This window comes from Equus asinus, chromosome 15 (genome assembly GCF_041296235.1).
Source record: "Equus asinus isolate D_3611 breed Donkey chromosome 15, EquAss-T2T_v2, whole genome shotgun sequence".
Taxonomy (NCBI): Eukaryota; Metazoa; Chordata; class Mammalia; order Perissodactyla; family Equidae; genus Equus; species Equus asinus.
In genome coordinates, this window is record NC_091804.1 from 23,323,902 (window position 1) to 23,394,343 (window position 70,442).

At 48.7% G+C, this 70,442-nt stretch overlaps 2 protein-coding genes across 6 annotated transcripts; one reads left to right on the forward strand and one right to left on the reverse strand.

Annotated features, from left to right (window-relative positions):
- Positions 1-344: 344 nt before the first annotated feature.
- TTLL9 (tubulin tyrosine ligase like 9) lies at positions 345-47,823 on the forward strand. 5 transcript variants are annotated; one of them, XM_070485723.1, is made up of 16 exons: positions 818-916; positions 4,193-4,236; positions 14,924-15,016; positions 19,062-19,173; positions 20,006-20,191; positions 28,560-28,628; positions 29,299-29,373; positions 29,913-30,026; positions 30,472-30,562; positions 31,990-32,030; positions 32,858-32,945; positions 38,808-38,866; positions 39,901-40,097; positions 41,712-41,825; positions 43,043-43,167; positions 47,404-47,823. In XM_070485723.1, the coding sequence occupies exons 1-16, from the start codon at positions 902-904 to the stop codon at positions 47,478-47,480; spliced, it is 1,500 nt and encodes a 499-aa protein (XP_070341824.1). In that variant the 5' UTR covers positions 818-901; the 3' UTR covers positions 47,481-47,823. The 5 variants fall into 5 exon arrangements, with proteins under 5 accessions (XP_070341827.1, XP_070341824.1, XP_014700534.2 ...); XM_014845048.3 differs by lacking the exon at positions 29,913-30,026; XM_070485726.1 differs by lacking the exons at positions 29,913-30,026; positions 30,472-30,562; positions 31,990-32,030 and having other exon boundaries at positions 345-916.
- A 1,904-nt stretch (positions 47,824-49,727) lies between these two features.
- Positions 49,728-56,013, reverse strand: PDRG1 (p53 and DNA damage regulated 1). The gene is made up of 5 exons (XM_014845049.3): positions 55,803-56,013; positions 54,183-54,258; positions 53,293-53,367; positions 51,280-51,360; positions 49,728-50,686 (listed from the first exon to the last, which is right to left on the reverse strand). Exons 1-5 carry the CDS (start codon positions 55,998-56,000, stop codon positions 50,604-50,606), a joined length of 513 nt encoding a protein of 170 aa, XP_014700535.2. The 5' UTR covers positions 56,001-56,013; the 3' UTR covers positions 49,728-50,603.
- Between the last annotated feature and the right edge of the window lie 14,429 nt (positions 56,014-70,442).

Below are 70,442 nucleotides of genomic sequence, written 5' to 3' on the forward strand. Positions count from 1 at the left end.
CTGCAGCCTCAGAGTCAAGAATGGGGCATGACATAAAGTAGATGCTTAATAAGAATTTGTTGTTTAATGAAATGTCTTGCATATATTTTGTTAGATCTATTCCTACATAACATATTTTTGTTGCTATAAAACAAAATTTGTTTAAGTTAGCTTCTAATTTTTTAGATCAGTTTCTAATCAGCTCTGGTTGGTATATAGATATATATATACCAGAGGAAAGTGAGGCAGGGAAGGACAGAGAGCCAACACAGGGTGCAAAGGCGAAGAATTTGCCGCTTCAGGTTATGCGCAGAGGAGAGACACGATCGGGTTTGCGTTTTAAAGCTCTTTGACTGCAGTGCGGAGAATGAATTGGAATGGATAGGGCGAGAGTGGGCACGAGTACACTGGTCAGGAGGCTGCTGCAGGCGTTGAGGTGAGTCCTGGCATGGAGTTGGTGCCTAAGAATTAGACAGCATGGCTGGGAGAGAGCAGAACTGACCAACTGACCTGCTGACTTAGTGAGGGACTGATTAGGAAAACTTAGCACCATAGTATTTACCGAAAGCTGACAACTTTTCAGACTCAGCGCTCTTACGTTAAGCGAAATGCAGCTCGAAGAGGCCCTGGGCAGTAGACGCCCAAGGCGGCAGCCAGTCTCTCGCCGGGTGTGCCCCAGGGCCGCGAAGGTGTGGGGCTGGGAAGGGAGGCTGAGGCAGTAGAAGAGTCTGCGCCAGCACCCCTCGCAAAAGTTTACCGCGGCTGGAGTCTCTCCTGAGCCTGCGTCCTGCGCCGAGAGGTGCTCCTGGCTCATCCAATCAGAACTGCGGATCCGGGCGCCCCTCCGTCGCCCTGGCAACGGGACGCACAGTCTCGCGCGGGGTGCCGTGGCGGTTTGGATCTGGCCCTGGGGAATCGTGTCATGTCGCGACCGAAGGTAGGCATGCCACCGGATCCAGATGTTTTTATCGTCCTTAGAGAGAGGGAGGGGAGCCGCGGAGGGATTCAGAAGTTTGGGGGTACTTGCGGAGGAATTTCAGGAAGAAAATGATGAATTCATAGAAAAGACTACAAGTCCCAGCGTGCCGCGCGCCGCCGGAGTCTGCGCGAGTCCGCGGACTCTGGCTCGCTGGCGGGAAATTTACGAAACTCTAGGATTCTGAGCTGTACTCAGCGATTTCTGTGATCCCGGGGAAAGCTCAGAATTTCGGATTTCCTGACTTGGAAAAGCTCTTAGAGATCTATTCATTCCTTACTTCCGGTTCCCTACCCATCCATTCATTCATAATCCATCCATCCAAAAAACGCTAATTAGTGCCTTTTCCTAGCTGAGCACAGTGCTAGCCAATTCGGACACAGAGGTGAGTCAGACAAGCCCCTGCCTTCTAGGAGTGCACAGGCCAACTCCCCCATTTTAAGAGTGAAAAATGAGACTCAAAGAAGGGAAATGAATTACTTTAGACCCAAGATCCCCCAACCCCAACCTGCTTCTTATCCCGTGCTCCATCTCCCATGGATGGCACCTCCATTTCTTTAATTCCTTCCCACAACAAAAAGCGAGTGGGCCCACCAGATAATCCACCAGGATAACCTCTCTGTTTTAAAGTCAGTTGATTAGCAACCTTAAGTCCATCTTCAACCTTAATTTCCCTTTACCACGTAATGTAGTGTAGGGAAGCAGAATTGGCCACCTCAACATAGGTCTCTTTGGCATGAGGATTATTTTTGGCTGGTTATTTTTTTAAAAAGCTGCAGACTTGGGAAAAGCTCTGAAAACCAAGTAGAAGTTACCCTTTGTAAGAGACATTTACATTTGTAAGGGAAATCTCCATTTGTAAAGATCTCTCTCTCTCTCTGTACCTGGAAGAGGGGGATGACCTCATCTCTAGAAACTGTTATCAATGCCGAAGGCAAGGACTTAGATCGGCATAGTAACCTTACTCTTGTTTACTGTGCTTTTCTGGTAAACTCCCATAACTGACTCCCCCCACCCCCAAAATCTTCCTTTGCCTTTAGCTGAAGATGGTATTTAAGGTGGCGACGTCAGCCATCCTGGTGAGTTACCCACTTTTCCTGGATTTTTCCCCGTGTATACATGTTAGAAAGCTTTGTTTGATTTTCTCCTGTTATTCTGTCTCTATCAATTTAATTCTTAGGCCAGCCAGAAGGACCTAGAGGGTAGAGGAATTGTCTTCCTCACCTACAGATACATATTTACAGGTCCTGGGTATCAGGACATGGACATCTTTTGGGGGAGGATTATTGTGCCTACCACAATACACTATCATCAAATAATTGGAAAATGAAACTTAAAGACTACTATTTGCAATAGAATCACAAAATCACATACCTATGAATAAATAAAAAACGTTCACGACTTCCATTCTGAAAACTAGAAAACACTGCGGAAAGGGAAAGAAGACTTAAATTAATGAAGAGATAGACCATATGCATGGATTGGAAGACAGTACTTTATGATGTCACTTCTTCCCAAAATGATCTATAGATTCAATAAAATCCCAATAAACATCCCAACATGCCTTTTTTTTGCAGAAATTAGCAAGCTGATTCTAAAATTTGTATTGAAGGGCAAAGGACTTCAAATTGCAAAGACAATCTTGAAACAAACAAAGTTGGAGGACTTATGCTACCTGATTTCAAGGTTAACTAGAAAGCTACAGTAATTAAGACAGTGTGGTAGTGACATCAAAGTGGACAAGTAAATAGAACAAAACGGAGTCTAAAGATAGACCCACATATACATAGTCAATTGAATTTTGACAGAAAAGCTAATGCAATTTAGTTAGGAAGCAAAAAGTTTTTCAACCAAAGACTCTGGAGCAACTGAATAAACATATAGAAAATGGAACTGAAAACGTGAGAGAGTATGAAAGATATAATCTGAAGAGATTAGGATGCTGACTAGTGCTGGGGGAATTGGAGGGGCTTGAATGGAAGAATGGGATAAAATTTCACTTGCTTGTGTAGGGGGCTTACTTCTGCCAGTTTTGTAAAGCAGTATCCTCTTTCCCCTTCCACTGGCTCTTTGAGAGGTAAAACAGTGTAGGAGGCAGAATTCTAAGATTCCTACCCCTGGTGTGCACACCTCATATAATTCTCTCCTTGAGTGTGGGTGGAGCCTGTGAATTTGATGAGATAGTTATTACCATGATTATAATACATTATATAAGACTCCATCATGGCTGATTTGGAGGAGGCGGGTTGGAAGTCAGAGGGCCGTGCTCCTGCTCGCCTAAAAGAAAGTGACACCCGTGTTATGAACTGCCTATGGGGGTCACATTGAAAGGAACTGCAAGTGGCCTCTAGGAGCTGAAAGCAGTCCCCAGCCAATAACTAGCAAGTAAAGAAGGACCTCAGTCCTGCAACCTCAAGTAACTGAATTCCACCAACAGTCTGGATGATCTTGGAAGAGGACCTCAAGCCCCGATGAGAACCATAACCCCAACCGTCACTTTGATTGTAGCCTTGAAAGACCTGAGCAGAGGATCCAGCTAAGCTGTGCCCAGACTCTTGCCTGTGGAAACTGGGAGGTATAGATTTGCACTGTTTGAAGGCACTAAGTTTGTGGTAATTTGTTATGTAGCAATAGAAAACTAATACAGATGGCAAGTCTGTCCAAGCTGCAAAGGTCATCCTGCGCAGGACCAATTTTGATTTCTTTTTTCATACCTGCCTTACCAGGACTGAGAGCCAAACTGTTTTGGACGTGGTTGGATCAGAATAACACCCACCATCCTTTGAGGATTTGAAAGGTCCATTTTGGGTGGAAGGACTTAACATTACTCTGAGTCTTTGACCCAGCCCCTCTGGATGATGGGTCTAATCAAACATTCAAGGTTAGAGCAGAAGGTTCAGATCCTTCTCACAGAGCCTGCTGAGATCAGCCCTTAAACTGGGGTTCATGGTCGGACCTTTGGAGCATTGAAAACCAGACACTCACTATACTGGTCATGCCTGGGGAACAAGCCTACAGCGAGGTGGGCACTTGGATACTTAGGGGTTCATTCCAAGGACCAAGTTGCTGGGCACGTATTGACCAATGAGAACTTGGCCAGGCTGGACCTTCATGCCTCAGGCTCTGTGCAGTGTTGAGTCTGATGGTTTGAGCATTTTAATATCTGCAGTAAGTTGAGCTGGGAAGGCAGAATGGTTGTGCAAAACCAGTTACATCACTTTCCTTTTCTCATTTCAGAATCAAAATTACAAGGGCCATGGGCTGTCAAAGGGAAAAGAGCGGTGAGTGGTCCCACCCATCCAATAAACACAGAACTAACGAGCTAACTTCTTTCCTTCCTTCCTCCCTCCCTCCCTTCATTTCTTCCCTTCTTCCTTCCTTCCTTCCTTCCCTTCTTCCATCCCTCCCTTCTCCCTTCTCTAATTCAATAATGGTAATGATATTATAATAATAAGCAATTATTGAGTACTTCCCATGTGCCAGGTCCTGGGCTAGTCATTTTATTTGTATTATCTCATTGAATCCTTACCGTCATTTTTAAAAGTAGATACTGCTATTGTGTCCATTTTACAGATGGGGAAACTGAAGCCCAGAGAGGCTAAGTAACTTGCTAAAACCATAGGATCAGTTAGCAGCACAGCTTGTTGGACTCCAGGGCCTGAATTGTATCTAACTATGCTCTCCTGCCTCCTTCAACATCCACATGAAGTTGACTTGATAACTCACATGTCAACTCCCCTGATCCTCTGCTTCACCCTGCATCAATAACCTGGGTGCAGAACTCAGCGTCTCTTTGAATTTCCTAAACAGAATCCACTTGCACAAAGCAGGAGTGAGCAGTGTAGACTTTACTGAAGATTTTTGTGAGGAGTTAGAGGAGGCAGTTTACATCGCACGCACCGTGGCAAATATTTTAGATTTTGCTATTCTCTATTTCATTCAATATTTCTACTCTTTCTAAAGTCCTTCCTGGCTAACCCACCACTGGGGAGGACATGTGTGGTCTCTGACCCTTCTCTCATGCAGCACCCATCTTCTTTGCCTTCTTTCTCTCTACACTAACTCTATCCCACCGATTTTAAACCTCTCACTCTCTTATGGAGAGAAATTCAACCCTATTGCAGATCATGTCCATTACTTACACTCTCACTCCCATCCCAACAAGACAAAGGGCACTTCAGTTAATAGGACTTATCCTTTCCATTTTATTAGGGCAGATATCAATTAGAAATGTGGTTAGCGACAAGTAATAGGAAATCCAACTAATAGTATCTTTAAAAAATTATATTTATTTTCCTCACATAACAAAGAGTCTGGAGGGCTGGTGCAGTGGTTCAACAATGTCAGCGGAAGTGTCTGTGATTGTCTTGACCTTTTCCTTATGGATACTAAGTGGCTGCTACAGCTCGAGCCCTCATCTCATGATCAAGATGGGAAGAAGAGGGGAGGGAAGTCTCAACTCACATCTCTCTCTCTTTTTTAATCAAAAGAACAAAAGCTTCCCACCCTCCCTAGCAGTCTTGTGCTTTTATCTTATTGGCCAGAATTGTGTCACATGGACACCCCAGCTGCATGAGTAGCTAGGAATACAAGTGACATAAATGGCATTATACTGTTATTAGTATTCCACACCTGCTTTTGTCACACAAAATTATGTTTTCAGTGTTTATTCATACTGGTGCATGTAGCTCTAGATGCATTGTAACTATGTGTTCCATTGTATACCACAAATTATTTATCTTCCTGTTGAAAGGCACGTAGGTTGTATCTTTTTTTTTATATATATGTACTTTCTTTCTTTTCGTTTTTTTTTTTTGAGGAAGATTAGACCTGAGCTAACTACTGCCAATCCTCCTCTTTTTGCTGAGGAAGACTGGCCCTGAGCTGACATCCATGCCCATCCTCCTCTACTTTATATGTGGGATGCCTACCACAGCATGGCTTGCCAAGAGGTGCCATGTCTGCACCCGGGATCCGAACCGGTGAACCCCGGGCCACTGAAGTGGAACGTGCGCACTTAACCGCTGTGCCACCAGGCTGGCCCCAGGTTGTGTCTTAATATTGGTTTCCTCCTGAAGCAAGGATGTGAGAGCAAGCAGTTTATTTGCAAGGTTATTCAGTAAGCATTGACAGGAAAGTGGGAAAATGAGACAGCTAAGGGAAAGAAACCAATAAAAGTTCATTATTGACAGGTTATTGCTAGGGGCAAGTGAGGCTCAATCCCGCTGGGGATTCCCAGGAGACAGTATGGACCACACCTCACACTCACCCCAAATGAGTGATGAGAGAGCTGGAGGATTTAGCCATCAACTCCAGTCGTCTCTGGTTGTATGTTTTCAGGAGGGTAGCAGCTAACTCCCTGGTACTTCAGATCTGCTCCAAGCACTGGCTGAGCAGACTCTGGGGGCCAGAAAAAGCTCTCAGGTAAAGAGCTGTGGGTGCTGGCAGGGAAAGCCCTCTGATTGGCATGCTCAGGAATGGCGAATGCCCAAGGGATAAGGGTGGATCACCAACAGTGTGTGCTTCCGGTTGTTTCCTTAAAAAATATTAACAATTACAAATGAGCATCCCTGTACATACATTGCCTAATACAGGTGTAGGGTATCTATCTAGGGAATAGAGCTAAGATAGGGTTGCTGGGTGTAGAGTATGTACACATTCAACTTTACCAAATAAATACTGCCCTGTGGTTCTCCAAAGTGCCTTCTTCCAGTAGTGGAAAAGTTTCCATTTTAACACGTTGCCAAAACTTGGACTTTTATATTTTTGCCAGTCTGATGTGTGTGAAACAGTATATATGGTTTTAATATTCCAAATCACTCTCCAAAGGTTTATCCAATTTAGACTCCCATCAGCGTTGTAGAATAATTATACTTTCTCCCCATTCTTGTGAACACTTGGTATTTGTCTGCTTTTAAACATTTTCTTCAATCTGATGGATTTTGATTGGTTGTTTTGGATTAATTTTAAATACTTTACTCCTTTAGAGCAGTGGTTCTCAAAATTTGAGCTCAGGATCCTTTTTCAACTTAAAAATTTTTGTGGACTCTAACTTTTGTTGATGTGGCTTATACTTATTAATATTTACTCCCATTAGAAATTTAAAATGATAAATTTAAAAAATATCTATTAGTTCATTTTAAAAGCAGTAATATGCTCATTACATGGCAGCATAAATAACCTATTTTCATGAACTATAACTATATTCTCCCTCCCCTAAATTTACTGAGACACGTAGTAATTGTTGTACATTTTTGTGAATTTCTTTAATGTCTGGCTTCATAAAAAACATTCAGCTTCTCAGATCATCTGTATTCGATCTGTTGTTTTGGTGGAAGAATAGGAAGGAAATCCAGGCTCTCAAAGATATGTGGTTGGAAAAGGGAGGACTTTGTGTACTCCTGGAAGAGAGTTGGGGACCCTGAAGAATATTCTAACCACACTTCAAGAACCTCTACTCTTGGGAATTACAACATGCTTCCTTAACTTGTTGCTGCCTACCTTGAATCAGTGTCATAGCACTTCGTGTGCAGTGTAAGAACCCAAGATCAGCATGCTTTGACACCCGCCTCTATCCTTTGTGCTGTTATTTTTGTCATATATTTTACTTGTAAATATGTTGTAAACCCTACAATATATTCTTATTATATTTGTTTTACATAGTTAATTGGTTTTTTTAAAAAAATTAAGACATGGAAGAAAGTATTTCAAATTCACTCCACTCTTTATCTCTTCTTATAGATCTGAGTATCCATCTGGTATAAGTTTCCTTCTGCCCAAAGAAAGTTCTTTAGTGTTTCTTATGGTGTGGGTCTGTTGGTCATAAATTCTCTCAGCTTTTGTTTATTTGAAAATATCTTTATTTCACTTTTTGTAAAATTTTACTGGATATGGAATTGTAGGTTGATCTTTTTTAATTTAGGCGCTTGAAAGAGGCTGTTCCTTTGTCTTCAGGCTTGCATTGTTTCTGATGAGATGTCGGCTGTCACTTGCATTGTCTCTCCTCGGCCACCCCCTGGCAGTAATACACACGCACCTGTATGAAATGTGTCTTTTTTCCTTGGCTGTTTTTAAGGCTTTATTCTGGTTTTCAGCAATTTGATTATGGTTTGCCCTGGTGTGTTTTTTGTTGTATTTATTCACTTGGTGTTAATTGAGCTTCTTAGATCTGTGGGTTGATGATTTAATCAAATTTGGAAACGTTTTCAACCATCATTTTTTTCAGAAAATGTTTTCTGTCCTATGCTCTCTCCTGTCTCCTTGCAGGACTCCAATGACATCTATGTTAGATTGCTTCATATTATCCACAAGGCTCTGAGATTCTGTTCATTTAAATTTTTTCTCTCTCTAATTCCATTTGAATCATTTCTATTGGCCTGCCTTCAAATTTACTATCTTTTTTTTTAAATTTCCAATTTTATTGAGATATAATTGACATATGACATTGTGTAAGTCTAAGGTGTACAATGTGATGATTTGATACCCGTATATATCACAAAATGCTTATCACAATAAGGTTAATTAACACATTCTTCACCTCACATAATTACCATTTCGTTGTTCTTGCTGTTATGGCAAGAACACTTAAGATCTACTCTCAGCAGCTTCAAGTGTATAATACAGTATTGTTAACTTTAGTCCCCGTGCTGTACATTAGATCCCCAGAAGTTATTCCACTTATAACTGGAAATTTGTCCCCTTTGGCTAACATTAGCATCCTTTCTTCTGCAATATTCAATCTCCTCTCAAGCCCATCCTATGAATTTTTAATTTCATATATCGTGGTTTTCAGCAGTAGAATTTCCATTTGGTTCTTTTTCAGACTTTCAATTTCTTTTAGGCAGTAACTCATGTATTTACTCTTTATATCCATCTTCTCATGTAAATCCTTTAACACATTTATAATATCTGTTTCAAGTCCTTATCTAATAATTCCAATAACTGTGTCATTTATAGGTTTATTTCAATTGGCTCTTTTCCTCTTGATTTTGCATAACATTTTTCTGCTTTATTACTGTGTCTTATATTTTTTATATTGCATTCTGACATTGTGTATAACAAAACAGTGGAACCAAAAAATTACACCCACACCCACACCCATATATGTATATATATATAGAGAGAGAGAGACATTGATTGATTGATTTCCCAGAGCCTGCAAGCCTTTCCTGTAAGCTGATCATCCAGATTCCTCCTGAAGCTGAGTTGAGCACGGGCAGGGCTGAAGCTTTGATTACAACGAGTTCTCCCCCAGCCCAGCCTCCTGGGCTGCCATTTTTAGCTCGATAGTATTTGACCTGGGAGGGAGCAGTTCAGTTTTTTTCATTCGTTCATTTGGTATTTTTTGGATTCAGCTCTGCCTGGGCTGCCAGAAGGCAGACGCCTCATAAATGCGCAGAAGTATGGGTTTTCTCTCCATTTTACTCTGTTTTCTCTATTGCTCCTTTCTTAAGCAAAATCGCCACCATTTGGTTTTGCTTAGGTTTGGTTTTGGAGTGGACTTCTTCCGCATTTTGATTTGTTTTGACACTCTGCATCTTGTCTAAGCTCAGCTGATTTCTTCTGGTGCCTGCAAAGTCTCTGTCCCAGGCGGGCTCATTCCTCCACTTGCTCACACCAGACCTGGCAGCAGCCCCCCACCTAGATTGGGAAACTGTCACCTCTCTCTGCTCACCCTCGAAGGGCTTGTTTCTCTCTGGAATCAGTTTGTCAAGGTTTCTTCTGTCCATTGCTCTCCACTAGCCCCATGGACAAGTATGACATTTGTTTGGTACATTTTTTTCTTCTTGTTCCTGTGGAGTGAAAGTCTTTCGCATCCTTTCATATGGTAACCAGAAGTAGAGGTCCTCTCCTTGGTATTTTAATTTGCCTTTACTTGATTATTAGTAAGGCTGAGTATTTTTTAACATGCTTATTGGTCATTCAAGTTTCCTCTGCTATGAATTGCCTGTTCATATCCTTTAGGCATTTCTCTATTGAGTTTTTGTCTTTTTAAAGATGATTTGTAGGAGTTCTTTATATACTTATGGATTATAAGCATTGCAAATATTTTTCTTAACCTATAGCCGTCCTTTAGCTTTCTTTGTGCTGTATTTTGTTATAGAGTTATGTTATTTATACAGAAAGGTGCATGTATCATAAGTTTACAGCTCAATGAATTTTTGTTAAGCTTAATACACCCACATCAGGAAACAAAACATCCCCAGCACCCCAGAAATGCCCCTCCTGCCCTCTTCCAGTCATCCCCCGAGAAAGGTAGCCATTATCCAGACTTCTAAAGATGTGTTAAATTTTTTAAATCAGTTACTGACTTTGAGATAACCATGGATTCATGTGCCATTGTAAGAAATAATATAGCGAGATCCCATGTGCCCTTTACTCAGTTCCTCCCAATGGTGACATAGAGTAAAACCATCAAACAATCTCACAACCAGGATATTGATTTTGATACAGTCAAGACACAGAAAATATTTCCATCACCACAAGGATCCCTCATACTGCCCTTTTATAGCCACACCCACTTCCCCCTCCCTCCCCCCCACCCCACCCCCAGACAATCCCTTCCCCATCCAGTCCTTAACCCCTGGTGACTGCTAATTTGTTCTCCATTTCAATAATTTTGTCACTTCGAAAAGTTACATGAATGGAACCATTCAATATATAATAACCTTTTGGGATTGGCCTTTTTCACTCAGCATAATTCTCTAGAGATTCATCGAGGTTGTTGAGTGTATAAATAGTTTATTCCTTTTTCTTACTGACTAGTATTCCATGGTGTAGATGTGTCATCATTTGTTTAACCATTCACCTATTGCAGGACATCTGGGTTGTTGACAATTTGGGGCTATCATGAATAAAGCTGTTATGAATATTCACGTGCAGGTTTTTGTGTGAGTATAAGTTTTCGTTTCACTGGGATAAATGCCCAGGAGTGCAACTGCTGGATTGTATGGTAGTTGCATGCTTAGTTTTTAAAGAAACTGCCAAATTATTTTCCAGAATGGCTGTGATCTTTTATATTCCCACCAGCAATGCATGAGTGATTCCATTTCTCTGCATCCTTGCCAGCAGTTGGTGTTGTCACCATTTTTAAATTTTAGCCATTCTGATACATGTGTAGTGACATATCCTTGTCATTTTAGTTTTCTTTTCCCTAATGAAAAATGGTGTTGAACATCTTTCCATGTGCTTATTTGTCATCTGTATATCCTCTTTGGTGAAATATCTGTTTATGTCTTTTCCCCATTTTCTAATTGGATTTTTTTTATCGAGGTTATAATAGTTTATAACGTTGTGAAATTTCAGTTGTACATTATTGTTTGTCTGTCACCATATACGTGCACTCCTTCACCCTTTGTGCTCACCCCCCAACCCCCTTCCCCTGGTAACCACTAAACTATTCTCTTTGTCCGTGTGTTAGTTTATCTTCCACATATAAGTGAAATCATACAGTGTTTGTCTTTCTCTGGCTTATTTCGCATAATGTAATACCCTCAAGGTCCATCCATGTGGTTGCAAATGGGACAATTTTATTTTTTTTTTCATGGCTGAGTAGTATTCCATTGTGTATACATCCCACATCTTCTCTATCCATTCATCAGTCGATGGGCACTTGGGTTGCTTCCACATCTTGGCTATTGTGAATAATGCTGCAGTGAACATAGGGGTGCATAAATCTCTTTGAATTGTTGATTTCAAGTTCTTTGGATAAACACCCAGTAGAGGGATAGCTGAATCATGTGGTATTTCTATTTTTAATTTTTTGGGGAATCTCCATACTGTTTTCCATAGTGGCTTCACCAGTTTGCATTCCCACCAGTAGTGTATGAGGGTTCCCTTTTCTCCTCACCCTCTCCAACATTTATTTTTTCTCTTGGTGATTCTAGCCATTCTAACAGATGTAAGCTGATATCTTAGTGTAGTTTTGATTTGCATTTTCCTGATGATTAGTGATGTTGAACATCTTTTCATGTGCCTATTGGCCATGAATTTTTTTAAATGTTGAGTTTTGAGAATTTTTTGTGTATTCTAGATAGTAGTCCTTTGTCAAATATGTGGTTGCAAATATTCCCTCCAAGTCTGTAGCTTGTCTTTGTATTGACTTAACAGAGTCTTTCAAGGAGCAAACTCCCCCCCTCCTTTTTCTTTTTAAGGATTGGCACCTGAGCTAACATCTATTGCCAATCTTCTTTTTTTTTTCTTCTTCTTCTTCTCCCCAAAGCCCCCTAGTACATAGTTGTATATTCTAGCTGTAGGTCCTTCTGGGTGTGGCATGTGGGATGTCCCCTCAGCATGGCCTGATGAGCGGTGCCACGTCTGCAGCCAGGATCCCAGCTGGCGAAACCCTGGGCCTCCAAAGCAGAGTGGGCGAATTCAACTACTCAGCCACAGGGCTGCCCCGGCATAAACAGTTTTAATCTTGAAGAAATCCAATTTATCAATTTTTCCTGTTAAGGACCATGATTACAGTGTCAAGTCTAAGAATTCTTCGCTTAGCGTTTAGATCCCAAAGATTTTCTCCTATGTTTTATAGTTTTACAATTTGTACTTGTTTGTGATCCATTTTGAGTTAATTTTTGTGTAAAGTATGAGGTTTAGGCCTAGGTTCCTTTTTGGCATATGCGTATCCAATTACTCCAGCGCCATTTGTTGAAAAGGCTATTTTTCCTCCATTGAATTACTTTTGTTCATTTGTCAAAACTCAATTGGCATATTTGTGTGGGTCTATCTCTTGGTTCTTTGTTCCGTTCCATTGGTCTACGTGTGTCTCCCTTTCTCAGTACCACACAGTCTTAATTACGATAGCTACATAATACTTTTTGAAATTAGTTCGACTGATTTATCCCATTTTATTCTTCTTTTCAAAATCATTTTAGATATTCTAGTTCCTCTGCCTTTCCATATACATTTTAGAATTATCTTATCTATATCTACAAAATATCTTACTAGCATTTGGATCCCAGGAATGGTATTAAATCCGCACACCAATCTGGGGAGACTTAGCATCCCCACCCCACTGAGTCTTCCAATCCATGAACTCAGTGGGGTTCTCAACTTATCTAGATCTTTTCTGACTTTTTGCATTAGCATTTTGTAGTTTTCAGTACATAAGTCCTGTGCATATTTTGTTAGATTTACACCTAAATATTTCTTTTTTAAGTAATTGTAAGTTGTATTTTTTATTTCAGTGTTCATTGGTAGTATACAGAAATACAATTGATTTTTGTCTGTTTGTTTTATATCCTGTGATCTCACTGAACTCACCTATTAGTCCATGAGTTGTTGTTTTTTTAGATTCCTTGGAATTTTTAACATAGTAATGTGCAGGAAAGGACAGGTTTTTTATCTTCTTTTCTGATCTCTATCCCTTTGATTTTCTTTTCTTGCCTTGTTGCGTTGGCTAGAACTTCCAGTGCTTTGTTGAATGAGAGTGGTGAGAGTGGGCGTCCTTGCTTTCTTCCCGTGTTCGGCACATGTTCTTCAAATGTGTTCTTAATTACTCACTGGAACATTTTTATAATGACCCCTTTAAAATATTTGTCAGAAAATTCTAACACGTCTGGTTATTTTTGGCCATTTTGGTGTTGGCGTCTATTGATTGTTTTTTGTCTTTCAGTCACATTGTGATTTTCCTGATTCTTGGTATGACAAGCGATTTTTCGATTGAAACCTGAACATTTAGGGTATTATGTTATAGAACTCTGGACCTTATTTAAACCTGTTTTAGCTGACTTTCTCTGACACCACTCTGGCTAGAGAAGGGGACATAGTGCCACCTTATTGCTGCCTCGTAGGGTAGAAGTCCAGATTCCCCTCTTGGCCTCCATTGACACCTGAGGGGAGAGGGGGCTCCTCCTTACTGCTGGGTGGAGTGAGAGTTCTGGCTCCACTAGGCCTCCACTGATACCACTCTGACTGGGAGGGTTAGGAGTCCCTTGTTACTGCTCCCCACCTCGCCCGTATGGACACCACTGGGTGTGTAGCCTTGTTACTGCTGGGTGGTAGTGAAAGTCCTGACTGTCCACTAGGCCTCCTTTGACATCAACCTACAGGGGAAAGGGCACCTCCTTACTGCCAGGTGGGGGTGGAAGCCTAGGCACATGGTCTCTACTGACACAGTGCGGGTGAGAGCCTTACTACCACCTGTTAGGGATAAAAGCCCAGCTCCATCTTTGACCGTCTCCAACACCACCTAGCAGGGGTCTTAGGGGGAATAGGGGTGCTTTATTACAACCTTGTGAGAAGTCTAGTTTCCCCACTCAGCCTTTGCTAGCGTGAGTGGGGGTGGGCCACAGATTTGTTTCTGCGGCAGTTGGCTGGAGTAGAGGAGCTATTGTCTAAGTCTGTCTTGCTCCTTTGGCTAGAGAAAGGAGGCTTTTGAGAGAGCTTTTTTGTCTGTGTCCATTGGCATTTCAGGCTTCCCACTTCTTCATCTTCACATTGGGGATCTATGAGGCAAAAAGAAAACCCGGGGAATTCACCACCATGTTGTTCCTTGGGTCGAGGTCCCTAGCCAGTCTGCCTTCTTCTGTCCACCTTTCAGAGTCTTCTTTTGTTTGTTTTATATGTAATGTTCTAGGGTTTTAGTTGTAGGAGGAAGAGGAATAGGGAAAAGGACATCTGCTCCATCTTCCCAGATGAGTGCCAGAGAAGGGGATTTGCAAATACTTATCATTTCATATAAGGGTTTGTGATGACACATGTAAAGGAATCAGACCATGCCTGGCACATAGTGGGTACCAAATAAAATGATTGTTATTATTTTTCAACAATTCAAAAATTCTGTAATTCTAAACTTGTTTGAGTGTTGCATGTTATGGTGCTAAATTCTGAAATTTGGTAATTCTGTGTTTTGGCATTTCCAAGTATGGAACTTGACCTTTCTTTCTTCCCTGTTTTTTCCTATCCTTGGACCATCCTAGGGAAGTAGTTGATCCTGAGAAAGAATTCTGTTGGCTTGTCTTGCAGAGAGCAGAGAGCATCGATCCGGTTCAAGACCACCCTTATGAATACTCTCATGGACGTCCTTCGCAACAGGCCGGGATGGGTGGAAGTGAAGGAGTAAGACACCACCCCCTCCAACCTCATCCCTCCTTCCCTTTGCCTCACAGGTCCTGTCTCCCTTTGTTTTTCTCCCAGTTCTGCTGGGTGGCTACGGGGACTTGTCCCAATTTGGCTGTGACATGGGCTGACATTTATTTGGCATTCACAGTGTATCAGGTGCATTACTGATGCCGTCTCTGTCTTACTTGGGCCTTACAACCATCCAGCAGGATATGATTATGTTCAGAGGTATCTACCCAATTGCTCAAGATCACATAGCACATAAGTAGGATTCAAACCCAGTTCAGTTTACTAATCCACAGCCAGTATGCTGTGGCTCTCAGTAGAAACAAGGAATACATCCGTCACAGATCTGCTGGGCTGAGTCCTCCAGTGACAGTCCAGGTCAAGGGCTGCTTTTCTCTGGCCACTTACTAGTTCTGTGACCTTGAATAAGTTACTTGACTCTAAGCCTATGTTTCTTCTTCTGTACTGGCCCCAGGAGATACTGAGAAGAATAAGCCTACAATAGCTGGCACATAGTAGGTGCTAATATTAGTTAGGGTAAGGCTTGGATGTATGTAACAGAGACCCAAAGTAAAAGAGACTTTGATGGACTAGAAGTTTATTTATCTCTCCCATTGAAGCCCGGATGTGGGAAGTTCAGAGATGGTATGAAAATGTAGGCCCCATCTTTTTCCGTCTTCCTACTCTGCTATCCCTTGAGTGAGGCCCTCGTCCTCATGGTCCCAGGTGGAGCTCCAGCCTCACAGCCATATTCCAATCAGTAATAGGTAGGAAGGAGGCCAGAAAAGGCATGCCCTGCCCTTGAAGGACCCAACCTAACAGTCCTTCACGTTTCACTGGCTGGAACTTAGCCATTTGGACACACCTAGCTGCAAGGGAATCTGGAAAATGTAGTCTTTATTCTGGAAAGTGTAGACTACATTTTCCCAGGTAAATGTTGGGAATTCTATTACTATAGAAAAAGAGGAGAATGGATACGAGGGGTGAGGCAGCCAGCTGCCCCGTGTGGTGCTCAATAAATATTTGTTGCAAAACAACAGTTAAGCCTGCTAGGCGCTCTTCAGCACTTTTCACGCATGACCTCTATAAATAATCACAGCAAACTTTCAGGGTAGGTGCTGTTATCATCCCCATTTTACTGATGATGAAACTGGACACAAAAGAGTAAAAAATGCCAAGTTGGAGGTCACTCAGCCTGTAAGGGCTTGGGCTACGATTTGCACCTGGTCTGTCTGTCTGTGGAGTCCCAGGTTCATCTCCGCCCTGTTCCAGTAGCCATACAGTGAATGAATGAGCAAAGGAGCGGATGGCTGAATCCATGATTCCTGCTGCCTGGTGCTGGGATCTAGCAGAAGAGACAGGCTTTGACTAAATCATCCCACAGAAAATTAGGAGTTGTCTATAGCAGGCTGTGGTACAGGTAATCCAAGATGGCGGAGTCCTCTCTTTGGGACTTTGGGGAATATTACGACCATGATAATGATGTTGATGATGGCGATGGTGGCAGCCACTGTGGATTTTCCTTCTTGGCTCTCTTATGTATCACACTAATATCGGGATGGGGTTTCTTTCCCTGGATCCAAAAGAACTGAATGTAGTGCAGGATGGGGGGCGGGGGGAGTTGGGAGATGACAGCAAGGTGACTGGCAGGTGGGGGTGGTGTATGGGGAAGGGCACTGTCCTGACCTGCTGTGTGACCTCAAGCCACCTCCTGCCCCTCTTCAGCCTCACTCCATCATCAGGTGGAAGAGGGCCCACCTGTCTGATGCTGACGATGTGGGAATCCACGAAGCAAGTTGCTCCATGGCTGATCCTAAATTGCCTCAGGCATCCTCAAACCAGGAAGGACCAGAGGCCAGGGTCTTTACACAAGACCTGGCCCTGTGAATGTGAGGCCTCATCCTTTAGGATCTAACCTAGGGTCTGCTATTTCCAGGCAGAATCACATCTCAGTTCAGACTGTCAGTCTGTGAGGTCAGAGTTTGGAACAGATGCGGCCAGAGCTGTCCCTTCTCTTGCTTCCCACTGAGCATGCTGATGTGATGCCTGGAACTGTGGCAACCGTCATCAGCCTGAGGTGATGAGTATGAGGACAACATGTTAAGGATGGCAGACTGGGAGGGTAGAGGAACCTGGATCCCTGCTGGCCTTGTTGAGCAGTTAATGTCTTCCTGGGTGATTTAAGAGCAACTTGAATGTGATAGTTGTGAAGATGGGGTACAAATGGACGAACTTTCAGAATTAGAAAAGAATGCAAACTCCACACCATGGTCTGCAAGGCCTTGCTTGACTGGGCCCCACCCCACTCTTTAGCTACATCCTTGACCTTTCTCCCTCCACTCTGGCTTTTTGTCACGTCCTTGAACATGCCCTTCCCAACCTCAGGGCCTTAGTTCCTGCCCTTCCCTCTCCTGGAACCCTCTCCCCAGTGCTCTTGGCCTGGCTGCTGTTCCTTGCCCTTCAGATCTCAGCTGAAATGTCACCTCCACAGGGTGGCCTCCACCCAACATAGGTCCTTCAGCTACCCTGTGTCATGGCCTCCTCCTGGAGTACTTGTGGCGTGTTTCACGTTTCCTCATCATGGAGTTATTTATTTGTTTCCTTGTCTGTTGTTAACCCTCCTCATTGGACTCTATGCACCACTTGGCCAGGTGTTTCATTTCCTCCTGTATCCTTGCCCCTGGCAATCGCCCAGCACTGTCTCTGACACCAGGACAACCTCAACATATATGTGTTGGATGAATGAATAATGCGTTATTCGTTCATCTAAGATAAAGGGTTGGTGAAAAAGCAAGTTTTAGAAGGAAACAGACGGGAGTGGTTCTAACCACAGAGCTTGAACTCTAGAGCCCGATGGCTGGAGTTCCAATCCTGCTCTGCCACCTACTAGCCGTAGGAACTTGGGTAAGTTCCTTAATCTCTCTGTGCCTCAGTTTCCTCATCTGTAAAATGGGCATAACAGAACCTAGCACTTAGGGTTGCTATGGGGATCAAGGACTTAATATTCTCAAAGTACTTAGAACAGTGTGTGTCACGTGGTAAGCACTGTGTGAGTACTAGCCACTAGAAAGTTTTCAAATGTGCCAAACAATGCCTTGTGCTAAATCTGGAGACACACACACACATACAGATAGTAGCACTATAAAGACACTCAGAAATGATACCAACTTCAGGCTAATAGCTCCCTTTGGGGCAGGAGAGAAGGAGATAGAATCAGGCAGGAATATACGTGGTGCTTCACTTATATCTGTAACTTTTTACTTAAAAAATTGGAAGCAGTCGTGGTGGTGTTATTTGATTTCCCATCACGTCTTTTTCGGGCCCCTGCTCTCCGCACCCCAGCTTGGTGTCAGATTTGATGGTTTAGTCTGGTTTCCTGTTCCTCTCCTGGCGTGGTGGTGAAGACGGGGGTTGGAGTTTGGAGTGAGGCAGGCCTGGGGTGAATCCTGACGCTGCCGTGTGCTCAGCGAGTGAGGCCGCCCCCGACTTAGAGCTGCAGGCGTGCTCGAAGTCAGCTCTCACTGTTTGGGGCTGTGCTGAGGGCTCAGTGAGAGGAGGGCCTTTGGAGCTGGGAAGGGGTTGCAGATGTTACCTAATTCCGCTGCTTGCTTGTGTGGGCTGGGGGGTGGCAATGGAGACGCCTCCAGAGCCCAGGTGGGTAGCATGATCAGGTGAGGTTGGTTGGTTGTCATGGGCCATGCAGAGCGGTGGGGATGTGATCTGGAGAGAGCGTGCCCTGTCTAACCTGGTGGCCACTCCTCAGTCCAGCCAATAGGTGCCAGGAGGCATCTGGGCTCAGTGTGACCAGATCTGCTGATTATTCAAAGGAAGCCAGCAGCCTGGATTTCTGTAGGAACCTTTCTCTAGTTTTCCCTCTGGCCTAATAGCACATCGTGGGCAGCAGTGGCCCACAGCGGCCACCCTGATTCCTGATGGACACACTGCTGCTTACCCCTCAGCTGCACCTCTCTGGGTCCCTGACCCCCAGCAGTGCTGAGGTCCTCAGGTCATGACCTTTGTCCTACCCCACCCTCAGCGAAGGGGAGTGGGATTTCTACTGGTGTGATGTCAGCTGGCTCCGGGAGAACTTCGACCACACCTACATGGACGAGCACGTGCGGATCAGCCACTTCCGAAACCACTACGAGGTGAGCTGCGTGGGCCCAGGGGACTGCAACTCACGTCCCTGGGTGTGGCACTGAGCAGGAGCTGGCTTTAGGGGGCAAGGACCAGAATGGAAAAGTAAGAGGGAGTTCGGGATTCGTGCCAGGTGGGGAATAGTTGCGTGCACTAGGCATATGAGGAGCAAAATGGTGTGAGGGGGAGGGATCTAAGACCTGAGGAACAGCTGTCCTGGGGTGAGGATTGAAGTCACGGGCTGGTTGGCTTTTTAGCACCAGAGATGTGAGGGGCAGGCTGGCTTGCGGGTGCAAAGGGGGCGGGATGCTTGAGGGATTATGGGGATTTCAGGGTGAGGCAAGTTGAGCAGTTTGGAGTCTAGAGATAGGAGAGAGGTCTGGAGAAACCGGACCACACAGACAGGGCTGGAGGAGCCAGTGGTAGGAGATTTTAAAAGTTTAGTGTACATCCCACAAGTAGAAGAACCTGCAACTAAGATATACAACTGTGTACAGGGGGTTTTGGGGAGATAAAGCAGAAAAAAAAAAAAGAGTTTAGTGCAGCTTTGCGGTTAGAAACATGAACTTGGGAGTCAGACAGGCCTGGGGTCAAACCGTGGCTGTGCTGCCCGTTAGCTGGATAGCTCTGGGCAGCTGACAACCTTCGGGGCCTGGAACGTGGGGATAATTCTAGAGCAGCAGGCCCTCAGTCAGAGGTACTCTCACTGTTCTTGTTGTTCTGTGGGCCAGAGGGTGGAGGCTGCAGGGGTTTGGGGGCAGTTGGTGGGTTGAGAAGCGGAGCAGGGCAGTGGGCACAAGTACTAAGGGCCTATCCCCCCTGCCCCCCAATCCTGCTGCTCAGCTGACCCGCAAGAACTACATGGTGAAGAACCTGAAGCGATTCCGGAAACAGCTGGAGCGTGAGGCAGGAAAGCTGGAGGCGGCCAAGTGCGACTTCTTCCCCAAAACCTTTGAGATGCCATGCGAGTACCACCTGTTTGTGGAGGAGTTTCGCAAAAACCCAGGAATCACCTGGATCATGAAGCCGGTGAGTGCCCATTGCTGGGAACTGGGGAGAGGGTGGCAGGAGGAAGGGTTTCCTAGACACTAGAGCAGGGATCCTTCAGGGCACATTCTCAGGACAGGACTCTGCCTGGGAATCCAGCCTTGGCTGCACTGCCTGCTCCCCTGAAGGGCCAACTTCATCTCCTCCTCCCTGAGGTGTGTGGAGCCAGCAGCTGTGACTGCTGGTATATGCAGGTGCTCAATAAGTGTTCACTAGGTGGGCAAGTGATCCTCAGGACACCAGGGCAGGGATCCTGAGCCTCACCGGAGCTTAGACCCCCACCTGTCTTCTTGACGTGAAAGGAAATGGTGGCCGGGCTGTGACAAGTGTTTCACTAGCAATGCCCCAGTTTGCATAATGGCCCTTGGGAGGAGGTAGTACCAACCTCATTTTAAAGAGGAGGAGCCTGAGACCCGTGTCTAAGCCTCCACAAACACTGAGCACTTGCCCCGTGCCAGGCACAGAACCAGGCGCTTTGCAGGCACAGCCCTTGGCGAGTGAGACATGGGTCTCTGCTCTCCTGAGCGTGGACAATTCGCAGGGAACATATGCTTGATTACAGTTGTGCTAAGAGTTATTAAGGAGAATGGTGCTGGGAGGGAAAACAGTGGGATGATGTCCCCCAGCCAGGCAGGCTTCTCTGAAGAAGTGGGAGACTGGACTTTGAAGCCAAACCCCTTGGTTCAAATACTAGCTGTACCACGTACTGGCTGTGTGACTTCAGGCGGATTCCTTAACTTCCCTGGGCCCCAGTTTCCCCATCTGCAAAGTGAGAATAACTGTAGTACCTATAGCATAGTGTTGCTGTGTGATAAGTGAGTTAGCACAGGTAAAGCACATATTAAGTACTCAATAAATGATAGTTGTTATTATTATTATTGTTATAAGAATTAGCATTAAGCTGCAACCTGAAGGATGCAGAGGAGTCAGCCTGGAGAAGGGCAGAGGTAGGGAAGAGCATTCCGGAATGAGGGAACTGCATGCCCAAAGACCCTGCATCTGGGGGTAGCCGTTTAGGGACCCAGAAACTGAGTGGAGGCCGAGGGTGGCAGAGCACCTACCAGGCCCTCAACCTTCCTCTTCCTCCCTCACCGCAAAGCCACCCTAGCCTTTAAGGGCCTCCTCAAAGCCCCCTGATGTTTTCTGGGCTTGTGCCAGCCCTCAGGAAGGGAGTTGGGGGTCGCGTAGGAGGGAGCAGCCCTTCCTTGTGGGGCCTGTGTGGGCCGATGCATGGGATCTTGGAGGCGGAGCAGACAAGGACAGCGATGCGAAGGGGCAGTGAGGAGGGCTCTGGAGCCGGAGCAGAAGGGGTTAGGCCGATGAACACTGTCACCCACTGCGCGCATTCCAGCTCCCAGCATTATCCTCTCAGACAAATGGTGATTTGTGTAATTGGGAACGAACAATCGCATATTAAGTTGATTCCTTTCCCAGCCCACGGCCTTTGTAGCGGCAGACACAACGACAGCTGTAATTAAGAGGAGGAATCTTGGCTCCGTGTGTGTGTGTGTGTGTGTGTGTGTGTGTGTGTGTGTGTGTCCTCTCTCCGGAATAGCTGAGGCACCGCGTCTGGGGTGTGGGGTGTGGAGAGTGGGTGCTTCTAGTCAGACTAGCCTGGGTTCTACTTCTGTGTCTGCTACTTATCAGCTGTGTGACCCTGAGCAGGTTACTCAACCCCTCTCAGTCCATTTCCTCATCTGTAAAATGGAATTAACAGGTGTGCCTGCCCACAGGGTTGTGAGAGAATTCCGTGAAGCTGTACATGTCGTGTATGTGAATCATACAAGTTAAATAAAGGGCTTGGGACTCGGGCGCCCAGTAATTGACCATTTTTATTCTCATGTCCGAGAGTCCAGGCCACACCGTCTGTTCCCCCTGCCCCTGGGAAGCCCGAGGTCAGCGCTTTCCAGACTTGAATGTGCCCACAAATCATGGGGCACCTGGTGAAGATGAGGAGCCTGACTCAGCCGGTCTGGGCGGGGCCCAAGAGTCTGCATTTCGAACAACACTGAGTCCTGACACTGTGGGGGCGTAATTCTCAGACGTGAGAGTGCGTCAGAATTTTCTGAAGAGCTTGTTAAAGTGCCTGGCGTGGTGCAGGCCTGTCACGGGGCCTGAGAAGGTGCATTTCTAGTTCTAGCTCTAGTTAGAAACAGAGCCATTTGGGTGTGTGTCTAAGGAACTGGCTCACGTGATATTGTGGGGGCTGGCAAGTCTGGAACCCGCAGGGGCAGGCCAGCAGGCTGAAAACTCCGGCAGGATTTCTATGTGAAAGTCTTGAGGCAGAATTGCTTCTTTTTCTGGAAACCTCAGTTTTTGCTCTTCAGTCCTCAATTGGTTGGATAACACTCACCCACGTCATCCAGGATGACATCCTCTACTTAAAGTCTGCTGATTGTAGACGTGATCCCATCTACAGGATCCCTGCACAGTCACATCTAGACTAGCGCTTGGCCAAACAACAGGGCACCCTTGCCCAGCCAAGGTGACAGATAAAATTGATCATCACCGCAGGTTATGGGGATGCTGCTGGTCTGGGCACTGCACTCTGAGAAGCACGGGGCTAGAGCATTCGTTCTGGGATCCTGTTGCTTGGATTCCTTTGGGGTGGGGAAATGATAAAAAATAGAACCTAACCCCAAATTTGGAAGATAGAGGGAAAAAGTCCCCTGGATCCCTCCACTCTTCCCACAGGGCCTATCTTTGTGGTGCAGTTGGTTCTCCTCCACCCACACACAAGAATTTTCACATGGTTGCAGTGGCCGGGCCGTTGGGGCAGCCGATGGCCTGCCTTTCTCCTCCGGGGTCTCCTCTGCTCCGTTCCCGGGGGCCTGTGAGCTTTCATCTTCCTCTTTGGCAGCAGAATAGTCCTGGACAGGGGAGTTGAGTCGGACTCAGAAGGGAACAGGCCGCATCGTCCCCTCCATGCTACCCCGCGGGGCCCCTCCTCCCACCAGGCCCGGCCCACGGAGCTTTGCTATCACTCTCGGGACCATAAGAACAAGCCCTTGGATTTGGCATTTAAAAGTCCAGTCTAGGGTAAAAATTTCCTCGAGCCAAACTTTTTTTTGTCTAAACATTCTCCCCTCCCACCAGCTCAGGCCCTTTGGGTTGGTGGGGAGGTGGGTGGGACCCAGACCAATGGGACCACACCGGCTCCCCCAGCCTCCCTCATGTGGCTGGGAGGCAGGCACCAGGCTGTCAGGACCGGGGCCTGTCTGTCAGTCTATCTGTGTGTCCATGGGGCTGGTCCAGCACTTCACTCGGGGCTGGCTGTGGGCGTCCCAGGACCCAACCTCTGCTCTGGAGGCCTCCGTCCAAATTGCAGGAGAGGAAGAGCCGCATTTGAACATTCCATGACTCGGGTTTACCGCAATCGGAGCTTCTCACGCTTTTTCACTGAAATCTCCTAAGGGTTGGGATGCTTTGGGTAGCAAATAACAGAGAATGCAATTAAAGTAACTCGACGAGAGGGCAGGGCTTCTGGACCGTTCTCATGCCGTGGGCCTCGTTGGCATCTGGTGAGATGTGTGGACCCTGTCACAGAGTAATGTTTTCCAAAGCATCACATAACACAGGCTTGATTGTGAAAGAAAGCAGCTATATTGAAAAACAGTTATCAAGCCGTGTTAGTCTGGGTCCTTGGAGAAACAGACGCCAAGAAGAGATTCAACACACCAGAGTTTTGCCTGTGAGAGAATAGGGAGAGGGCGCCGGGGAGGCTGGGGGAGCTGTAGACCCCAGTGAGGGAGACAGGGAGGGAAGGTTGGGCGGAAGCCGCTAGACTGCTGTGCAGCCTACAGGAAGTTCAGCAAGGCTGCGGGGAGGCCTCAAGCTGAAGTCACTGTCAGAGGCGTCCCCTGTCTCCCAGGAGTGGGCCAGCCTTCACGACCCTGCAGTCCTCGGTCATTGGCCTGGAGCCACCCCAGCGAGCCAGTGAGGCCCGCCCGGCGAGCACAGCCTGCATCTCAGCGGCCGCGCCTGGCGCTCCCAGCCATGGCTCTCCCGCCGTCGGAGGCCTTCGAGGGCCTTCTCCCGGCTGCCACACAAACTATTAAAACAGTCTTCATGCTGTAGAAATGTAAGCGTTTTTCATTAACAATTAAAGAGAGGCTACAGCAGGCCCAACGGTTACCGTAATTTCAAAGTCATCATGAGCATAAACAGTATTTTGAGGTATCTGTAACAATCGTAATGCGATAGAAAAAGAACTGATTTCTTTTGAGAGCTACGTCTTTGGTGTGGCTGGTAGTCTAGGATTTGTTGCTGCGTTCGTAACAGGAGGCAGTGTGAAAATCTGGTTGGGGGGTGGTTAATGAAAATAAAGATGAGAAATTTTTTCTCATTCAAGTTTACAGACCCCAGAGAATTTCCTTTAATGGTGCAAGGTCGACTCCAGGGATGGTTTATTGGGCCGCTGAACGTCATCATCAATTCCCAACCCAGTGGGCTGGCTGCTCCTCTCGGTCACAAAACGGCTGCCGCAGGTGTAGCTTCACCTCCTCACCCCTCCACCTGCCCCCTGGCCTTGTGTCCCATTTGAAGAAGACACAGCTTCCCAGAAGTGCCTGTAGCAGACTTCCGCTGGCAGCCTGCTGTTCCATCCCTGAACCGATCACCTGGCAGGGAGAGGCATGGGACCACCACGGGGGCTCCGACCTCCCCGGAGAGAAGGGCCATGGGGAAGAGGAGATCTGAGTGGGATTCTCTTGGCAGGGAAAAAAGGGAAGGGCTGCTGGGGAGACCACCAGCCACATCTGCAAGGCTGCGAGTGGCCACACGTGGTGCAAAATCAAAGCGTGGTTCATTCTAATATTCATTCACATTGTTTTCTAATCAATAACGTATCTTTTTATAAAAATAATATAAAAATGTTTTCCTCCCAAATTATCAAGTAAAGGTCATACTCCCGGAAGTCACACCATGTTGATCACGTGATTTTGTGTTCTCCCCGGCACTTTGCAGGAGGTGCGCGAGCGCCAGGCTTGTGAAGCACAGATTTAACTGTCCTGAATTTGTCACCTACTGGCTGGGTAACCTTAAGCAGAGTGCTCGCCTCTCTGTTCCTTGGTTTCCTTGGCGGCAAAATGGGGATAATATTAATGCCTATATATAGGAGTTTTAAAGAAAACTTTAATGAGGTAGTGTGTGTAAATCCTTGTGCCTGGCACATACAGAACATCTGAGAAGACTTAGCTGCTGGTGGTGCCATTGTTATGAAGCATTTTCCTAAAGTTGGTGTTCTGGTTCCATTGCTGCACCCCAAAACTCCATGGCTTGAAACGACAGCCGTGTCCTATTTAGCTCGTGGGCCTCCAGTTTGGGGAACACTTGACAGGGATGGCTCGTCGCTGCTCCAGCTTCCACTGAGGCAGCTTCCCTGAGGGCAGGAAGGTCTGCTTCCACGCTGGCTCACTCACTCAGCTGGCAAGTTGGTGCCGGCTGCCGGCTGGGAGCTCAGCCAGAGTTGAGGGCTGGAAGGCTCAGTGGCCCTCCCTGTGGCTTCTCCATGTGACCTGAGCTTCCTCGCAGCGCGGGGGCTGGGTCCCAAGGGTGCCCATCCCCAAAGAGAAAGCTGTGTGGAAGCTGTATTGACTTTTATGACCCAGCATTGGAATGCACACAACGTCACTTCTGCCATGCACGATTGTTCGAGACAGTCCTAAAGGCTCGCCCAGATTCAAGAGGAGGGGACATTGACTTTACCGCTTGATGGAGGTCAGGGGTAGCAAGGTTCTGGAAAACATATGGGACTGGAAATATTGTTGTGACTGCTTTTGGAAACTACAATCTGCTGGAGCTAGCTATTAGGTGATTTCCAGTCTTAACAACCCTGATAGATGATGATGCAGGAAGTTTATTTTCCACTCTAGGATTATTCCCTTAGGAGGGCATCTCCTGGAACAGGCATGTCAGTTACCAACAATGCTTTAAGCAGCAAAGGCATTTCATTATCTCATATAACAAGAAAGCTGGGGGCAGGAAGTTCCAGGTTTGGGAATGTGCTCAATGATGCCCTTAAAAGCCCTGCTCCTTCTCTTTGTCCACTCTGCATCCTCAGTGTGTTGGCTTTCTGTCATCAGGCTTGTCACCTCATCCATGTGACATGGCTGCTGTATTTGCAGGCATCACCTCCTCAGTCTGTGGCATTCAAAGAAGGAAGGAAAGGGGCCAGGCATTTCTTTCTTTCTCTCTCTCTCTGTCTTTCTCTCTCTCTCACTCCCATCCCAATATTTTTAACAGAGAGGAAATCTTTCTCAGAAGCCTTGAAGCTCCAAGCCGATCTCGCCTTAGGTCTCATTGGCCAAAACTGGTCACATGGTTTCTACTAGCTGCAAGGGAGGCTGGGAAAACAAGAATATGGTCTGTCAAGCCTCAAGGGGGACGGCTGTAGGGGAGGCAGCCAACAGGAGTGGGAGCGGGGGCCGGGGTTCCTACATCATAACGTGTGAACCTCAAAAAAACTTTTTAATTGAAGTTTAATAAAACAGAATGTGCCTAGATTATAGGAGTACAGCTTGATAAAATTTTACAAGTGAACACGCTCGAGTAACCAGCACCTAGGCCATAAACTGAACATTACCAGCTCTTCAACAGCTCCCCTCAGACCCTTTTCCACTTTCCCCAAGTCACTAACAGCATAGGTTCATTTGCCTGCTTTTGTGCTTTCAATAATTGGAATCATATAGTATGGCTACGTTGTATCTGGTTTCTGTCCCTCAATGTTATTTTCATGCACTTCATCCGTACTGATGTGGGTAATTGTTAATGATCCTTGTTGTATACTATTCCTTGAGTGGGTGTTTATCCCTTTGGGAGTTTCAAGGTTGGAGCTATGATGATTTGGGCTGCCATGGATGTTCCTGTACATGTCCATGGGTGCCCATATGCACGTGTTTCTGTCGTGTAGGTACCTAGGAGAGGAACTGCGGGGTCATAGGGGGTGCCTAGTGCAGCTTTAGTGGATGCTGCCAGTTTCCAAACAGTGGACACTCCCACCAGCAGTCGTGAGAGTTCCAGTTTCTCCACGTCCTCATCAACACTTGACATTGTCTGTCTTTAATTTTAGCCGTTCTCAGGGAGTGTGTGGTGGTATCCTTTAGGGGTTTTCATTTGCATTTCCCTGAAGACTAATGAAGCTGAGTGTCTTTTCGTTGTTGACGTTCGGTGATCTTTCATGAAGACTTTGCATGGCTGTGAATGGCTGGAAGCCCTTGGAGCACACTGATTAGTTGCTTTCCAAAATACTGTGCCCATGTGACTGTCCCCGAGCCATTTTCTGAGAACACATAGCCCTGAACCAGGGTGCACAGTACTGCAGGCAGAGCAGGGCTGGGTGTCAGCTTCCACTGCCCCCACACCTGGGAGCCCTTCATGCAGTGGACAACCTGTAGAGCCGGGCCTGACAGCTCTGCCCGCCCCTACACTGTACAGAGAGCCCCACGTTGACGAGCTGGGCCGTGCTCAGAGAAGAACAGAGGGAAATGAGACTTCGCACTCGCTGGGGGCCTTTATGCTGGAGAAAAGATGACTCAGGGAGTCCTGCTCAGAGGCTGCAGATAATCAAAGGGCTGATCTGCCCCAATAATCAGATTTGTTCTAGGAAGCCCTAGAGGCCAGAACCAGGCTGGCAAATTTTAGTTCAATACGGTTTAGGCTGTGAAAGCTCCATGAGATCTGGGTTACTGCTATAGCATAATGCCCAGCACACAGTAGACACCTAATATATACCTGTTGGATGACTGCTTACTAGAGCTATCCTGCAACAAAATGGGCTGTCGGGAGTGGGGGAGGGTGGTAAGCTCCCTGGCGCTGTGGGTGTGCAAGGCCAGGCAGGTGACATCGTAGAGGAATGTCACAGGAGGGAGTAATGCCTTTGGTGCCGACTGCTCTGCATGATATTAAAAATTCCCCAGCCCCTAGACTCTGGGAAGCTATGAATTATCCATGCTGGGATTCAGCGAAGGCAGAGTGAGTTCAGTGTTAGCCGAAGCAAAACCTAATTAGGAAGGCAAATTGATTTCCAAAAAAAGAATTGGATGATATGTTCCCAGGACTCTTGGAAATGGTTTTTTAATTGTCTGCTCTTTTGTATTATGCATGCAACTGCGTGCCTTTGAGAGCTAGGTCGGTCTTGCACTTTCCTCCCCGCTTCCCTGCCTCCCCCGGCCTTAGCACCTTCACTGTCCCAGCCCCTGCAGGGGGCGGGAGGGGCCATTCCTCTGGGGAAGGCTGGGGGCCGTGGGGAAGATGGAGACAGAAGTGCTGGGGAGGGGCCTGGGCGCAGGGGCCAACAAGGAAGCACACAGAGCTGAGAGCCCACCTTTCTTCACCAACCTCACCCCCCCAGGTGGCCCGGTCACAGGGGAAGGGCATCTTCCTCTTCCGGAGGCTGAAGGACATCATGGACTGGAGGAAGGTGAGCTTGCCTCTCCCCCTTCCTCCCCAAACCCTCCTCTGCTCTTTCTGGGACGAGGGGCCCTTTCTTCCTGCCCTCAAAGCTCAGAGGGCTGGTAGAAGAGCTCTGTCCACAGGCCTGCCCATGGGAATGGGCTCTCTGGAGCCAGATTGCCTGGGTTCAAATCCTGACCTTGCCACTTAATAGCTGTGGGACCTTGGGCAAGTTACTTTACCTCTCTGTGCCCACGTAACTGGGGGATAGTAATAATACCTGCTGAGGATGCAAGGAATTAATATGCCCAAAAGCTGAGAACAGTGTGTTCTTTGCCTGGGCCTCCTGCTCACCTGGCTGGGAATAGTTTAGCTAACTAACTCTTCCTCAAGGTCCTAGACTGAGCCTAAGTTGGCTCCCTTCCTCCCCTCTACCCCATCCTCGTCGCAGGATGCGGTGCAGTAGAAACCCTGGTTCCAGTCCTGCCTCTACCATTCAGCAGCTGTGTGGTCTTGGGAAAATTGCTCAACCCCTCAGAACCTTAGAGATGATAATGGTGCAGGGAGGGTGAGAGTTGTGGGATGACCAAACTCCCTCATGACCAGCACCTCCTGCAGCAGCAGGCTCACAGCAGGCGCTCAATAAATGCGTTTCCCCCCTCTGCTGTGTGTCTCGGATTCTCCCATGAAACCATCAGGGCAACGCCGGGAAGAAGCTCACCAGCCTGGAGGCCCAGCCAGCCCGGAGCACTGCCAACCCCTCTGGCAGCCATGTGAGTCTAAGTGGGGGGTCCCTGAAGGGGAGGCCTGGCTGCCTCTGTCCTGAAGCAGCATGGGGGGCGGGGGTGATGAGAGGTGTAGAAAATCCTGCCCTTGGGGCCAGAAGCCCCAAGTTCCAGTGTCCCTGCCACTGGGCTGTCATGTGACCTCAAATGTGTGACACCTGACTTTGGGCCTCAGTTTCCTTGCAAGGTCGCTGTGAAGGGGACAGTGGGTGGGGAAGGGTGTGCAAGCAGGTGGGAGAGAGCGCTGCTTCTTCCTGAGCTGCGCTGGCTGGGAAGGAACTAGCAGGAGAGAAGGGAGCGGAATGTCCTCGGGGGCTTGTGTGTGCTCTTGGCAGCTCTGACCCACGGAAGCTTCCACAGGGATGGAAACAGTGCATACCGTGCTCTCCACCCTGGTGACCGCCAGCCACGGGTTGATACTGAGCACTTGAAATGCAGCTAGTGCGACCCAAAGACTGGATTTTTTATTTCCTTTTTTATTGTAATATACATATAAACTTTGCCATTTGAACCATTTTTGAGTGCAGAGTTCAGTGGCGTTGTGCAACCATCGCCGCCATCCATCTCCAGGACTTTTTCAGCTTCCTCAGCGCCTGGCAACCACCATTCTACTTTCTGTCTCTGTGGATGTGGTACTCCAGGTACCTCACATAAGTGGGATCATGCAACATGCGTCCTTTTGCGTCTGGCTAATTTCAATTAGCATTATGTCTACAAGGTTCATTCACGTTGTAGCATGTAATTTCACTTAGTTAATCAATTTCACTGTGACTATATGGAGCCACATGTGGCCAGCGGCTGCCCTATTGGGCAGTGCGGGTCTGGAGGTTAAATGCCCAGGCTCTGGGCCTAGCCTGTGTAGGTCCACTTCCCAGCTGCATCACTGACCAGCTGTGTGGCCTTGGGCAAGTCACTCCCCCTATCTGTGCTTCAGTTTCTCATCTGTAAAATGGGGATAACACTAGTACTTCCCTGATGCAGTTGACTTAAGGATCAAGTGACATACCCCAAGTAGAGTGCCTAACACAGTGCCTAGTACACAGGAAATGCTCCATAAATGTTAGTATTGCTTATTGTTACAACTAGGACGCAAGAAGTTCTGACGACCAGAAAGAGGACATTCCCGTGGAGAACTATGTAGCTCAGCGATATATCGAAAATCCCTACCTGATAGGAGGTGAGATGGCCGTCTCTGCTCCCTGCCCTTCCGCTGACCCATTAGTCAAACAGTCAGTCAACAAGGCTTGACTAGCGGCCTCACGTGGGCTCAGCCTGACAGCAGGCATGAAGGGATGCAGAGGGAGGTCCACCCTGCACTCTCCCACCTCCTAGCCATTGTCTATGCAGTTCCCTCCGCCTGCATGTCCTTTCCCACTCCCTTCTGGTTCACTAAAATTCTCCTCATTCTTCAAGAAGCAACTCATTCGTGAGTTTATTCAACAAATATTTATAGGAGCCACTCAGTACCAGCCACTGTCCGGGGTGCTGCCTGCCCTGCTCTCATGGAGCTTACGCCCCAGATGGGCAGACAGCAATAAATCAGAAACAAATGAATAAGATAGGTCCACACGGTGGTGGGCGTCATGAAGTAAATCGAGCAAGGGCATCATTGAATAGTGTTGATGCCACTTGGCTCTTTCCACCCTCGGGCAATGTCCTTCCCCAGGGGGCAGTCCTTGGGTCTCTTCTCCTCCCCTCCCTCCCTCCCCCCTGACCCCATCCTGTCTCGTGGCTTTAAACACCACCTGGATGCCAGTGACCCCCAGCTTTCTGTCTCCAGCCAAGACCTTACCCCCACATCCCAGACCCTGATGTCCCACAGCCTGTGACCTCCCCTTTTGGGCATCTCCCAGCAACTCAAACCCAACATGACTAAAATTCATCCCTCGTCCTCCCCCCACCATGTGGCGCATTCCCCAGCCCTCCGCATCCAGGGATGTAGCTCTCCACCGCCTGGTTGCTAAGCCAGAAGTCAGAGAGGGTCCTGGGTGCATCTCTCTCTTCCCCTCCCACATCCGGCTCTTCATCAAGCTCCCACACAGCTCTCCGATCTGTCTGGCCAGCGCTCTCACCTCCATCCCAGTCCTGGCCACTGTCCTCTCCCACCTGGACACCTGGGCTGGCCTCCTCACTGGTGCCTGGCTGCTGCTCTGGTCCCCTTCGCTCCACTCCAACACAGCAGCCCAAGGGATCCATGACCCTCAGTGGCTTCCCATGGCTGCTAACACCAACTCTCAAAATTGCACATGCCCTGGCCCCTGCTGACCTCGCTGACCGCCTTCCACTCTGCCCCTGGACGAAGCTCTTCACCTCCTCCGGGCCTCCGCTCATTCGGTTCCTCCCGCCTGAGGGTCCCTCCCCCCCGGGCTAGGTGGGCACCTTCTCCTCCTTCGGGTCCCCACTGCTCCGTGAGGCCTTCCTTGACCACCATGTCTCCAGCCTTTCCCAACATCGACCCTCCCCCCAGTTATCCTCCCCTTGTGCCTCGTATGGTTTTACTGGGATTCCTGTCTGTCTGTCCACTGCTGTACGCCCAAACCTAGCACGGTGCCCAGTGATCACTTGATATTTGTTACAGAAATTAATTCTTTCCTTGCCTGACAGGCCGCAAGTTTGACCTGCGTGTCTACGTGCTGGTGATGTCAGTGAGTGACTAAGCCAGGGACCCTCCTGTCTTAGTGGTGGGTGGGGGGCTGCTGGCCTGGGGGGCGGGGGCAGAAGTCATTCTGGGGACCTCTGAGTGAGCTCGACTGGTTTTACCCGCCCCGGGGGGACATCTGAGGGTGGGCCAGGGGCAGGTAGATGGACCCAAGCTTTGCTGTCTCAGAGCCCAGCTGCCCCCCCCACCTGTTCTTTATTCACCCAGTCACCCACGGTAAGCACAGCTCGCATTTATTGACCACCTACTAAGTACCAGGCCCTGGTATGCAGCAGGTCCTATCTCCTCGGCCCTCCTGCTAACTGGGCAAGTAGGTTCTATCATTCTCATCTTACAGATGAGGAAACAGATGCAGAGGAGTTGAGTGACTTGCCCAAGGCCACACAGCTGGTGAACAGAGCTGGGATTCAAAGCCAGACAGCCTAGCCCCAGAGCCTCTCTCTTAAACAAGTTGTTGCTTTACTCCCTCCACCCATTCATTCACTCATTCATTCAACAAACATTTAAACCTTCATGGTGTGCTACTCTACGGTGGGCACAAGGAGATAGGGTGTCCGAGACAGGCTCACTGGCTTATGGGGAATATGGACACACCCTGAGCCCGGGGGTGACGCACATCGCTGTAGAGCAGAGAAGAGCCCCATTCCTTTTGTTCCCTTCTGCATCTCCCCGCCCCCACCCCCAGGGAAGGAAGGGGCAGAATCGAAGGAGGCTGATGTTTGAGCAAGCTCTTCCTGCAGAAGCCAGCAGGCTTGGGGGTGCTTGTATTTATTCCCCTCCCTCTTCTCTCCTCGGTTCCCACCTGCTCCACAGTACATCCCGCTGCGGGCCTGGCTGTACCGGGATGGCTTCGCCCGGTTCTCCAACACGCGCTTCACACTCAGCAGCATTGATGACCAGTGTATCCTGGGACCCCCGCCTGACCGTACCCCGCGCGCCCTGCCCCTCCCGTCCTCTGGCTGGTCCGGAGAGAACTCGTCCATTCCACATTTGGCTGGGGGCTTGCTGAGGATCATGCTCTGGTCTGGGCACAGGGGGTACAGTAGTGAGCAAGACGGGCCTGGGCCCTTCTCTCCAGGAGCTTAGAGTCTTGAGGGGGCGGGCGATCCCCCAGGATCCGAGGGAAGCAGCCCCAGTCTGTTCAGAGCAGCCCATCCCGACTGCTCTGCCTGATGATCACACTGTTGGTGTGCCTAACGTTCACACTGACTCATATTAGGACCCAACGTTGACAGTGATTCACGGGTATTGGATCTAACACTCACATTGATCCGTATTCTAGGATCGGATGGTTTGAGCCCCTCAGGAGAGCAGTTGCATCCTTTTATGTGCCTGTGCTCCAGCGCCTAGTCATTGGCTCATTCTCTCAAATACGATGCCATTTTCACCTGTCAAATTGGCAGGGACCAAAAATTTGATGACTCACTGTGTTGGCGAGGCGGGGCGAATGCATATGTTGCTGGTGGGAGTGTAAATTGGCACAACATCTTGGGAGGCAATCTGGCAAATGTCTATCAAAGACTGACGCACAGACTCTGACCCAGCAGTTCTCCTTCGGGAAGCTTATCCTACAGATACACGCACAAGGCAGGGAAAGAGAGGTTTACAGATTCTTCTCTGCACAGCCCTGTTTGTGAGAGCCGAAAACTAGGAGACAACTAAACGCATGGCTCATTTACGCAATGGAGTGCTATGTAGCTGTAAAAAGGAGTGGCGGAAGTGCCTTATGTGCAGATAGGAAACAATCTCCAAGATGCACTGTTAATTGGGGAAAAAAAAGTGTAGAACTCTGTGAAAAGTATGCTCCCATTTATATAAAAATTATATCTCTATATAATCATGCATCACTCAATGACAGGGATACATTCTGAGGAATGTGTCATTAGGCGATTTCGTCATTGTGCGAACATCATGGAGTGCACTTACACCAACCTGGATGGTGTAGCCCACTACACACATAGGCCATATGGTACTAATCTTTTTTTTTTTTTTAGAAGATTGGCACCTGAGCTAACATCTGTTGCCAATCTTTTTCTTTTTTTTTTCTTCTTCTCCCCAAAGCCCCCCAGTACATAGTTGTACATTCTAGTTGTGTGTGCTTCTGGTTGTGCTGTGTGGTACTAATCTTACGGGACCATCATCCTATACGTGGGCTGTGGTGACCGAAACATCGTTATGCCGCGCATGATTGTATATGTTTTTATCTGTGCGTAGACATCTCTGGAAGGATGTACAAGAAACTGGAAACAGCGGTTGCTTTTGGGAGCGGAAATGGGTGGGTGGGGCAGGTCTGGGAAGGAGGTAGTTCCTTTTATACATTTCTGTACCTTTTGACTTTTGAAACGTGGGTGTATTATCTGGTTAAACTATAAACATCAAAAAACAGTTTTAAAGGTTTTTAGACCTGAGTGTCAGAGGAAAAGGGGTAGACAATCCAGAAATATTTAGGAGATAAATCGGCAGGACTCGACCACCTGCGTGTGGGAGAGATGGAAATGCAGGGCGACGCTGCCAAGCCGCTGGCCCTGGTGACCCAGCCGATGCTTTTAGCCGCCTCACCTCTCTCTGCCTTCATTTCAGCGTTCCGTTGAGTGTCCGTCCGAGGTAACGCGTTTGCCTCATGATGGGTAATGAGTGTAGGCCCTCCTACTCGGGAAATTTTGTGCAGTTTGTTTTTTTCTATTTTGCCAACTACAGCATTTCTAGTATGTTTGTTTTATTTTGTAATTCTAACAAGCATTTATCATATACAAGTCATCAAATTTATTTTAGTTTCGTTGTTTTGCCACCTCGTTTTTCACTAAAATTAAACAATAGATGGAAAGCACTTAGAACAGGGCCTGGCCCAGTGGGACGCCTCAGGACACGTTAGTGGTCCCCTCTCCCCCATTTAAAGCTGTTTGCACATCTCCTGCCCTTGTGGGGCCTTATTAAACACTCCAGCTCTCTCCCAGGGCTAGTTTCTATTGAATGAGGCTTTGCTATTTTCACAATGAGTGAATACACGTAATTTTCCACCCTTCTTTTCATTGTTTTTAAATTTTTAATATTGAAATATTTAAAATATATAGAAAACTGCAGAAAAGACTACAACAAAAACCCATGCATCTACTGTCCAGATTTAACAGATACTAATAGTTTGCCATATTTGCTTCAGATATTACACACCAACTTTTAAAATAATAAAGCAAATTTGGCTCACAAAATAAGACATTTTTAACCTAAATTTAAATATATATGCGTGTGTATATATATACAGTTTACACACAATTATTAAAATATATGTTCATATATATATGTATATATACACACACACACACACACAGAAAATTCAAAAATATCCACCTCAGGGCTGGCCCTGTGGCTGAGTGGTTCAGTTTCCAGGAATGGACCTACACCACTCATCTGTCAGTGGCCATGCTGTGGCGGTGGCTCACATGTTAAAAAGAAAAAGAGGAAGATTGGGAATGGCTGTTAGCTCAGGCAAATCTTCCTCAGCAAAAAAAGAAAAAAAAGAACAAAACCCAAAAACATTAGCCTATCATATTTGCTACAAATCTTTTCTCTAGTCATATTTGCCTTTCATTTTTGCCTTGATATCTGATTCTTTTTACTTTTACATAGTTGACTCTGTCCACTGATTTCCTCTGTGATTTGTATTGTCATTTCTAAGCTAAGAAAATTCTGTTTGCCTGGAATATTTCACGACGAATCAGTTCCACTTCTCTATGGATCGATCTGAATTGCTTGTTTACTCTTTGCCACCAGGCTCTTTGTTCCATTAGAACCTGATTTCAAGTCCGTCTGTGGAGAGGGAGGATGGAGTTCAGCCGACCGTCCCCCACTCTCCTCTTTTAGCCCCTGCTTCTGCCCCGAAACTAGGGCACGCCCCAGTTTCTCCTCCTCACAGGCAGGAGCAGGGTGTGGAGGAGTGTGAAGTGCTGGGAACAATGCTTCCTCCATCACACGCGGTGAGTTCCCCTGAGTCAGTAACCTGCTCTGCCTGAACATCCTCTCTTCCTGTCTATTTTATGACAACTTCATTGAGATATATTCACATACCACACAATTCACCCGTTAAAGCACACAACCCAATGGTTTTCATTGTGTTCACACAACCATCACCACAATCAGTTTGAGAACATGTTCATCATCCCCCAAAAGAAACCCCATACTCATGAGCCTTCAGTTCCCATTTCCCTCCAGCCCCCCTCCCAGCCCTGTGCAACCACTTTCCGTCTTTATATATTTGCCTGTTCCAGACATTTCATATAAGTGCATTCATACAATATATGGTCTTTTGTGCCTGACTTCTTTCACTTGGCATAATGTTTTCAAGAGTCATCCATGTTGTAGCAGGCATCAATACCTCATTCCTTTTTATTGCCAAATAAGATTCTGTTGTATGGATAGAGCACATTTTATTTATCCATTCATGGGTTGATGGTTGTTTCCACCTTTTGGCTATTATGCATAATGCTGCTATGAATATTCATGTACAAGTTTTTGTGTGGACACATGTTTTCATCTCTCTTGGGTGTATGCTAGGAGTGGAATTGCTGGTCACATGCTAATTCTATGTTTAATGTTTTGAGGAGCTGCTCGGCTGTTTTCCAAAGCACTGCATCATTTTACGTTCCCACCGGCATGGTCTGAGGGTTCCAATCGCTCCACATGCTCGTCAACACTTGTTATTATCTGTCCTTTTTATTAAAGCCACCGTAGTGGGTGTGAGCTAGAGCAGTTGATTAGCATTTCCCTGATGACTAATGGTGTTAAGAACCTTTTCTTGTGCTCCTTGACCATTCACAAATCTTCAGAGAAACGTCTTCTCAAAGCCTTTCCCCATTGTTTAATTGGGTTATTTGTCTTCTTTATTATTGAGCTGTAAGAGTTCTTTATGTATTTTTAATACTACTCCCTCTCAGATACATGATTTACAAATGTTTTCTCTCATTCTATGAGTTGTCCTTTTTTTTTTTTTTTTGGCTTAAAAACCAGAAATTTATTTCTCACAGTTCTGGTCCATTTTTTTTAAGGACTTAATCTTTGAAGAGCAGTTTTAGTTTCACAGCAAAATTGAGAGGACGGTACAGAGATTTCCCACATGCCGTCTGCCCTGGCACATGCATCGCCTCCCCCATTAGCAACATCAGTCACCAGAGTTGGACATTTCTTACAACTGATGGACCTACATTGACACACCATTATCACCCAGGGTCCGTAGTTTACATTAGGATCGTACACTCCATGGGTTTGGACAAATGTATGCGTCATTATTGTACCATACACAGTGTTTCCACTGCCCTAAAGCTCCTCTGCGCCCTGTTTTCCCTTTCTCGATAATGTGCTTTGAATCACAAAAGTTTTTAATTTTGATGAAGTCCAGTTTATTTTTTCTGTTGCCACTTGTGCTTTTGGTGTTGCATCTAAGAAGCTCTGCCTGACCCAACGTCACAACCACTTATTCCCAGATTTTATCCTAAGAGCTTTATAGTTTTAGCTCTTATGTTTAGATCCGTGGTTCCTGTGAGTTGACTTTCGTCCGTGGTAAGAGGGAGGGCCCGACTTCCCCCTTCTGCCCGTGGGTCCCGGCCGTCCCCGCCCCGTTTGTTGAAAGGCTGCTCTTCTCCCACTGAACTGCCTTGACACCCTTTTGAAAATTGATGGACCCTAAACCTTAGGGCCCTCTTCCTATCTAATGCTTTGTCACATGCTTATTCTTTTGAAATTAAGGCAGAAAAACTCTCAGGCAAAAGTGAAAAGTCTTTGAAAAGCTCTAAAGAAGACATTCTAGGGAAACGATGCGAAAGAGGATGCCACCTCCTCTCGAGAGGCTGAAGCCCCTGCCCTGTCCCATAGACCACAGACACGGAGAAGCATGCGTTGTAGGGGAATTGGACCTGGGTCAGTGACCGAGAGCCGCTACTTCCCCATCTGTGAACTGGCCCAATAAGTCCCGGGGAAAGTTACGTCTTACGGGCATTTCACGAGATGTGGGGGATCCATCCTACCTAGCTTGTGGGGGAGGATGCGGAGGAAGGGGCAGTCAGAGTGGCTGTCGCTCAACCTCTCTGAGCCTCCAAGTTCTCATCCGTGAGACGGGAAAGTTTGGGGAACAAATGCGATGACGTGTGTGAACGTGCTCTGTAAGCTGCAGTGTTGCCGATGTTACTGCTGGTGACGATGATGATATTACGGAAAGGCAGACTCTCAGGATTGGGACTTCAAAGGCCATCTTGTCCCCACCCCAATGCTGGATCACTTGTCCAGTATTCTTACAAAGTGGCCACCCCGCCTGAACCCCTCTGGTGGCAGAGAGCTCCGAATGTCCTGAGATGGCTCTTCTGTATCTGGTCTCTCTACTTGTTAGGAAGGGTTCCCTCTTCTGGAGTTGAAAAATCGTAATATAATAATATCAGCGATGCCGGGCACTATCAGAGGCGCTTCTTCACAGTGTCTGATCTGATCTTTCAAATAACCACGAGGTCAGTATTTTACTGTGCGCCTCCATTTAATAGGTGGGGAAACAGGCTCAGAGAGGTTAAGTGACTTGCTCAGGGGCCCACAGCCAGTAAAGATAGATGCGGGCAAGATTCAAACCCAGGCGCACCTGACCCGAAAGCCCACGCACGTGACCTCTGGGTTCTTTTGTGCCTTTCCCCATCAATTCCCAAGCAAGGGTCTCAGTTAAATCCCTGAGGGCTCCCTGGAGCAGGGCTCGCTCTTGTCCACACTTGCCCTTGACCACCATCTCTGCCAGATGTTCACCTCACCAATGTGGCCGTGCAAAAGACGTCTCCCGACTACCACCCAAAGAAGGTGAGGAAGCCGGGCCTCTGCCCCCGCTGCCGCCTCTGGGGCCAGGTGGGAGGGTGGGGGGCTGGGGTGGGGAGCACTGAGGGCCCCAGAATGGGCCCGTCTTAGGCTCATAGTTCACCAGCAAAGTCAGACTCACCCTTCCCGTGTGCACGGCCTAGGGCAAGAGGATGAGTGGAGGCCCAGGCATCACGTGATTCAAAATTTAAAAGTTACAAATCAAACCAACACACCCTTGAACAAAATGTGTTCTCTCCTCTTACCTTGACAGATGTGCTTGTCTATCCGCTTTCTATCATCTGTCTATCTATCATCATCATCTGTCTATCATCTATCTATCTATCATTATGTCTGTCATCTATCTCTGTCTATCTAGCTTTCATGTCTATCTAATAACCTGCAAGGCCAGGATCAAAGGAAGAACTCTGAGACTTCTCCGAGTTAAGAGCCAGGACAGAGGGGCACAGGGAGAGCTGGCGCCTGGCTCACACCTGCTCCCTTCTTTCCCGTCCCGCAGGCTCCGTCCCACACGGGCATGGGGCTCAGTGCTCTATAGATAGTACCTCATTTATTCCTCCTAACAACCCTATAGGCACAAGGGTCATTTTATAGACGGGCAAACTGAGGCACAGAAAAAGAAAGTGTGCCCAAGTAGGAAGTGCCACCTCCCTAAACAGCAACCTGTTGGTCACCCTTCGGGTGCACACGTGGCCAGTGCAGTTGTCCTCAGGCAGGCAGGTAGGCCCAGGGAAGAGGCCTGTGCAGGGCATTTGGGCAGGGACTTCTGGGGTCGTGGGTACCCAGGCTGTGCTCTAGAAAGAGAGGCACAGGCTCTGGGTGGGCCCATCCCCTTGGGCATGCAGGATCTCTGCCCCATGAGGAGGGACACACTCGGGGTTCCCCTAGTCACAGGACTCAGGGTGGGCCCCTCTTGTCCGAGCCTAAGGGTCATGCTGCTTGTGGTTGTTTGAGGGTCCTGGCAGGCCCGTTCTGGTTAACTGAGGCTCCCTCTCCCAACCCGGGTGCACGGGGCCCAGGGCTGCAAGTGGATGCTGCAGCGCTTCCGACAGTACCTGGCGTCAAAGCACGGGCCTGAGGCGGTGGAGACGCTATTCAGTGACATGGACAACATCTTCATCAGGAGCCTGCAGAGCGTGCAGAAGGTGATCATCAGCGACAAGCACTGCTTCGAGCTGTACGGCTACGACATCCTCATAGATCAGGACCTCAAGCCGTAAGTGGTGGGCTCGGGCCAGACAGCCAGGGGGTCGTTCACACGCTCTGCACCCGGACCGCCAGGCTTCAGATCAGCTCTGCTGCTTCCTCGTTGGGCACACTTTCTTTTTTCTGTGCCTCAGTTTGCCCATCTGTGAAATGGTCGTTGTGCCTGTAGTATTGTTATGAGGAATAAATGAAGTGCTGTCTATCGAGCACTGAGCCCCATGCCTGGCACTAAGAGAACTTTCCTGAACATCTGCTGAGTCAGGGCCCCTCCCCTACCATCAGATGAGAAACTTCCCCTCTGTGAGCCCTGGTGCTTTGAGGATGTGCATGCCACATCAGGGAATATTGTTACTTGGCGATCCTGCCAAGAATTGGGTGCCCTCCCACAGTGCCCGTGGAGGAGCTTGTGTTGAAGAGTAGAACACGCCTGAGCCGGCAGGGACCACGGGGATGGCCCTTGCGCGATACAGCAGGACACAAAGCCCGGTGAGCTTGTTCCAGGAGCTCGGGGTCATGCCGTGAGTCAAGGGCAGAGCCAGGCCCAAGTTCCTGGGCTGAGCTGCTCCGCGCCAGCACTGCGGCTCCTGGACCCAACCCCTCCCCAGGGCCACTGCCTGGCGTGGAGCCGCTGTCTGAGCCAGGCGTGGGGGCCCTAGAGCAAGACCTAAGACGGGCCGGGCTTCAAGAGAAACAGGGTTCCAGCCCCAGCGAGTGTCCTTTGTCTCCTGCAAGATGTGGCCAGGGCATTAGAGTGAATAGTGATGGGGGAGCAAAGTTGCGAGGAGGCAGCAGAGAGTGGAAAGGGGGCTCCATCTCCCGCCCGTGAGCCCTCCCCTCTCTGTGCTTCGGGTTCCCGTCTGTAAAATGACAGGGTTGTACGTAGCAAGAGCTTGCAAGCTGGAGGCCCATGGGCTGCTTTTGGCCTCCAGAAACTTCGAGTTTGACTGTCAGAATGTCATTTTGTTTGTTTGCTTTCAATTTAAATTCATTGACAATCTCCAAATATTGGAAGAAAAATTGGGAGATTTTGTGTTTGCATGAAAATCTGGATTTTTGGCTTTTCTGGAAAACTTGGAAGATCTCCAAATTCTGGGTTCACACCCCCACAGGGCAGCACACTCCTGGAGCTGGCCGTAGCCACCCCTTTAGCCATGGAAGGCTCTTCCCAGTTCACCGCAGTCTCCACCCCTCCCTACTACTCCCCACGCTGACCCGGCAGGTCGGGTCCCACCTATAGGCAAACTTTCACCAGGAAAGGGAAGTTTTTCTTGCTCTCAGAGCTCTACTGGAAGAAGGAAAAGCAGTAACAGCATGAGGGCCCCAGCATCCTTCTAAACCTTCCAGCTTGCCTCCTAAGTTACCACCTGACCCCTGTGGGGATTTCAAGTTTGCGACAATTGTTTTCAAAAAGTTTTAGCCACTTGTAATCCATCATAACATTAATAAAAAAAAAAAAAAAAGTTTTAGCCACTGCAACCTTTCTTTTAATGGAAAAATGGAGAGAGCAACCCGAGTTGAATTGAGGGTGGGGCCCAGGCTCCCCATCCAGCTTCTCAGTGAAATCCCAGGGTCTCCGGGGACCAGGTGACCCTGAGGCTCTCCATGCCCCTCCCGCCCTCCCCAGGTGGCTCCTGGAGGTCAATGCGTCCCCATCGCTGACAGCCAGCAGCCAGGAGGACTACGAGCTCAAGACCTGCCTCCTGGAAGACACCCTGCACGTTGTGGACATGGAGGCCAGGTGAGGGAGGCGACCTCGCTCATGCACGCCTGTGCATGGCGACCGGGGCTCCCGACAAGGAAGACAGGGGGCTCAGAACAACCTTGGGACTTGAGTGGCCCTCAGAGACAGCTCTGGCCTGTCTGCCATCTTATAGATGGAGAAACTGAGATGTCCACACAGAGTTGCATCCTGGTCCGAGGACTCAGCCCTTTCAGAGCAGAGCAGGGCCAACTACAGCTTTCTGAGATCTGGTCCAGCAGGATTTCCTCTGTACTTCCTGACTGTAGGACCCTGGACCGGTCACTCCACCTCTCTAGAGCTGTTTCCTCATCTGTAAAAGGGGAAACATCCTGTCTACCTCTCAGGATTGTTAGATTAATTTACCAAGATAACGTGAAGAGCCTTGCTTGCAGAAAGTGTTCAATAACAGACTATATATTATTATAGCAATGTGTGTGTAATGGAAAAATCCAGGGTCTGACTTCAGGAATGGCTGAATCTAGGTGCTCAGTCGGTGTTAGATGGTCTATCTTCTCTCTCTCTCTCCCTCCTCCTCTTTCCTTCTCTCTCCTCTCCTCTGCATTAGCTTTTTCCCAATTACTCCAGCAAAAGTTTGAAGGCTGACTCTCATGGGTCATTGATGGGGATTGGGTCACAGGCCCATTCCTGAAACAATCCTTATGACTTGATCAACCAGGCTGAGGTTTTGTGCCCACCTTCCAGGGGTGAGGTCAACCCCACCTGAGCCATGTGGGTGAGAGATGGAGAAGTGGTTCTTGAAGGAAAAACCAAGGTACACTTAGGCTGAAAGAAGGTGAAATGCTGCAGGAGGCAGAAACCTCAGATGGCTACTATATCCACCATCATTTATTCATTCAACAAACATTTGATCCCCTACTGTGTGCTAGGCCTGTGCCACACACCGGGGACACAGTACAGAACATGACACATCTAGTCCCTGCCTTCATGGAGTTTATGGTCTGGGGAGGACAACAGCAGACTTTAAACCAGAAAGCACAACTAGGTGCATGTGTGGGTACCTGGGGACAAAACAGGGGACGACCCTTCTGAGGCCTGTGTGGGCACCTGGGAAAGGGGAGTGACTGGATGGACAGAAGAAGGAATTCTGACAGGGTGGGCACCACTGGGTGCGGGGGTGGAGCAGGGACCTGGCTCGGGTCTTAGGGCCCCACCAGGTGCACCCTCGTTAACCGTTCGTTTCTCCTGCCGTCCAGGCTCACAGGGAGGGAGAAGCGAGTCGGAGGCTTTGACCTCATGTGGAATGACGGCCCTGTCAGCAGAGAGGAGGGGCCTCCTGACCTGTCGGGGATGGGGAACTTTGTGACCAACACGCACCTTGGTATGTGGGCCAGGTGGGGAGTGGGCACTGGGGATGTGTCATGGGAGGTGCCAGGAAGTCTAGAAGGCAGCTTGGCACAATGGTTAGACTGTTTTAATTTGATCTAAAATTTACCAGCTGTGTGACCTTGGGCAAGGGACTTAACCTCTCTGTTCCTCATCTGTAAACAGAGATTAAATAGTTTCTATCCTCAATCCAGCCTAGGACACTGCCTGGCACATAGTGAGGGGGACTATTAATCTGCCAGGAGGTGGATTTCAAAGGCTTAGGTGGAAAACAAACAAAAAAACACGCGATATGCTGTTAAGAGAAATTAAAGCCTTCAGGGCTTGACTTTAAACTTGGTTTTTAAAAAGTGAAAAATTTCCCTGATTATCAAAATTGTTCACACTCATTACAGAATATTTGAAAACTAAAGCAGGAAATAAAAAACCATCCAGACGCAACCATCTTTAACAATCTGGCGTATTTGCTTCCAGTTTTTCAAAAATGCATACATTCCTACTTTTTCTTCTAGAAAATTGGCATGGCGCTGGGGTTTAGAGTCCCACTTTTCCACATGGCGTTTTTCATGTCATTCAACAATATTAATAAAAGCCTCTGTTTTGGAAACACTTTTTGGCCAGGTCCAAACTGAGTACACGGTCTCATTTCCTCTTTAGGCTGCTCTCCTACCAGCATGCAGACGAGGAAATGGCCTGCACATGTTGACGTACCTTGCTGGAGGGCTCGGTTATAAATGGCGCGCTCCCCTTATAACCTCAGCTCCAATCTGACTTCAAACGGAAAGCTTGACTGCTAGACTCCCCTGCCCCTTAGCGCAGTGAACAACAAAATTACCATATGGCTGTAAGATGTTCCAGTTTGTGGATGTGCCAAAATTTACTAAGCCGCTTTCTTATAATCGGGCATTTGGCACAATTCCACTTTTCTACTTTTATAAATAATGCCGTGACGAACATCCTCCTAGATAAAGCTCAGCTGGAATTCTGGCTATGTCTTTAGGACAGGTCCTAGAAGTCGAATTACTGGGTCAAAGGGACAGACTTGTTACAGCCAAATTGTTTTCTAGAAAGATTATATGAATTTGCCAATTGTGAATTAATTTTTTTTTAAAAATTGCCAACTCGACAGGTAAAAAGTACTGACTTGTTTTCTGTGCATTCCATTGATTACTGGTGAGGTTTCAGAGTTTTTAATTTGCGTTTCTTCTTCTGTAAGCTGTCCAGACTCTTTATCTAGTTTTCAATGGGTTCCTTACAGTTTTCTAAATTTATAAAGGCCTTGGATACTAATGTGTTAAGGATATTACCCCTGTGTCAGACATTGTAACTATTTTCCTGAGTTTGTCACTTGCTGTTTAAATTTTGTTTGTGGCACCTTTTTTCCTTTTCCTGATGAAAAGAAGTTCTAAATCATTGTTAGGGTTTAGGATGATTTAGGATTGGATTTGGCAGCAAGCAACTAAAAGGACAACAAATAGTTACCCAGACAGGGACTGACTTGTCCTGAGCCACAGGGGGTCTTGGGGTGGGCTGCACAGGACTGACACATGGCTGCACGATGCCCCGAAGGACCAGCTCTTTCCTCTTTCCTCTTTCTGCTTTGCTACACTCAGCAGGTTGTCTTGGTGCTCATGCTTATTGCCTCATGGTTGCAAGATGGCTGCTCCAACTCCAGACACTGTGTCCTCGCCCCAGGCAGGAAGAAGCAGGAAGGCCCAAGGGCCAAGGCCTTTCCTTCAAGCTTTGACTCTTTGTTCCAAAAGGGAAGCCCTCCCAGGGACCTCTGCTCACATCTTATTGGCCACAACTGGGTCATGTGGTCACCCCAGCCGCAAGGAAGCCTATGATGTCAAGTAGTTTGCCTTGAGGAAGGCAAAGGAGAGGGGGTCTGTGAATGGCTTTTCCACAGCAGATCCCTAGCGTCTGCCATGTGGCGTTGTTGGAGGATGACTATATAGCTTTCAAGCTGTGCATACAATCGCCTGGAAATCTTGTTAAAACGCAGACTGTGATTCAGCAGGTCTGGGATGGGGTCTGAGACTCTGCAGTGCTAACCAGCTCCCACGGGATGCTCTGCGGGTTAACTACTGCTCTGTGGCAAACCCTCCCCAACCCAGCGACTTAAAACAACTCTCTCATTCGCTCATGATTCCTCAGGTATTGCTCATTGGGCTGCAGGCCCCTGGCAGATTACCGTGACATGATAGCCTAGGACAGCCTCTCTCACACGTGTGGTTGACACCGGCTGCCGGCTGGGCCTCTCTTCCCAGGTGGCCACTTGTCCTCCAGTAGTCCAGCCCTGGCTCCTTCCCATGGTTGACTCAGGGTTCCAAGAAGGCAAGAGAAGACACAGCGAAGCCGCATGCGGCCTAGGCTCAGAAGACCCCCAGTGTCATTCTGCCACAATCCATCAGTCAAAGCTAGCCCAGCCCAGATGCACGAGGCCAGGAAACAGATGCCACCTCTTGATGTCAGGAGCAGCAAAGCCACCTTGCAGAGAGGTGTGCATACAGGCATGGGAGGAATTGTTGCAGCCGTCTTTGCTAACAGCCCACCTCAGAGATCAATGCTGCTGGTTTCTGGACCCAATCTGAGTAGCAAAGAGGCAGAACTGTGGGTCTCCAGCTTGGCTGCATGTTGGAATCACACGGGAGCTTTAGAAAATACTGATGCCTGGGGAAGATAAAGACACAGGTCGGGGGCGGGCCCGGTGGCGCAGCGGTTAAGTTCACATGTTCCACTTCTCGGCGGCCCAGGGCTCGCTGGTTCGGATCCCGGGTGCAGACATGGCAACGCTTGGCAAAAGCCATGCTGTGGTAGGCATCCACGTGCAAAGTAGAGGAAGATGGGCGTGGATGTTAGCTCAGGGCCAGATTTCCTCAGAAAAAGAGGAGGATTGGCAGTAGTTAGCTCCGGGCTAATCTTCCTCAAAAAAAAAAAAAAAGATACAGTTGGTCTGGATGTCAGTATTTTTAAAAGCTTGCAGATGACTCTAAAACTTAGACTAGGTTGAGAGCCACTGCTTTATAAGTTTCTAGAATGATCCCCAAGTCTCCAGTCAAGTGTCTGGGTGGATGGTGAATACAACAGGAGCTGGTTGGGGCAGGAAGAGTATTGATGAAATGAATTAGGAATGTGCTGAGGGATCTCCTGGTGAAAAAGATCAACAGATAACTCGGAGATGAGCCTAGAACTCCGAGAAGAGGTTTGCATTGGCTGTGAAGATTTGGGAGTGATGAAGGAGCCAATTACAGTTAAAGCTAGCATCCCATGAAACTCACTTGGAAAAACCCTGGGGATGAGTATGGTGGGATCTCAGCTCAGTGAAACCGTGATGAGCGGTGCGTGCAGCAGAGGCAAGGACAGGGCTTTGGGGTGCTGAGAAAGATGGCAGACACCTCCAGGTCAGGAGTTGTGGCCATGGAGATTCAGTCATTCGACCATTGTGTCATCAATGTCCCTGGCACAAGAGGCAATGCCCATGGAGTTGCCTCGAGAATCAGATCTGAGAGCTGACAGGAAGTGGGTGACACCGTGAACGTGCTGGGAGAGAGGTCTCAGCGGGGACTGCCTGGGACACACTTCCATCAGAGTAGGGCCAATTGTGGGGAAGAGTCCTCTCTTAATTGATGGCGCCTGGTGCAGGGGGTGGGTAAGGGAAGAAAGCTAACATCTAACCTATGCAGTACCAGGCACTGTGCTGGCTTTGAATGCATTTCCCTGAGCAAAGCCAGGAGGAAAGGCAGTGTGGGGTAGAGGTTAGGAGCTTGGCCTCTGGACCTAGATAGCCTGGGTTCAAGTCTCAGTTCTGCTCCTTAGTGTGTGATTTGGAGCAAATCATTTAACCTCTCTGAGCCTCCGTTTTCTCTTCTACACATCATTCCTGGGAAGGCTCAACAGTTAATTCACGTCAGCACCTGAAGCAGTCGCTGGCTTGAGCTAAGTCCCCAGTGAACATTACCTTTTCTGATGACCCCTACATTCACCCCGTAACGCACATGCCCTGGCTCACAGATGAGATGACTGACAGACAGGTAAATGACCCGCTGGAGGGCCACGGGATTCAGGAGTGGAGCCAGGATGCAAACCACAGGCTGTCTGTGGTTGCGTGGCTCCTGCTGCCCCCCTCTTCCCACCAGATAGTGGGGACACAGGCCCCTCCACTCCCCCCTGACCCCTCTACCAAGGACAGGCCATCCCAGAGTGTCCCAACACTTCACTTGCCTTGCAGGCTGCGTCAACGACCGGAAAAAACAGCTGAGGCAGCTGTTCCGCTCCCTTCAAGGCCAGAAGAAAGCTTCCAGCTAATCCTCAGCCACCGGGAGGAGAGCGACCCCGGGAAGTGCCACCCCAGTCCTCTCTCCGCTCCACGTTTCCAGCATGGCAGCACCTCAGAGCATTCACCTTCCTCCCTCGGCCTGGCAGCAGCTTTGCTGGCTCAGCGGCAGGCTGCTTGCCAATCGTTCCAGGCCCCTTGGATGCACACCCCCCCACCTGCCACCGGCGGGCATCTCTGCACCGGGAGACAGCCAATCCCCAGGACTGCATGGGCTCTAACCTTCACAGACTTGGCAATCAGGCCCAACGAGGCCAAAGGCATCAAGTTCTGCTACCCCAGAGAGAGCACATCTAATAAACGAGCACAGGCCTTACTCGGAGTCACTGGGCACCAGGCCTGGCGTGGGGGCTGCTGTCAGCTGCAGCCAAGTCTTCCTGGCTTTGACCTTTGATGTCTCTCAGGAGGTCAGTGCTGAAAGGGTCTTCAGGAGCACGGTTTGGGGGCGGGGGGTGGGGGGCGGACTTAAGCTGTGCTTGCAAAGCAGCACGATTAGACTGTACTTATTAGGGGTCTGGGGAAGGGCTGAGTGAGCCCTAAGTATATCTTCCCCTCCTTGCAAAACCCTGACCTTGCATGTCAAGAGAACTCAGGATCTCTGACCATCTGAAAAGCAGTGGGCCAGAGCATCCCCATTTCTCAGATGGATAAGGTCAGGGCCAAGAAGGCAGAGCTGCTTAACGGGAGTTTCTGCAAACATGTACTTATCTAAGTCAGCTGGGTGACGTAGGTGCCCTCTGGGCCTTCCTGTTTGAGGTGGGGAGCTGAGCTTTTTAAACTAGAACGCCTCGGGCTGGCAGGCAAGATGGCTTGGGGAGTTGACTACAGTAACATTTCCACATCCCAACATTCCTGAGTCTCCTCTCGGTTTAAGAGGGGTTGCAACAGAGTGGGCTGGTGGGCTAACTGCTCCATGAGGGACCTACCATTCTCCCTGCTTAGGACAGTTCTTCTGGCTGCAAATAGCAGAATCTGCCTAGGCAAAGGGAGGGTTTTTGGAAGGAAAATACTGGCAAATCTAAGAACTGAACCAGCCAGGCTTGGGAAGGCCAGAAGCCACACCACTCTGGGTCTCCTGCCTCCAGAGTGTGGGGACTTCCCTCCATGTCTGTGACCGAGGCAAGCGCAGCCAGCCCCAGACATGGGGTCCACATTTCTAGGAAAGAGAATCTGATTGGCTCTTCTTCATTGTCCCAGACAGGCAGGGATAATTTTGGACAGATGGAGAAATTGTGAGCCAGGCAGTCATACAGGACTGAATCTATCAAAGTGAGTTCCACAACTCCCTACTATTTTACATTTATATTTTAAAACATGCAATCTAACACGTCCTTCCCTTCCAGTCTTGTGCCCCAACCATGCAATTTCTGTCCTGAGGGAACCACGTAGTGTCTGCACACAAATTATCAGCCTATTAGACACTTGTCCTGCCCCGTTCTCACTTAACCCATCTTGGAGCTTGTTCCAAATCAATGCTCAAAGAGGTTCCCTCTTCTTGATTATAGCTGTATAGTACTCCACTATCTGGAGCTATGGATCCTTTTAACTAGTCTACTGGGGTGGACATTTAGTTTCCAATTCCACTTCCCTACTTCGTAGGGCCATCATGAGGAAAATACACAGTAATGTCTACTTAAAAAATTCATAATGCAAAATCATAGGTCTGGGCCAAATTTTGCTTATGTAAGCTATCTTGTTTGGCTAAAATTCAAGTTCTAAAATTGTTCCGAATTAGCAGTATTTAAAAGGCAGAAGATTCCATTTAAAAATCCAAATGTCTGGCTCCTCTTGAAATCTGGCCATGCTAACCTGTGTTCCTATATAACCATCTGTTGGAGCCGAGTGAGCGAGGGAAAGATTCGCCATGAGCTAACATCTGTTGCCAAACTCGCTTTTTTCCTCCCCTCCCCAAAGCCTCAGTACACAGCTGTATATTCTAGGTGTAGTCCTCCTACTTCTGCTGTCAGTCACCACCACAGCATGGCTACTGACAGAGGAGAGATGTGGTTCTGCACCCGGGAACCAAACCTGGGCCGCCAAAGTAGAGTGTACCAAACTTTAACTGCTAGGCCATCAGGGCTGGCTCTGCTCTCTCCATTTTGGCATTTGTGGTTGTTGCTGCCTGTCTAACCCTGCTACCATTTCGAGGAACCACAGTCCCTTTGTAGGTGGCATCCTAAAGGGAGTGGTGTGCCCTCAATAAAGGACCAAATCAGGTAAACATTAGCAGCTGCTATGCACGCAGTTAGGTAACATTTATTGAGCCCTCAACGAACACAAAAGACAGTTTTGTCCTCAGAGCACATTCGCATTAGGATCTGAGACCCCTGAGGCAGACGGGAACTCTGAGCAGCACTGGCCCCAGCCCTGCCTTCGGTGGTGGACGGGCATCCTGGATGTAAGGATGCCTGTATGAGGCAGCCCCCTCACCCAGCCCTGGGGCAGGACTCTGCAAGGCCTTCCTGCCTGAAGAGCAGCCACTCTGGGCCCCTATGAGGGGCAAGCAGGAAAAAAGGGCCACAATGGAAGGAGTGGGGGAAAGAGCGTGTCTGCCCACAGATGGCTATGGTGAACCACAAAGCCCCGAGATCCTGCCCTTCGTTCAGAAACCACCTGTGAGCCCCCTGGAGTTTATTCCAATTCCATTACACACGCTGCTTGAAAACGCCTCTCTGCCTTTCTGAGAGCAACGCTGGAATGATGTGCCCACTCCTCCCCTCCCTTCTTCCCTGCCCAGGGCCCCTTTGAACAGCGGGCCATTATGAGAAGTGCCTGCTGCAGACATTCTCACAGCCCCACAGGCCTGCCCCCACCCACCCACTGGTGGCTGCCAGGGCCTGTCAATGGGTCTTGTGTCCATTCAGCTCCAGTGGTCAGGTGCAGACCCAGGCAGGCTGAGAGTTCCCTCCTGCCGTCACAGAGCAGCCAAGCGCTACAGACAAAGAGGTTTCATACGGGAGCCACAGCCAGATTCCTGATGCCTGTCCCCTTAGGGGAGATCCTATCCCTGCAGGTTTCAAGGCTGGAGAGTCCTCGGTCCTCCAGGAGCCGAGGTGGGATGCTGGACTTAGGTCCCCCATCTTCTTCCTTGAGTTTCATCCTTTCAAGATGATCTTGAGAGCTTTAAGCTCGTCCTGGTTGAGGGGGTTCAGGTTAAAACCCTTCAGCTCCGGTTTGCCTAGGGGGAGAAGACCATCACCAGCAAGTCAGGACTCCTGCGGGCCAACCTACTGGCCCTGGAGTCGGGCCAAACACTTGGCCTGAGGCTTGACAGAGATGGGCCTCAAATTCTGCAGCAAACCGGACACCGCCCATGGACACCTGCTCCTGAGTCATCGAGAACCTGCAGTCGTGACCCTGCTGCCCTGAAAGCTCCAGACTTCTGGCAGACCTGGGACCAACCTGCAGTGGTTAGGTTTACCCAGAAATTCAGCTCTGACCTCGACTCCCTGACCGAGGCCTTACTGAGTCCCCTCAGTGGGTGCTATCCTGGTCCCCACCCCATACCCTAGAATATAACGTAAGATACGGCAGGGTGTACTTGTGCCTGGAAAAGAACTCGTGACAGGAATGACACCCCACAAACCTCCTTGTCCATTCCATCTCTGGACTGCTAGAGACAACCACTCCCCACCACCCACAGCTTTAGTGCCACTCACTTGCAGCCCAGGCCACCACCCACCCGGGAGGGCCTTCCCAACCCTGCCCTTCAGACTCTGAGCAGATGGCTCTCTCCCCTCCTGGTTTCCGGTTCCCGCCCCAGGCCAATACCTTGGGCCTCAAAGAGGCGGTTGACCTTCACTTTAAGTTGTTTCCGGAGTTTCTCTATTTCTTTATCCAGATGATCCTGATCTAGGAAAAACGAGAAGGGCAAACAGAGGGTGAGGTTATCCCATAGACGGACTGACGCAAAGGGAGTCGGGGACGCTGGCCTCTCCCAGCCCCCTTGAAAACAAGGGCTCTAGCACCAGGGAAGCCACAGGGAACTTCAGAGACCAACTGAGGAAGGAACCAAAGGCTGAAGAAGGGATGTGACTTGCCCACGACCACTCAGTGAGCCCAGGGCAGGGTGAGCACCCCACTCCCCTGCCTCTCAGCTCACTGGCCTGTTTGCATTATGCAGAGAACCTGGGGTGGTCAGTGGATGGGGAAGGAAACATCAGGATTTTAGGTCACCCTCCCACAGTGAAATTACAGAAAACTCAATGTAAGAGCAAAATGAAGAACCTAGACTCAGCCCACCCTAAGATGGTTGGACAATGGGTGGCTGAGGAATTTTACAAACTCAAGTCCGTCAAGGAGAGGAGTTTTTGGAAAAACATGATTGTGCTAACATGCAACCTAAGCAGTTAATGCTAAACTTAGTGCTTAAGCTTAACCTAAACCTACTCAACCGTAGGGAACAGAAAAGGGTATCTTACCATCAACGGACTGTACCTGAAGAAACCACATCTTACCAAGTGGAGGCTGTCCAAGCTTGATGGTGCAACTGACTAGCATCACCCACAACCCCACCTGCTCACGACGGACCTTCTGGCTGTCTGTCTCCCCACAGACTTTCATCCTTTGAAGGAGAAGCCCTGACCAGCCAAGCCTGCCGGTTCAGGCAAGGTCCGAGGTCTCACTGCAAATGAGTAACCCCAAGCTCTCACGAGCTTGTTTAGCCCGTGCCAATCCCTGAGAATCAGCGATGATGATGTCCCGGAACCCCTCCAAGTACGGTGACAAGACCACATCTGTGGGCCAAGAGAGCTGAGGACCAGAAACTGAGCCTAGCGAACGACCCTCTGAAAGCTTAGCCTGAGTGGCCTCCAGTCCACAACACCACTCTCAATTTTATCACCATAATATTAGTGTGTGTTTTTCAACAGGACAAGAAACGCCTCCTCCAAGCTGACTTAGTTTCCTTTGTTGGAATTTTGATTTCAACAGGGATGGAGATACCCTGTCTTCAGGGCCTGAGGCAACCTTGCTGGTCCTCTTGGCCTCTCCATTTCCAAGGGTGGGGAAGAAAAATACCCGTAACCTGCCCTTCTCCCTGCCTGCCTTTTTGCCTGCATAATGCTTCTCCAGAGAGCCCCAGGATCGTGGTTAGGAAGATTTGAGTAACACATATTGAGTGCCTGAGCTGTGGCAGGCCCTAGATAGTCGCTCTTCTCAAACCCCCATTTTCAACCCAGTCTCTCTTGTAGGGGATGTGAAAATAGCAGCTCACCCTGCCAGGCTCCCCTGCAGTTATGGGTGGCTATAGGACTTAGTGTTGGCCAATGAAACGTCAGAAGCCCCCGAGGAGGACGGCCTTATTTCCAAAATAGAAGGCAAGGTCACATATGGAGAAAGCCCTTTGCCTTTCCTTCAGCCTGGCACGTGGACATGAGGCCAGCAATGATGACACAACCACCACGAGAATATGCTAAGGTGACACTGCTAAGCAGCGGTGCCAGTCCTGGACTGCTCACCTCTGGACAACTTTTTACTCTATTTCCTTAAGCTTCCATTTGTTGGGTCTTCTGTTATTTGTGGCCCAACCTGTTCCTCACTGATAAACAAGCATTGTGCTGAGCACGCATACCATTTTATCTCAACTTCACGACAACGGAGCTGCGTAGATGCATCGCCCCTTCAGAGATGAGGAAATAACTCAGCGGCAAAGCAGGGATTAAAACCCTCATCAGTCTGAGCCCTTCAACAGAGCTGCCACTCATCAAGCTGCCTGTTCCGGGTTCAGACCGAGGCCGGTGGGGGAGGCAGCCGTGTCCCTCACCCACGCCCAGGAGGCCTTACCTTTCTCAATCATCTCCTTCGTCTGAGGGTGAGGCATCTTGATAAACATGTTCCCGAAGCAAACCATCACATCTTCTGAAATGGCAAATGGTCATTCCTTCAATATTTTTGAGCACCTGCAGTTTGCCGGGCAGTTTTAGATGCTGAGAAAGAGACAAAGTTCCTGCCCTAATAGAGCTCATGTTGTAATGGAGAAGAGGAATACACAAGCAAAGACATCATCCGTGAGAGCCTGACAAGTCTAAGTACTGTAGAGAAAAACAACGCAGGGCGAGAGGGATGGGCCATGCTGGAGTGGGGGAGGGACTCGTTACTTGCACCAGGTGGTCCGAGAAGGCCTCACTGAGAGGAACTTAGTGTGAGAAGCTTCTCACTTAGGTGACATTTGGGCAGAGACCCAAAAAAAGTGAAGAAAGTGAGGGCGTGAGCCCTGCAGACATGCGGGGACCGAGGGAGCCAGGCAGAGGAAAGATCAGCAACTTGCTGGGAGTGTTAGAAACAGCAAGGAAACAGGGTGGACGGAGAATGAGTGAGGCGGAGCGTGGAGGAGATGACGGGGGAGAGCTCAAGGGGCTCTGGGTTACACCGGGTCTTGCAGGACTCCGGATTTTACTCTGGTTGGATAAGCAACTGGAAGGTTTTAGGCTTTCCAGTGCACTTGAAACAAAACTCAAACTTCTTCCCTGGGCCCCTAAGGCCCTTCATTATGGCCTGGCCTCTGCCCATCTCTCCAGCCTTATCATGTGCCCCTCTCCAGCGCTTACTCTGTCACAGTCACTTGGCCTCATCTAAAGAGCCCCCAGCCCTTCCTCCAACACCTACCCCATATCCAATTCCGTCTTCCACTTTCTCACAATTTTCCATTACGCATTTACGTTGTCTTGACTCACCAGACAGGCTGAGATCCTTCTGCAGGGCTCTCAGGCCCTCTCGGTTCTGATTCCTTTTGGTGTCCAGGTCCACAATCTGAAAAGCACAGAGGCAGGAGGGAACTCAGCTACCTCTTGCCTGGACCTGTCACCTCCTAACAGACCAGGGGCTCTTAAAACCTAACAGAGACAATGAGGCATCATTCCTGGATTACTTGCAACGTCCTGTCTAAAATGGACTGCTGTGTTAGCGTGTACCTTTCCCTGCTCAGCTCCCAGGTCCTTAAAGACCACGCTTTGTGCAGGTGTCTTCCTGCCAGAGAAGGTGCTAGGAAACTGGTTGCTGACACATGGATGGTTTTTTGTTATCCACTGGAGCACTAGTTCTCAAGGTTTCGAGCATTTCAGAATCGCCAGAGGCATGGAAACCTCGCCCTGGACAAGCTCCTCCAGCTGATTCTGACCCAGGATCATGAGAAACCCAGCAATATTAGACTGGAGCAGCAGGGTTGCTAAGCAGCGCGTGGTGGTAACACAACAAGAGCTGCTAAGGGAGTGAGGAGGCAGTACGGTCCACCACCTCAGAGCGCTGGCTCTGGAGCCCCGACACCCAGCTTTGAATCCTGCTGCCTGCTATGAGCTGTGTAATTTCACCTTAGTACTAAGTACTGACACACTAAGTACTTGATAAACTCTCACGGCTATTGCTACTATCACCCGGCACACCTCGATGCAGTGTTTAATTGAATGAGCTTCCCCCCAAGTCTTCCCCTGGAGGGAAGTAAATCCTTCCCAGTAAATCCATGAGCAAGCATCCAGTCATTCTAACTGGAAATGAGCAGTCATGGATCATTCCACTCTCCTCCTACGCCCTCACCCCTGTATGTAATCATCATCTAAGTCTAAGTCCATCTCCAAAATATGTTTCTGACCCATTCACTTGTCTCCATCACCACCACCCTGGTCCAAATCTCTCTCTCACCTGGACCATGACAATGGCCGTTCACCAGCCCCCTGGCCCCCCCTATATTCTGTGCTCCACAGAGCAGCCAGAGGGATCCTTTTAAAACCTAAATCCAATTACATCATCGCCCCCCGCCCCGCTTCCCCCCACCATGAACTCGCTTCAAACACGCCAATTAGAACCAGACCCAAATCCCTACAAGGTCCTCCGTGATCACGGCCCCACCTTCCTCCAACGTCCGCACTCCTGCGCAATCACAAGGCCGCTCAGGCTCTCTTTTCTGTTCCTCTTCTCCCCTCGGGGCCTGGCCCCGGGCGGTGCAGCCCAGGTCAATGAGGGGACCCAGGAAATGCATTCTGAAAAGGGTGTTCGGGTAAACTGCCCAAAAGAACAACGGGTCGGGATCCAGAAGGCACGGTAACGGGCAGAGAAAGGATGGAGAGAGAGGGAATGCCCAGCCGAATACAGGGCGAAGCGCGGCGCTGTGCCAAGCGTCTGACCCACACTCTTTCACAAACCGCCCTATGTCTGCCGTCCTGGCCGCGGGCCCACCAGCCCGGGTCAACTCGCTGCGAGCGGGGCTGGAGCCAGACCCGACCCCGCGCGCGTCCCTACGGCGCTCGCCGCCAGGCCCCAAGCGCCCACTAGGGCCGCAGCGCCGCGGACGGGCCTCCCACCTGCCGCTTGTCCGCCAGCACCTCCTCGGCGAGCTCCTCCACCTCCACCAGGTACTGCAGCACCCGCTCCGCCTCGGGGGACAGCATGGTGCCCACCAGCTCCGACTCGCTCCAGGGCAACGGAGATCCAGCTCCACTCCTTCTCCCCTTCGGCTCCGCCTGCGCAGGCGCCGCTAGGACAGGCCTTGCGCCGCGCATGCGCAATTAAAGAAGAACGGTGGCGCGCAGGCTCCAACGCACGCGCGTCAGCCGGACGCAAGAGGCGGGACCTAGCTTGGGGGCGAGGCTGGAGCGCCCCCTGCAGGCCTAGAGAACTCGGTCCGAAGTGCTGCCGCTTGCGTCTCACTCCCTTCGTCTGTTTCTTGAGGACCTGCCACGTGCCAGGCATTTTTAAGGTGCTGAGAATGGAACAGTGAGCAAAACAAAGTCCCTGTCCTCATGCAACTTCATCCTAGTGGCAAAACCCGACAATTAAGGACAAAACAAATAATTATACACTATGGCAGGCAGCCAGAGAGCTTTGAGAAGTATAAATCATTCTTCCCCTGTTTGTGGAAGGCCAAGGAGGCCCATGTGGCAATGTGACTTATATTTAACTTCTGACACCTTCACTTTCCAATTTAGAAAATGGAAGTCAATAAAGATTCCCCTGGGGCCGGCCCGGTGGCACAGCAAAGTGCGCACGTTCCGCTTCAGCGCCTGAGGTTTGCGGTTCAGATACCGGGTGTGGACATGGCACCGCTTGTCAAGCCATGCTGTGGCGGGCATCCCACATATAAAGTAGAGGAAGATGGGCACCGATGTTAGCTCAGGGCCAGTCTTCCTCAGCACAAAGAGGAGGATTGGTGGCAGATGTTAGCGCAGGGCTAATTTTCCTCAAAAAAGTAAATAAAGATCCCCCTCATTGTCTCTCCGCAGGGTTGGAAGGAGGCAGCAATCATTTTTAATTCATTTTGACCCGCGTTCGTTGAGTCCCTGCGTTGGGCCCAATGCCCAGAGCAGTTGACCTAGACCCAAGGAAAGGTCAGTGAGCAATGAAGTTCTGGAAAGCAAATCGGGGTGGGCTATAGGATCCAGGAAGACCTCCAAGAAGAGGCAGGCAGGTGGAAAGTGGCTGCCCTTCACAACCAGAGGGTTCCCTACAGGTCGTCACACCCACACCCTTCATTGTACAGCTGGAAAAGCCAAGGCTCAGAGAGTGGTGAGGACAACACTCAAAAAGTCAACAGCAGACCTGATACTAGAACTCTGATCTGCCGCCTCCCTGAATCCAGCTTTTTCTTCTCCCCTTGGAACAAAACCCTTCCCACCCCTTGCCTTACATGAATTTCACAACCGTTGTGCAGATGTGTTATTGTTGCCGCATTTCACAGCTGCAGACCGAGGCCGGGAGAAGGGCACTGCTTTGTCACACAGCAAATCAGGAGTAAACGTGAGTCTAGAAGTGCTCTGTTCTCCAACCACAGTTGTCTCTGGATCCTGAAAATAACTCCCCCCAAACTGTGGCCCCAGCAGTCTCAGGAGCACCTCCTCGGTGCCTGGCCTTTGGCTTCCTTCAGCTGCCAGAGGCCCGGCGAATTATCCCTGCCGCCGCCTGGCGTGGGGAAAGAAGGAAATTCATTAAGGATTCCTCACTGAGGGTGAATTTGTTGCCAAACCCGGGATGTTTTGTGTAAACACCTTCTGGTTCAGAAATGCAGACACAGGCCCTATGAAGGAAGGGGGAACATTTGCCGAAGGAGAAATGGTGCTCATCAGGCATCCTTGGGGCCTGGACCCAAGAACTGGGTCTTCTCCACCATGGGCCCCAAAGAGGGCTGGACCAGGCTGACCCCTGACCTCTGCTAGATGGGCCTGGCTGGGGAAGGATTGAGGGAGGCTCCCAGATTGGCAGCTTCTTGGCTGTGACGGCCCTTAGAGGGCACCCCCGGCCACTAGAAGTGTTGGGGAGGGAGGTTATAACCAAGACTTTGAGACAGTCTGACCTGGAAAGGCTCTTGTTTCAGAACCATATATTTCATAAATGTTTATTCACTACCCTGGCCCTGTTATAAGGATTCCACCATGAGCGAAACCAGACGTGGTCCTTGCCCTCAGAAAGCTTCCAGTCTGGTGGGAGAGACAGTCAATAAACACAGGAACAAGTAAACACATCCTATGTCAGGTGGTGATGAGTGCTTTGGAGAACAACAGAGCAGGCCAAGGTGGAGAGGGAATGACAAAGCGACTGCGTGAGAAAAGGTGGTCAGGGAGGGCTTCTCTGAAGAGCTGGCATTTGAGCAGAGATGTGGAGGAGGCGAGGGGGTGAGCCATGTGGATATGTGGGGGAAGAGCATTCCAGGCAGAGGGAACAGCAAATGCAAAGACCCTGAGATGAGCCTTTGTTTGGCAAGTTGGAAGGACAATGAGGCCATGCATAGGTGGAGCAGAATGAGCAAGGGGAAGAAGGTAAGAAGTGAGGTCAGAAAGGGGAAGGAGGCGTTGGCATGTGGGGTTACAGAAAGGGCTGTAGGTGCCCCGCCCAAATTGGCAAGGCCGTCCCTGGAGGGCACCTGCAGACGCTGCTGCACAGGCCTGTGGCTTTCCGCCCTCTCTGATGCAGGTTGAGTGGGGAATGCTGGTGAGTTACCCACAGGAGTGGCCCTCAACGAGGAAGAGAGAGGAGGTAGAGGCTGCATACCCCAGCTTCTTTGTCCCTCTGTGGTAGACCCAAGACGAGGCTGCTGCAGTCATCCAGGTGAGAGAGGATGGTCGCTGGACCAGGGGTAGCAGTGGAGCTGGTGAGCAGTAGTGGTATTCTCAGGGCCTTTGCACACACTCCTCCAAGAGCCTGGGTTAATTTTCTCCCACACCTTTGTCCCTGTGTAACTACCACCACTTGTTTGCCTGATGTCACCTCTTTCCAAGGGTCAAGAATCCTCTCGGGGCCCCCACAGTTTCCGGGGCTTCCGCCATCTCTGCACTTACCACACCATCTTTTTTCACTAATCATCTCCCTCTCTGTTCGTGAGCTCCTCAGGGTGGGGACCTCATCTGCCTTATTCGCTACAGTGTCTCCAGAACCTAGAATGGTACCTGGCACACAGGAGGTGCTCAGCCAATGTTTATGGAAAGAACGAGTGGACTCAACATGAAGCAGAACTTTCTAAAATCCAAGGTATCCAAAACTGAACAGAGCTAACTCAAGGGTAACTAGTTCCCATCTAGAAGGTGTGCATGACTTGACTGCCACGCGGTCGGGATTTTGTGGAGGGTGCACACTTCTGCAGCCCGGGAGTAGGTGATCCCTAAGTCTTTCCTAGCCAGCATAACTCTACCTGGTCACACTGGGGTATGCCCACATCGTTAGCCACCCCAAGCCAGGCTGAAAGGGAGGTAGGTGCTGGGGCTTTGGTATCTGGGGACCGGAGCCAACAAGAATGATGCTCCGCCCATTCCCCTTGGGTCTCCTGTTACCATTTCTGTACACCCACCTTGGGTATGCGTTCAGTGACCAGCAGCAGCTTCCCTCCTTGGGGAGGACTGCCCTCAGGCTACTGGAGCTCCTGGGGGGCCTTACTCTCCCGCCAAGCTGTGACCCATCATTTCAGGGACAGGAAAGTCCATCTTCCCTGCCTGGGATGCTAGTGTGTAGGTGGATAACTCTGAGGTATAGCTTACACCCCAGAGCTCCCCTGTGGGATCAGGCTGAGCGGCCACTCACACGACATCCACAGGCCCTGCTCAATTCCTCACCCTCGTGGTCCTGCCTCCCTCGCTCATTTATGGTCAAAACCCTGCAATGTTCCCATCTCACTCAGTAAAAGCCAAACTCTTAAGGGAGGCCCACAAGGCCCTACCTGACCTGCCCTACCTCTCTGAGGCATCTCCCACCTCTCTCCCCACCTCCTTGCTGTTCCTCAAACAAGCCAGGCACAGTCCCACCTCAGGGCCTTTGCACCGGCTACTCCCTCTGCCTGCACTTTCCCTTGATGTCTACATGTCTCCCTCCCTTGCCTCCTAGGAGTCTTTGCTTTAACTTCACCTTCTCAGTGAGGCCTCCCCTGACCACCTTATTTAAAAATGCAACCCTCGCCCCTCCCAGCACTCCTGATCAACTTCCTCTACTCTACTTTTCCCTTTTTTTCCTAACATTTGTCACTTTCCAACATGCTATATAATTTACTTATCTTTATTGTATTTATTTATAGTTATTATATTAATTTCCTTATATTTCCTTATATTTATTAATCTCCCTTTGCTAGAAAGGAAGCCCGGTGAGAGTAGGGATTCTTGTCTCATTTGTTCCTGATGTATCCCAAAAGCCTAGACAGTGCCTGGCCCATAGTAGGTGCTCAATAAACATTTTTGAATGAATGAATGAATGAGGAGAAGAACCGGAATTCTAACCAAGGCAGATCCTCTCTAAGGCCAGGCTTTTAGCCCCTGTGCTGGGCATGCGGGCGGGAGTGGCAGATCACGCCAGGCCTTGTGGGCCTAGGTAAGGCATTGGATTTTGTTCTCAGATTAGCATGAAGCTACCGGAGGGTTTGGAGCAAGCACAGGCTGTGACTAGGTTTACTTTGTGAAAGCCCCCTCTGGCTGTGGTGATGGGATGGGCTGAAAGGGGGCACGTGTGGTGCAGTCCTCCGGGGGAGGGGGGTGTCTTGGAGGTGGGACAGTGATGATGGCAGCTTGAAGAGGTGACAGGGCTGTGGCTGCACTGGGGCGGGGAGCAGTGAGAAGCCAGCTCAATATCCCAATTCTCCAGGCAGCCTGGGTGGCTGCCCCCCTGGCTCTGGCCTCTGAGTTGTCCAGGCCAGGCCTCCCAGCTGCTGACAACATGCCCCTGTCCCACAGATGGACTGTTTGCTCTCCTGGGTGGTCCCCAGCTCCTCCCTCTGCTTCCTCTGCGCCCTCGCGGGCTTGGCAGGTGGAAGGGAGGCCTCCGCGCCCTCTCCTCCCCTGACCCAGAGAATAATCCCTTACATTCATGCAATTCTCCTCCTGCCCTGACTTCATCCTCCCACATGTCCGGGTCACACAGAAATCTGATTCCCATTGGGCAGATGAAGACATTGAGGCCCGGAAAGGGGATGAGACCCTCCCAAGGTCATGCAGCCAGATGGAGACACCAGGTGGGGACCTGTCTCCCAACTCTCCACACCTCGATTTCATCAGGCAACAGATGGTCCCAAGGCTTGACTTGAAAAAGCTTAAGTGACCTCAAAGAGAATACAAGCCCAGAACATTCCAGGCCTCCCTGAGCTGGTCTTTAGTACTACCTTTAATACTAGATCCATTCATTTTAAGTTCCACTAATAGATTCGTCTTATCAAAAAGGAAAACATTACGGAGAAGACTAGAGTTCCTTTTGACACCCCTCCCCCATCTCAGTTCCCTCCCAATTGAGGAAAAAAGGGTGTGTCTTTTCAGAACTGTGATATGCACGTAGAGACATAGTTAGGAGCCTGGAGAACGTATGCGGCACAGTCGTGTACATGGCAGGGTGGGAAGGTCAGATGCAGGGTGTCGCACACTCTGAAGCCTGTTTGCTTTGGGCCATCTTTGATTGGTATATCGACATCTCCCTCTTATTTTCTGACAGCTGAAAAATATCCTATAGTGCATAAACACTATGGTTCATTTGTTTCTCTAGTTTTCTAAATTAAATTTTACATTAATTTTTTCATGCACTGAGGTACAAAGGGTTGAATTCGTCCCAGCTCTCCGTTCTTAGCACACAGTCATGAGCTCATCTGGAAGGACCCTCTCTTGTTTATATTATTTTCTCCTTTTCCCTCAGGCCCCCTCAATTCTGACCTCACTGACCCCCTCTCTTCTTTGTTTGACGTACGTCCTGAAATATTCGAGCTTTCTTGCAAAATGCATAGTCATTGTTTTATGTGTTGATGTATTTTTACAATCCTCATTGAGATGTAACACTCACACAGAATAGTGCACAAGTCATAAGAACGCAGCTTGTGAGCTTTCGAAAACTGAACACATCGTGTAACTAGCCCTCCAATCAAGCAACGGAACATCAACCACCCCCGCCCCCAGGAGATCCCCTCCAAGCCCTGGCAACCACTGCCCAGCGGTACCCGCTACCCTGGATCCCAACACTGCACATAGGTTTCCTTGTTTTTGAACTTTGTACAAATAGCACCACACAATGTGTGCTCTTTTGTGTCTGACTTCTTTCGCTCCACATTTTGTTCATGAGATTTATGTCTACTGCTGTGCGTAGTTGCAGATCACTTACTCTCCACGCCATAGAGCGTTCCATTGGATGACGACACTGCAATTAAACCATTCGGCCGTTGGTGGACATGTGGTAGCTTCCAGCTTGGCGGTGTTACAAATAGCGCAGAGATGAGCAGTTGTGTGTGTGTCTTTGGGAACACTCACGTCTGTATGCGTTCCTGTTGTGTGTATACCGAGGAGTGGGATTGCTGGGTGTGTTTAGTTTTAGCAGATACTGATAAACCAGGTATGTATTTTTAATCCACGTGAATATTATTGTGCTGTCAGTCGTGTTCATTTCCTACTCTTTTTGCTCATCTCTGTGTTTCTCAGATCTATCCATGGACTTGTGTACCTCTAGTTCCTCGTTCCTGGGAGCTCCGGAGAACCCAGGGCTGCTTCCCCCGCATTTCACTCGTCCTCTCCCTTGGTTGTGGATGCCTGAGTTTCCTTCCCCCCCCATCAACACACACAGTGCCACACTGATCACCCTAGTGTGCTGTTGCCCTGTCCTAGGGCACGCACTCACTTCCTTTTCCTAAATACTGCCATCCTCCTCTCCAGAATGGCTGTACTCGTTTGCACTCCGACCAAGGATGCACATCCTCTCCACCGTTAGGTCTTATCTACCTTTCTACAGCTGGCCAGTGGGGTGGTTGTTAGTGTCGTATTTACTGAAACATTCTCTTGTGGGTGGACATTTAAGTTGTTTTCCTTCAGGAGCGCGTCTCCTTGGCCTTGTCTGTGAGTTTAACTTCTCTGCCTCGTCTTCCTCACTCTTCTTGAACCCTGGTTCCCCAGCACAGCCTGGCCTTCCCACCTCCCCGCCTTTGCTCGGGTTGTGCTCTGCCTGGAATAGCCTTTGCTTTCCTTCTCCGCTTCTTGAGTGCTTACACTCCCCTTAAGGTCCCTCCTCCTAGAAGACCCCTCCTGATCCCCCAGGAGAGTCACTCAGGTCCTCCAGAGGAACTTTGGTCCTCCTTTTCTTCTGGCATCAATCACTTTCTTGTTTTGGGCTTATTTTTGCCTTGGTTTCGGCTTTCTCACCGGCCTGGGAGCCCACTGAGGCCAGGGGCTCTGTGTGCTTCCCCATGGTGCCCAGGACCCTCAGAGGATGCCTCAGGAGAGGTCTGCTGAATGACTTCAGTGAGGCCATGATCTACTCATGCCTTGGAAGGAATTAAGGGTCCAGTCTCTCTCTCTCCCTCTCTTTCTCTCTTTCTCTCTCTCTCTCCCCTTCTTTACCAACCAGGAAATTTCAGTTGTAGCTCATTCCACTGGAAAGAGGAAAGAACATGGAATCAAGACTTTTTCTGTCTTGAGCAGGGATAAGTGGCTCAACCCAACTGTAAAATGGATGTTGGCATTCACTTATTCACTGAAGGCAATGGTTGTTGATGCCTACACTGCGCCAGCCCCTGGACCCAATGGTAAACAGGACAGGCCCAGTCCTGAGCCTCATGGAGTTTCAGTCACAAGGATAAGACTGACGTTCATGCCTGTACCATTCCTAGTGTGATAAGGCTTAAATGAAAAGCTCAGAGTCCAATGAGATTGTATAAAGGGGAGTCTTAACCTAATTCAGGGAGTGGATGTGGAGGAAACCTTCTTAAGAAAGTGACACTTGACCAGAGATCTAAGGATGAGTAGAAATAAACTAAGCAAACAGAGAAGCTATGGGGAGGTGGAATAGAGAAATTGTTTCAGGTAGGAGAAACAGCAAGTGCAAAGGCACTGTGGTAGGAGGGAGCCTGGAGGAGGGCTAGGAGAAGAGGGGAAAGCGGTAGAAGATGAGGGCTGAATGGGTAGGCAGGAACTAGGTCACAATGGAGGGCCTGGTGGGCCAAGCAAAGTTGGAAAGTGGACTAATTCACTCAGTAAATAATTATTGAACACCCTCCATTAGCTAGGAGCTGTGCTACAGCTGTGAGCAAGACAGACAAGGTCTTTGTCCCCACTGGGCTCGCATTAAGCAGAGGATGAGTGGCTAACCTTCCTAGAGGCCCTACAGTGTGCCGGGAACTGTACTGAGCGCTTTCCACGCACGGGCTCATTGGATCCTCACCCCCCGTGAGTAGGGTGCTCATGTTATTGAAGAGGAAACAGGCTTAGCAAGGTGGAGTGATCTGCCCATCTGTAAGGCATCTTGAGGACTTATTGCAGTCCATTTTAGAAGGTCTTTTAGGAGCACTTTCACTCAATGCTGGTGTGTGGGGAATAAATTGGTATAGTCCTTACAGAGGGCATCTACCAAATTATAAACACACATGCCATTCTATCAGCAAGTCCATTTATTCTACAGATGTCCAAAATGGTGTGTCCACAAAGTTATTCACTAAAGTATTGTTGTAACAGGCCGGAGACAACCTAATTGCCCATCATTTAGGGGACTGGTGAGGTAAATTGTGGCACATCCATGCCATGGAATGCTGTGATGCCATGAAAAAGGACAAGGGCCCTCTCTATGCCCTGATGTAGAGCAATCTCCAAAATGCTGTCATGTGAAAAAAGGCAAAGTACAGAACTGTATAGAATGAAGCTATCCTTTGTTTCAAAATGGTGGAGTAGAGTAGGGAGATAAGTACATAAGAGAGGGGAGAAAGAGAGAGAGACAGAAGAAACTTGTACCATTGGCTGCCTCTGGGAAGGGGAGTGGGTGGCTAGAGGACAAGGCTGGAGAGACGAATGTGTCCCCTTTGTACCCTTGAATTTTGAACCATATGAAGGTATTAACTATTCAATAAATAAATGCTATTGTGTTCGTTTAAAGGTCTTTCAGATTCTATTAGGAAGAAAGTGATGCTGGAACAGAGAAGACAACCCAGGATTGTTGAATTGAAGGTATCTTAGTGACTCCCTTGTTTTATAAATGAGGAAACTGAGGCCCAGAGAGGTGAGGTGACTTGCTCAAGGTCACCTATGCAGGTAATGGCAGAATCAGAACTGGCTGTCAGCTGAATTGTAGGCCTGTGCCCTTTCATGTCACAGCTGGCTCAGGATCACTAAGCATCTATGTGCTGAGATCTGCTAAGTGCTGAGGACACAGCGGTAACAATATAGGCGTGATTGCTGCCTTCACAGATCTTATATTCTAGACGAGACACAAATAAATATATATCATAACATCATGTAGTGACAAATGGTGTGGATAAAAAGTAAGGCAGGTGAGGGGATAGAGTGTCGGGGTAAAGGATCAGGAAAACCCCTCTGAAGAGGCAACATTATAGAGAAGAGAAAGGTGGAGGCTTGTGAATACCTGGGAACAGCAGGAACAAAAGGTGGTGAAAGGGAGAAGATTGGTGTGTTAAAGGAGGAGCAAAGAGCCAGTGTGGCTGGAATAGAATGAGTGAGGAAAAGAAGGAAGGAGTGAGGTCAGAGAGGAGAGCAGGTGAGAGACTGTAGGTAGGGCTGAGGCCTTTAGCTGGAAGTGAGATAGGAGGTTCGAAGGTTCTGAGCCGATGTGGGTTCTAATCAGATTTCTCTCTGAAAAAGGCCCCTCTGGCAACAAAAGACCCCGAATTTCTAAAGCAATCCTGAGAAAAAAGAACAAAACGGGAGGCATCACAATCCCTGACTTCAAAACATACTACAAAGCTACAGTAATCAAAACAGCATGGTACTGGTACAAAAACAGGTGCACAGATCAATGGAACAGAATTGAAAGCCCAGAAATAAAACCACACATCTATGGACAGATATCTTTGACAAAGGAGCTGAGGGCATACAATGGAGAAAAGAAAGTCTTTTCAACAAATGGTGCTGGGAAAACTGGAAAGCCACATGTAAAAGAATGAAAATTGACTATTCTTTTTCACCATTCACCAAAATAAACTCAAAATGGATCAAAGACCTAAAGGTGAGACCTGAAACCATAAGGCTTCTGGAAGAAAACGTAGGCAGTACACTCTTTGACATCAGTATTAAAAGGATCTTTTCGGACACCATGCCTTCTCAGAGAAGGGAAACAATAGAAAGAATAAACAAATGGGACTTCATCAGACTAAAGGGCTTCTTCAAGGCAAATGAAAACAGGATTGAAACAAAAAAACAACCCACTAACTGGGAAAAAGTATTTGCAAGTCATATATCTGACAAAGGCTTAATATCCATAATATATAAAGAACTCTCGCAACTCAACCACAAAACATCAAACAACCCAATCAAAAAATGGGCTGGAGACATGAACAGACATTTCTCCAAAGAAGATATACTGATGGCCAATAGGCACATGAAAAGATGCTCATCATCGCTGATCATCAGGGAAATGCAAATCAAAACTACACTAAGATATCACCTTACACCCATTAGAATGACAAAAATATCTAAAACTAATAGTAACAAATGTTGGAGAGGTTGTGGAGAAAAAGGAACCCTCATACACTGCTGGTGGGAATGCAAACTGGTGCAGCCACTATGGAAAACAGTATGGAGATTCCTCAAAAAATTAAAAATAGAACTACCATACGATCCAGCCATCCCACTACTGGATATTTATCCAAAGAGCTTGAAGTCAGCAATCCCAAAAGTCCTATGCACCCCAATGTTTATTGCAGCATTATTTACAATAGCCAAGACGTGGAAGCAACCTAAGTGCCCAGCAACAGACGAATGGATAAAGAAGATGTGGTACATATATACAATGGAATACTACTCAGCTGCAAAACAGAACAAAATCATTCCATTTGCAATAACAAGGATGGACCTTGAGGGAATTATGTTAAGTGAAATAAGCCAGCAAGAGGATAATCTGTGTATGACTCCACTCATATGAGGAATTTAAAATTATGGACTAAGAACAGTTTAGTGGATACCAGGGGAAAGGTGGGGTGGGGGGTGGGCACAAAGGGTGAAGTGGTGCACCTACAACATGACTGACAAACATTAATGTACAACTGAAATTTCACAAGATTGTAACCTATCATTAACTCAAAAAGAAAAAAAAAGAAAAAGGCCCCTCTGGCTAATGGTGGAGATTGAACATTACAAGGGGAAAGAGGGGCTGCAGGAGGCCCAGTGAGGAGGCTGGTGCAGCCCACTTGTCCAGGAGAGAGGTGACAAGGCCATGGCCTGGGGCGGTGTGCTGGGGAGCAGAGGCTGGCCTCCGCATCTCTGCACTGAGGGGGTGGATGAGATGGTCCCTTGGAGCCTTTCCAGCTCCGGCCTTTGGTAATTCTGTGGATCACCTCAGCACATGCCAGCTAAGTGCAGCCAAGCCCCTGCTCTTCTTTTCTCACAGTCTCTAGGTTTTTCCTCTTGGATTCTGGGTCTAGACAGAGCCCAGTGATCTGAGGCTCAGAGCGGGGAGTCTCGCTCTCCCCCATCGCTACCAGCCCACTCCTGTCCCCACCTCCCAGGGACAGATGGGTGGGCAGCAGGAGGCAGCTGGGCCTTGAAGCCTGCAGGGCCCCAGGGGAGGGAATTATCTGAGAGTTCATAACCCCTCTCTGCCTTCCAGATCTTGAGTTAAAAGCCCCAAATGTCACAGCCCCAAGGGGCAAGAGTAGGAAGGTGCTGGGAGACGGATAGGACAAGGTACTTTCCACCACCAACAGCTGCCCACATTGGGGGCGGAGACCTGGGGTGCTGAGAACTCCAGCCCTGGGAGCAGGAAGCTATTAGAGCTGAGACTGAAAACTGGTGGCCCTCAGGCCACGTCTGACCCACTGACCTATTTACTTGGCCTGAAAAGTGTTTGAGAAAAAAAATGGAGCCAAGGTTTAAAAATCAAGAGCTTTTACAATAAAATCCATATTTCTGGCTTCTCTTGAATAATTAGAAAATCTGGCCACGCTGACCGCCTGTTCCCATATGACAACATTCAGCTGTTGCTGAGAAGCTGCTGTCCCCATTACCATTTCATTTTATTAATAGGTAAATACGTGCACATGATTCCAAAAACAATTATAAATAGACATATAATGAAGTTTCCTTCCCACCCTTGCTCCCCTTCTGCCCAGTGCCCCTTCAGTAATCTCTTCTTATTTTCTTGTGCAAATGTTCAAAGTTTCTTTATGCATGTACAAACACGTGAAAATTAGATTATTATCCCCTCCTTCGTCCTGCTTCACACCCTGCTCTGACCGTTGCTTTTCCCCACGGAGGACTCTCTGCGTTAGGAGATGGAGAGCTTCATTACCTCCTTTACTGCCACATGCCATTCCGTTGTCAGGAAGTCCACGATTTATTTAGCCAGTTCCCTGCTGATAGGCATTTGGGTTGTTCCCAATATTTGCTGTTATAAACAATGCTGTGTCAATTATCTCGTGCATAGTTTGCACAGGAACTAAAGAAATATTATTAGAAACTGGTCCAAGCAGAGGGTGCAATAGGCATAGACTGAGCTCTCAGCTAATTGAGGAAATGGGATGAGGGCTGCTCCTGAGTGATTCCCAACAAAGCCCAGAGACCACGCCCTCGGGGACTAAGGAAAGGCTCCCTGATTTGCCTCGGAACTTGCTAGATATGGGATTTCTCTCTGGACCTCAGTATCCCAACTGTAAAGTGAGAGAGGGGCTCAGGGAACTGGATGAGATCTCAAGGGGTCCGGTTCTGACCAGCTTCTCCCTCCACACCAGCCACACCCAACCTCTTCTCAGCCCTTGAATGAGCCTGGCTCAGTCCCCTTGCAGAACCTTTGTCCAAGCTGTTCTGCCCCCAATGCCCCCTACCCCTCACCCCCACCCCTGGGAACACCATTCCTGTACTCCCTTATAGGTCCTAGCCTGAATCCCTGATCTCTGATCTCAGGCCACTCAGAATAAACCAGTCCAAGCTCACTCAGGGCAGAGCCCCCACTACAGTACCACTGACAGGTGGGTCACTCCCATACTTCAGATGTGACCCACACTTCAGATGCCCCATCAAATCCTTCCTCTATGTCACCTTCCCAGTTGCCTGAACTAGAGTTCTTGAATGCCAACTCTGTTACTTCCTAACTAATGACCTTGGGCAAGTGATAGCACCTCCCTGAGTCTCAGTTTCTTCACCCCAAAAATGATTGGTTTGAGGATAACATGTGGTAATATCAGTAAAGTTCTTAGCATGGCACACAGAAGGACTTGATAATTCTGTAAGTCACTGCCTTTGTCTAAATCAGTTACCTTGCTTATAAAATGGGGAGAATAACAGAACCTATTTCATAGAGTTGATCATTCATTCATTCACTGATTTTTACAGAATACCTACTGAGTGCCAGGCATAGCCCTGGGCACTAGGCAATTTGATGGTGAGGAAAATAGATGAATTGTTCTGACTCCCATGGAGCTCCCAGGCAATTCCAAACATAAAAAGATAAATTGTGTACTGATGTTAAGAAGGGCAAAACTAAAGTGTCATGGAAGCTCATAACAGGGAGTGTCAGGGAGACTTCTCTGAGGAATAGGGAGCAGGACACAGCTGGGTGGGAGATCCGGGCCGGCTTCCTGTGGGAGGCATCACCCCAGCTAATAATTAGCATTAATTATCCTCTCCACAGTCCTAGGAGGAAGGCACTAGTTATCCTTCATTTTACTTTTTTTTCTGCAGCTAAGAGAAATTGAGTGAGTTGCCCAAGGTCATTATGAGTAGGTTTTGAACCCAGATCTCCTGGCTCCAAAGCATCAGATATAAAAACTTGTCTTCTACTGCCTGTTCGACCAGGCTGATCCTGGCATGTGCAGAGGCATGGGAGGTAGAGGGACTGCCTCTATCTGGGTGGGGCCCAGAGGTGAGAACGTAAGTCTGTCAGGCCCCATCCAGGCACCTGTGAGAAGGGAGAGGTCCAGACAAATGCAGGAACTGGGTCAGGGCCATAAGGGGGTCCAGGGTCAGAACTTGCCTCTGCCTAGGGCTTTGTGCACTCCCTGAGTCTCCCTGCCTAGGGGTGTAGGAGAAAAAGGAAAGGCAGAGATACTGTTCTTTTCTAAATCACATTAAGATTTGGATCCCCCCGCACTCCCACTCCAGCCCAACCCACAAAAACTCCCACATGGCCATGGATAGGGACTGGTAGCTTTGAATCCAACCTGACAACTCTCTTAATCCCAAATTCTTCCTCCACAATTTTCAGCCTTGGGCAACAGCTGGCAGTCCAACCTCCTGAGCATTGCTGGGACCAAAACAGTCCCTGGACACAAAAAGGATGCTGGGCTGCAGGACTGCAGATGGCTGCTCCTTCCTGACCGAGGGCAGCTGTCTCCCTTCATCTTCCCTTCCCTGTCACTCTGAGGCAGGATGGTCCTTGCCCTTCCCGCATTCCCCTTCTCTTTCCTTCCCCTCTCAACAAACTCTCCCCCTCCTGCTGCGAGGTAGCAAAGCCTATTCTGGAGCCGGATGATGGGCTTGCATTTGGCTCTAGCACTTACTAACTGTGTAACTCCAAACAACTGAATTAACTGCTCTGACTCAGTTTCTTCATCCGTAAAATGGGAGGGAAAA

Bases quoted from the DNA above. Each gene is read 5' to 3' on its own strand.
- TTLL9 (XM_070485723.1), top strand. The intron at 15,017-19,061 runs GTAAGACACCAC...CCCCACCCTCAG, and splicing joins GGATGGGTGGAAGTGAAGGA to CGAAGGGGAGTGGGATTTCT. The intron at 41,826-43,042 runs GTGAGGGAGGCG...CCTGCCGTCCAG, and splicing joins GTTGTGGACATGGAGGCCAG to GCTCACAGGGAGGGAGAAGC.
- PDRG1 (XM_014845049.3), bottom strand. From the start codon at position 56,000: ATGCGCGGCGCAAGGCCTGTCCTAGCGGCGCCTGCGCAGGCGGAGCCG. The intron at 54,259-55,802 runs GTGGGAGGCCCG...TGTGCTTTTCAG, and splicing joins TGCTGGCGGACAAGCGGCAG to ATTGTGGACCTGGACACCAA. The intron at 51,361-53,292 runs GTAAGGCCTCCT...CGTTTTTCCTAG, and splicing joins GAAGGAGATGATTGAGAAAG to ATCAGGATCATCTGGATAAA.